The sequence below is a fragment of the Panthera onca genome, chromosome E2, assembly GCF_046562875.1.
Source record: "Panthera onca isolate mPanOnc1 chromosome E2, mPanOnc1 haplotype 2, whole genome shotgun sequence".
Classification (NCBI taxonomy): domain Eukaryota; kingdom Metazoa; phylum Chordata; class Mammalia; order Carnivora; family Felidae; genus Panthera; species Panthera onca.
In genome coordinates, this window is record NC_138353.1 from 19779334 (window position 1) to 19848691 (window position 69358).

Genomic DNA, 69358 nt, shown 5'->3' on the forward strand with positions numbered 1-69358 from the left:
CCTGCTGCAGACACAGACGGACCCAGGACAGAGGGCTGCTGGGCCCTGTGGCTCTCGGAACACCTGTGTGGGGGAGAGGTCTCTTCTTAGAAGCAGGAGCCGGCATGGAGGCACCCACGGGTCCAAAGACAGGCACCCAGGTAAGGGTGACATGGTGCGCGACCTGGTGGTCCTGTTGTCCTGGCCAGACCTCCTGAGGCCAGAGTCTCAGGTACTGGTGCCCACGTAGGAGCCCAGGATTCCCCAAATTGCTTTGCAGGGTCGTTCAGGGGATTTCAACGGGGCAACGGGCTGGAGCAGGCTGGACGGGCAGGACAGGGAGGTCAGAGCAGTGACCCTCCTGGCCCAGCTGAAGGGGATGGAGCTAGGGAGCACTTTGGGGGCCTCTGATCAGCTTCTTCCTCATTCTTGGGTCAGGGCTGCTGGGACCCAGATTGGTCTGGGAGACTGGCTGCAGGAAGGGGGACCCCTGTATAGGGGCCCTCCAGTCCCCCAGAGGCTTGTGGCTGGTGCCCCGGCTGTGGGGGTTATGGGGACTACATGCTATCCCCAGCTGCACTCTCCCTATCCTGGGGGTTCTTCTCAGCCAGACCCATGCTATAAGGATGGGGGTTCCGAGGCTCAGGCCCCTGACCTGATGCATTGCAATTTGGGGGAGGCGGTAGGGAGGGACACCTTTACCGGCCTCAGATAGGAGATAGGATGCCCGGAGTCCCTCCCCTGACCTCCCAGGGGCCCTGAGCCCCAGAAGTTACCCAGAAGGGACTCCAAATCCTTCATTCACAGCCCTTGGCTGTCTGGCATTTTCAGCTCCGAGGCCCAGCCTATTAGCCGGCCAGGGAGGTCCTACCAGGGAGGGCCCCAGGGGCGGCCGCTGACTTGGGCCCTGAGTGTGGAGTGAAGAGAAGAGGCTGGACCTTGGAGGCTGACAGCCACACACTCCCTTCCCCTCACAGCCGGGGCCGGGGCCGTAGCCGTAGCCGGGAGTCACCTCTCCTCAGCCACCCCAGAGACCAGAGCAAGGATTGGTGGAAAGACCGGTAGGTTCAGGGGTCACACTGTGTGGCCAGGTCAGAGGTCAAAGATTTGCTGACAGCAGGCTCGGAGGTATTGATCTGGTGGGGGAGGTGACAGAACTGTGTCCCCTGCCCAGGGCTGTGGGCATGGGCTGCTGGTCAGTGAGCTGGACTCAAGAGAGCCCACCCCAGAGGGGGCTCCTTGGGATGAGGGGCTGGGGGGCTACAGAGCGCCATCTCATGGCTCTAGGTCCCTCGACGGGCGGGGGAACCAATTGTCATGCCACAGGTGATTTCAGTTATGGCCCTTGGGCTGATGGCCCAGCATGCCTGGGCCTGTGTGGCCGGGAACAGCAAGGACTAGGAGGTCATGTGCTCCAGCCCCCAAAGCCCTCTCAGATTTGAGATGACAGTCAATAAGCCCAACCTCCCCTTGGAGAGGACGGCGGGCTGAGGGCTGGGCTGACTTCCCGAAGGAGGGGGTTGTAACCCAGTGAACCGCAAAGCCTCCCACATCTTACCTGCCCTAGGGAGTGGGTTTGGGTCGCTCCAAAATGACAGCGAGCACAGCTCCTCCAGAGTCAGGCAGCACCGCCCCCCACCCCCAACTCCCGCCTCAGGCCCTATGCCCAGCTCACTTCCCCGGGATGCAGGCACAATTCCTGCTCCCTCCCACCCCAGAAAAATGTCCCAGAGGCCGCCAGATACCCCAGCTGCCCCTTACTCCTCCCACACACATCCACCCACGGGTCCAGGCTGGGACAAGGCTGGCCTGGAGAGGAGGCGCTGCCGTGACTTGGAGGGAGAAAGGCCACCTCCCCCAGCTGAACTCACCCCGAACACACTGGACCCAAATGGGTTTCCTCCATCCGTGCCCCGGGGGGGGGGGGGGGGTGGGAGAGAGTGAGGCGGGCACACCTGTGTCCACGTGCATGTGTATCCGCACGTGCGTACATCCACGTGCTTGTTAGTCCACGCTCCTGTGTATCCATGTTATGTGTGGGTGCACGTTTACGTGCCCCAGGTACGTGTGCGAACGTGCACTTGCATCCATGTGTGAACCGTGCGACTGTGGGCACATGTGGGCATATTCTGTGTGTGTGTGAGTGTACTCACATGTGTCTGGCCCGAGCCCGAGGCTGGCCTGGCCCCCTTCCAGGTGCTGACTGGAGAGACACTCCAGCTGTCCCTTGGAATGGCTTCGTCCGGCCTTAGCCAGAAACCCTTACCCGTCCCTATGGCCCCGGCCCTGGCGGCTGTCCTACAGCTGAGGGCTCCTGATCGGCCCTGGCCAAGCTGGCTGCAGGGCCAGAGGGCAGCTCTGTCCGCTGGGAAGGCATGCGGTGGCCCCTGGCTCAGAGCATACCTAGGCTAGAGGTCACTGGCACCGAGGCTGAGGCCCGTGGCCCACTGGGGTCCGGAGCTGTCCTCGCTGCCACCAGGCCCGGCTGGGACCACCTCCGAGCAGTGACCCTTACTGGGAACATCAGGCACGACAGACTGGCTTTACAAGCCATTGTCGGGAGGAAGGGCCCCCTTCACCGCAGTGAGCAGTAGGTGGGTGTATCTGATTTTCAAACCACGTTCCAGGGAACCCCTGGGGTTCCCGCAGGTCCCTCCAAGGGTTCCCAAAAGTTGGTGCTGCCTCATCTTCCTCCCCAAAAGAGCATTGTTTTTCAGTATTGGGCTTGTGAAGACATTTCTCCAAAAATATATTTCAATCCCTAGGCCAGATGTTGACCCTTCAGCTCTAAGAGTCTGTTTATGAGGGTACTGGAGTCAGATCTTTTAGAACAATTCATTGAGTTTCAACCCATCATCTCCTGCTAGGTGTTCAATATTACCTTGGGGGGGGGGGCTGGTTCTGGTTTCAATACCTCTTGGAAACCAAAAGAGGCTCTACACAAGGACGGCATCCACCTCAGAGCTGAGCAGCCTTGGGGTGCCCTGAGGCCTGGCCCTTTGGTGGGGGCTGCTGCCCCCTTCTACTCACAGCCTCCAGTAAGAGGGCATGTGTATGAGGGGCTCCCAGGGGCCTTGCCCTGGAGAGACCCTGATACCAGCGCTTCTCCCCCTGAGAGTCCCCGACCCCACCCCCAGAGCACGCAGGACAGCTGTGGCCTGTCCCTCCCCGCCGTGAGGTTTCCCGCCTCCTCCCACATGCCCCCGGTGGCTCCGTGCAACCTGTCGGGCACATCACGACGCCCACAGTCCACACCAGGCAGGGGGGCCTGAAGCCCTTGAATGGGGTTTGCGGTTCACAGGAGCATAAAGCAGAAACAGATGTGCCGTGGTCAGTGGCTCTGCCACTGCGGCCCCCAGTCTGGCCCGCCACTTCCAGCTTAGATTGGTCCTTGGAAGCCCCTCATGGGGGCCACCTCCCTAAAATTCCCTCCAGGGCTGATGGCAGGACATGCCAGCATGACAAAGCCTGGGGACCTCGGGGCTCTGCTGGAGGTGGATGGGGGCTAAGACCCAAGGATGTCCGGTGGCAGCCAGGAGGGATGGGGGTAGGCTTGTCCCACTCATCTCATCCATTCATTCCTTCCTTCATTCACTCCCTCAATAAGTATTTATTGCCGTGTGCTGCCACTGTGCTAGGTGGGCTGGATCCAGTGAAAAAAACAGATCACCGAGCTTACGGTTTAGTGCAGGTAGTGGGGGAGGCGGCAATAAAAGGAAAGAAGCTAAACATACAGACTTTCCGATGGTGGTCAGGGAGAGAAGCAAGACACTGTGGGGACAAAGTACAGAGGGGGTTGGGGATGTGCTCTGCAAAGGCATGAACAGAGAAAACTTCCCGAGAAGGTGATATGTGAGCACATCTGAGGGAGGTGAGGAAATGAGCCCTAAGGATATTTGGGAAGAGCATTCCCAGCGGAGAGAACAATAAGGACAGGGGCCCTGAGGCAGGAGTGTGCCTGCTTCAGGAGCAGTGGGTCTGGAGCCAAGCAGGGGACAAGAACAGTTTATGAGGTAAGCCGGATTAGGGGACCGCATATAAGGCTATTGCCATGGGAAAGTCTTTGGATTTATTCCGAAGGGTGCAGAGACGCTACAGGGTGTTGAGCAGTGGAGAGACTCAGGACAGGAACTCTGCGCCCTTCCCTCTGACTGACCTACCCCCTCCTTTTGTTCTCAGCCAAGAAGAGTGTCCAGGAGCCTGGGAACTGAGACAGACCAGCCCTGCCCTGCCCTGCTCTGGGGAGCCCTCGACCAATGGGGAAAGGCCCTCTTGGGGTTTTACCTGCTTCCCAGCCCACGGGGATATGAGGGCCAGGTCCTCTCAGGTCCCCCATGAGGGCCCTCCTATTCTTCAGTGGCCATCATGAGCTCTGAATAGAACAGGCCCATCAGCCACATTCCAGCAGGAAGCCTCCACCACCCTGCAGAAGGGATAGCCCCTGAGACCTCTCCCCATTGAGTGTCCTTGGGGAGAAGAAGGCAATGTGGTCTGAAGCTCTTTCTGGTCTGTTTCCTCCCACCCTCCAATCTTGATCCTTGCACCCTCCCTACACAAGGCCTCAGTGTTTCGCTGATAACAGGTTTGGCTTTTTCCTGCCTCAGGGCCTTTGCACATGCTGTTCCAGCTGCCTGTCCTGAATGTTCGCATGACTGATTCTCCTCTTTACCTGTTCATAAACCCCCCCAAAGTAGCTCTCCCAGTTACTTCATGGTTTATTTCCTACGTGACAGCATCTCCATCACACATTCTCTGGTTAATTTATTTGGCAACTTTAATATTCTACAGCTCGCAAGCTCCATAGGGCGGAGTCCAGTTGTCCTGTTGGTGGCTGGATCCCCAGTGCCGGGCACACAGTAGGTCCTTGTTGAACGTTGCATGAATGCATGGGCAAGGGCATCGGTGAGTGCATGGCAGGGGGTGGGGGCTGGGTCTGAAGGAGGCTGAATGGGGCCTTGGGAATCCAGTTGCCGAGCTGGGCCTGGGTGGGGACAGAGGTGGGCAGGTGCCAGTGGGTCTCTACCCTCCTCCTTCCCCAAGCAGGCAGGCAGGCCCAGGGTGCAGGTCAAAGGGCTCCCCTGGAGGTGCCCGCAGAAAGCAGCAGGGCCAGGCGGGGGCTGGGTGGCCAGGAGCTGTTTCCCACCCCCTCAGCTGTGTCCTCAGCCAGGGTCTGTGTGGGCGGGAGGTAGGACGGGCTGCCTCCGTGGAAAATGTCTCCTTCTGGATGGGGCACCGCCTCCCCACCGGCTCAGTGCTGCTGGTGGAGGCTCAGACAGACCAGGGAGTGCCCCTGCCGGTGGGAGTGGGCACACCTGGGAAGACAAGGGGCTCAGGCCACTCACCAGGAGCCTTCTTCTGTCCCATGGGCTCCTGGTGACACCTAGTGGCCAGTATTCCTGATGCACTGTGTCCCCAATCCCCAAACTCCTTCCCTGGACCTGTCCCAAATAGCAAGGGCACCGCTGGCCTTGGTCTCCACCTACTCACATTCTCACGGACCCGTCCCCCCAGCGGGCTCTCTGGGGCTCCCACCCACACAGTCACTCTCACACCCTCTCTCAAGGCTCATCCCTCCCACACATGGTGACAACGCTACGAGGGGCCCAAGGGGGTGTCCTTGAGACCCTCTGGGCAGAGGGCCTTCTCCAGTGCCCGCCAAGACCAGCTCCTGCCAGCCAGCCCCACCCCATCCCCAGGTGCGTCATGACCAGCTGGTCCACCCTGGGGAGGGAGGCATGGAGGGCAGGGCTCAATGACACCTTGGATTCTCTGCCCATCTCCTCCCACTGGGCCTCACAAACCTGGACCAGAAGCACAAGACCAAGGTCGAGGACCAGCAAGGACCCAAGAGGTTGGCACCCAGGAGGTTGGCACCCTAGCTAGAAGCCTAGGAAGAGCCAGCTCATAGGCAAGGCCCACATGAATGAGGCGCGGGGGCGGGGGGAGACTCTTGAGGACAGTGGGCAGGGGAAAGGGGTGTGGGAGCGAGGCCAGGCCCAGGAATGGGTACATCCACATCAGCCAAAAGCAACCTCAGCTGAGCCAGGGCCAAGCTGCCTGCGTCACCAAGAGGAGCCTGAGGAACTGGGGGAAAGGCCTGGTAGGCAGCCCAACCAACTGAGGCATGGGGCACTCATGACCCAGAGCACAGGGCATTGCCTGGGGCCTGGGACCCCAGAGCCCCCTGGGCCTGAAAAGACCTTCAGGTATGCCCTCCGCCTTCTCCAATAGCAACCAGGACAGGAGGACAAGGGTCACTTTCCCCATTTCGCAGCTGGGGGCACTGAGACCTGGCAAACGCTAACAGAGACAGGAGCTCACTTCCCAGTCTTCCGGGGATCAGGGTCTCTCCCTCCCTCCTCCCAGGACCCAGACGTCCCTCACCACTGTGCACGCAACCCTGACAGCTTGGACGGGGCCTTGTCCACATGTACACCCCTCCCTGATCCGCCCCCCCCCCCCCCCACCTGGCCTCCAGTCCCTGCACGGCACTGAGGAAGCGTGCCAACAGCCAGGACACACACGGGACAGGATGGAGTCCCCACCCAGGGCTGAGGAGTGGTGTGAACCTGGGTCAGGGGCATGCAGAGTTGTGGGGGGGAGGGACAAATGAGGCAAAGTCCAGCCCAGGTCCCTGTGACCACTGCCCATGCCCATGCTCTGTGCCCCAAGAATACCTCCGGAGCTGGGAGTTCAGGCTCCACAAAGGGTAGGCGCCAGAGGCTGGACTGGAGGCCAGCCTCTTAAAGGCTCCTCCCTGGTAGGAATCAGGGTGCCCCTCTGCCTCCCTAGTGCTTTCCCTCAGCCCCAGCTCCACTTGGATTGGAGCAGGTCTTTCCCTGGCACTTTTGGCCGGAGAAATTCCAATGTCCACCTACTGCCCCTCCCCCCATTTCTCCAGGAGAAGGGGCAGAAGCTCTGGGCAGGGGGACGAGATTCCAGGTCGCTCCCAAGCTGCTCCGCTTCAATGGTGTAACCCAGGAGAGGTTACCCCTTAGCATGACCCCCTTCAGATTTGTGTGGGGGGGGGGGGGTACAGGAGTCCTCCGTGAATGAAAATAGAATTGAACTGAACCACAGATTCAGTCGTGCCACCTTCTTGGAGCCAGACTCTGATGAAGGTGGTGGAGAGGGGGCGGGGGACGGAGGAGAAACGTGGCCTGGCCGGATACTCCCATGGGCACTGGGACACCTGGAAGGAAATGCTGGCCCAGCCCGTGCAGGGGAGGGGACAGCTCAGGAAGGGCTCCCCAGGAAGGACACCTCCTTCTGGAAGAGAAAGCTCCTCCAGACTTGAATGGAGCTCCAGGGTAACCCAGAGCGAAAGAGTGAGGAAAAGATGAGAAGGGGGAGTCTGGAATTAAGGAGCAGCAGCAGGGGTGAGGCGGGCGAGGCTGGAGCCTGGAGACAACGGGGGCTGTGGTGGGGATGGGCCAGATGGCCCTGCAGGGGCCAGTGAGGGGGCGGTGACAGGGCCCCAGGGAGAATTCAGAACAGTAGGTATTAAGAGTGTGCTAGGAAGGGGCTTCTGGGCATGGCTGCCCGCCCAGCCTTGGATTCGAGAACCAGGTAGGTGAGAAGCTCTCAGCAGTGGCTTGCTGCTCCCATAGGCATTTCAGAAACGGAGGGGAAATCGCCGGGTGCTGCGGTAATGGGGTGCTGTAGGCATCGGCGGTGGGGACCTGGGATGTGAGCAGTGTTCTGCCCCGCGGCAAGATGACCCGCATCCCACACAGCGTGCAAATATTCCACTGGACACTCAGATGGGTCAGGGGTTCCTAACGGGGGGTGATTTTGCCACTTGGGAGAACTTTGGCAACGTGTGGGGACGTTTCTGATGGTCACAACCTGGGTGGGGGTGCTACCAGCATGTAGCAGGTGGAGGCCAGGGACGCTGCCGAACATCTTACGGTGCAGCAGCCTGTCCCTAGCGTCGTGGCTGAGGAATCCTGCTGTAGGTGAAAACTCTGTTAGTATTGATCTGAGTCTGGAAGCTACTTCCACTTTCCAACACAGAAGTTCTTAGGGATGCAACACGCATGAAAACCTAGCGGAGATGGAATCTTGTTTCATTTGGAAATTTACCAAGCGTTGCTCCCCGGTTTGTAAAATCACGTCCCTGAGATGCAGTGGCCTCCGCGGGCATCCGAGCCTGGGAGGCTGTGCCAATCCCTGTCTGTGTCTGCAGCAGCTCTAGCTGCGAAGCTCCTGCATCACCAGCAGCGTCTGAGTCCTCTGGAGATCATACCCAAGCATTTTTCATAATCGAATACACATTATGAAGTTATTCATTACTTTCCTTTTATTTCTCCCTGGTTTCGAAGTTAGGACACGGTATCGATTTTTTAACGTATGAAGGTAAGTTATATCGGCTGTGAATTTTATTTTCGCAAGAAGACATTATAAGATTGGGGCCATGGGTCTGATTGGATTGACCAGATTTAGGTGCTCACGGGAGGTGGGGCATAGGGAGGAGTTGAGGTGAGACCCCCAGGTTCTTGCCTCAGCGGAGGAGGGAGGGTGTCCTCTGGATAAGGGAAGGGAAGGAGGCCCAGGTGTGAAGGAAGATCCACTTGGAAGCTGCCCGTGGGACCCTCAGCCCTGCCCCATCTCCCCCAGACAACAGCCCATTCCTTTCCCACAGCCTGGCCCAGGCTTAGCTACACTAACTGTGCCCCCACTCAAGGGCAGGCTGGAGCCAACTGAGGCCCTGAGAATCCTTACTTTACACTCCTCTCTTCTGTAAGATGAGCCCCAAGAAAACACACCATCTTCATCTTGGGAAAGAGTTCCAACAGATGCAAGGGCCCTTGGCAATGGTGCTGGGTAGACTGGAGGCTCCCAGCACCTGCCGCCCCCCCCATTCCCCCCCCCCCCCCGTGACTCACGTCAGCTGTCAGCTCGGGAGCAGCAGGGCAGCAGAGACAGATCTCAGCCCAGCCCACCCAGAGTGGCTGGTGCCTTGTGCCCAGAGGCGGTCTCAGGAGGGCGCCCCGGTGCTGAGGGTGGGCGGACCCCTCTGACATTGAGATTGCTTCTCTTCAGACCCTCTGGGGGGCACCCGGGACCCTGCAGGCCCTATCAGACAGGATCCCTGGAGAAGTGGGACCCCATTTCTCCAGAGAAGCTCACATCCACAACCCCAGGCAGTCAGATCCCCCTGTTCTCCCCACCGGCCCTGGCATCAGTCAGCGCAGGGGGCACCCCCACAGGAGGGGGATCTAGGTGTGTGTGTTTCCGGCGGAGGGGGCAGCCAAAGAGCCATCCTGTCCAGGGCGTCATGTTCAGATCTGTGTGGTCCCCCAGCGATGTTCCACACGTGGTCCCCAAGCCACCCACAGGACTAAAGACAGCCCACACCCATGGAATGACCTCCTGCCGTCCCAGGAGCTGATGCATTCTCAAATGCAAGCAGTACCAGGCGATGTGCAGTCACACTTTTACATCAAAAGTGTGAGTTTGTTCGAAGGGCACGCCTAGATTGCCCCAATTTTTTGCAACTGGTATTGACATTTCTTGGTGTTTTGAGACACCGGGGCCTCGAGGGGCCTTCCTGGGCACCCGCTCCACTCCAGTGGCACCCACTCCACCGCCCGCGCCTTTCCCAGGCGCACTGCCTCCCTGCCTACCGGGCAGGTGGGGCGCCTGGGCCCGCCGGGCCTGCAGAGCCCCTGCCCACCGGGCCATGGTCGGCCTGTCAGGGCGGCTCCACTGAGCTGTGAGAAAGGCTGGGGCCCATCAGATAAGGCTCTGGGCCCTCCCCACGACACCGCCACCACAGGCGGCTCTCCTGCCTTCCAGTCCCTCCCCAGGCCCGCCCCGGGCAGGTGTGCTGCGCGGAATGAATTTCACTACAAGATCTCTCTGGTTTCACTATGAGTTTCCTGACCCAGGCCAGCACCCACAGGCCCGGGGGCCTCCCCTGTCTCTCTCAGGCCAGGAGGCAAGCTTCCCCACTCAGGCAGCAGCAGGAGGGAGCCTGGGCAGCCCTTGAGAAGGACTCTCTACCTCCCAGATGACTCCAGTGGTCCCAGGAGGTTGGTCCTGGTCCGAGGAAGCCTGTCCTGCCCTCTCCAACCCCGTAGGACGCGGTCCAGCCGAGGCCTAGATCGCTTGACATCAGAAAGAGGCAGGCCACCGGGGTTCAAACCAGGGATAGGGAAGCTGCCCTCTGGTGGCATCTTTTGGAATAGCAGATGTCCTTGAGTGAAGGCCAGGGCCAGAGGGGTGCCCAGCCTCCTGGCTGGCCAGCAAGATAGGTCTGGGACCGTCAGGAGGGAGAGGAGAGCCCAGTTCCAGAGAAGAGGCCCAAACCCCAACTTTTCATGTTTCCAAACGTTCCTGGTTCCCACAGCGCCCCCACCACCACCAACAGGAGGTACACAAGGCCATGCTTATAAAGGGGCCAGGGAAGGACACAGGGTGAGTCAGGAAGGCACAAAAGTCCCAGACTCCCCCAAAAGTCACCCCTCGCCTCCATTTCTCTCTTCTGACCAGTGGGCCCAGGAACCCCAGGGTCTGGACAAGCTGCCCCCCAAGACAGCTGTGGGCACTGAGGGCTCATGAGCCACTCCCCACCCTCAACCTCACGGATGTTAAATGACTCATGACTCATTAGTTAAATGGTCTCCCTGCCGAGATATCACTGGGAAGGGTTGGCCCTCACCCACCCACCCCCACCCTCCTACCCCCCACCGTGGCTGCACTGAGCCAGGACAGTTGAGGATGGGGAAGGGGATTAGATTTGCACTCTAGAGCAATCCTGGGGTAGCAAAGAAGCTGTCGTCAGCCCTAAGGAAAGGGTGGGTGGTGGAAAGCATCAGGTGCCTGGGGTGTGTGGTATGGAGTGGTGAAGACACCCCCCCCCCCCTTTGTGGGGACAGTCTGAGCTCTGGAAGTGGAGACAGGAGGGAGTGGGTAAGGACCCTACAAGGCAACACACGCCCCACCAAGCAAATCCTGTCCCACCCAGGGACCTGCCCAGGACATGTTTAATGTCCTATTCTTGTTAAAGTGAATGGAACCTACATACAGAAAAAAAAAAAATCACAGAAATCGTAAGTATTCCGCTTGACAAGTTTCCACTAACTGAACATACTTCTATGATCAGCATCCAAAACCGGGAGAACATGACCAGCACCCCAGGGTCCCCCTCCTACCCCCCTCCAGTCCTTACCTCCAAGGGTAACCTCTATCTTAACTTTTAGCAGCATACGTTAATTTTGCCTGTTTTAGAACTTCAGGTAAATGGAATCACCCCAGAACATAATACCACATCCAGCTTCTTTTGCTCAGTGTTATGTTGATGAGATTTCTGTACGTTGTGGCATGGTAGCAATTCGTTTATTTATTCATTTGTTCAGTGCCCGCTTCCTTTGTTCATTGCCTCCAGGATCTGAATATACTCTGATGTATTCATTCTGCAGACAATGGTTACACGGGTTTCCAGTTTGGGGCTACCATGGAGACCACAATATTGTAGATGTCTTTTAGTGCATTATACATCATTTCTGTTGGGTATATACCCGGGAGTGCATCTCAGCCCGGGCCCTCCAGAAACAGAGTCTGAGGCCAAAGCTTAGGTGGTACTTCTTTTTTTTAAACATCTTTTTTTTTTTTAATTTTTTTAACGTTTATTTATTTTTGAGAGAGAGAGACAGAGCATGAGCAGGGGTGGGGGGGTGGGGGTGGGGAGGGCACAGCGAGGGGGGAGACACAGAATCCGAAGCAGGCTTCAGGCTCTGAGCTGTCAGCACCGAGCCCGACGCGGGGCTCGAACTCACGAACTGTGAGATCATGACCTGAGCTGAAGTTGGACGTTCAACCGACCGAGCCACCCAGGCGCCCCAGGTGGTACTCCTTAATTAGGGGGTGCAGTCGCAAGGAGTCAAGGGAGGGGGGGAAAGGAGAGAGGAAGGCAAGAGGGCCAACATGAGGATGAGTTTCCGGGTTGGCCACCACTCGGCACCAGAAGCATCTGATTGCTGGGCCCATGGGACCCTCTCACAAGAGGCTTTAGGATATGATTTGTCCATCTGGGATGAGGGATGGGAAGAATTTGTCCACTGGCTCCCGTCTGTCATCATCAAAGAGGAAGCCCAACACTTTGGTTACAAGTCTGTGGGTGCCAGTTGGTCCTTCATTACCTCACACTTCAGGGGTAGCAGAGAAGCCCCGGGGGGTAATGGGAAGAGCCAGAAGGTTGCACTTGAAGTGGGAAAAAAAAAGTAAGCAAGGTGAGGCTAGAGGATCTGAGGTGGTTCCCAACAGGCATCTGATACAAAATGAAGATGCTGGGCCATGGGCACTTGGAGATGCAGCAGGGGTGGGGGGGGGACGGTCAGATGGAAGGTACCAGTGCACATTCCCTCCAGCCCTGCACAGGAGCCCCCCGACGTTGCTCCCACCCTCGCCAACACTGGTGTTCAATTTCAAACGCTCCGGTGAATGTGCCGTGGTACCTCGTTCCGGTTTTAGGTGGCATTTCCCTGATGACTAATAAGGTTGCACACCTGTTCAGGAGTTTACCAACCAATCGGATATCCTCTTGTGAAGCTCCTATTCAAAGTCTTCCTACTGATTTGTAGTAGCTTTCATATTTCTTTCAGATAAAACCTCTTTATCAGATGTGTGTATTGAAATGACTCCTCTCACATGTGGCTTACGTACCCCTTCTCTTAATCATGCCTTTTTGAGAGAGACAGTGCATTTGCACTTGTGTAAGTGGGGATAGTAGGGGGCAGGGGCAGATAGAGAGAGACAGAATCTTTTTTTTTTTTAATGTTTATTTTTGAAAGAGAGAGAAAGAGAGAGAGACAGAGCGTGAGCAGGGGAGGGGCAGAGAGAGGGGGAGACACAGAATCCGAAGCAGGCTCCAGGCTCCGAGCTGTCAGCCCAGAGCCTGACATGGGGCTCGAACTCACGGGCCACGAGATCATGACCTGAGCTGAAGTCGGATGCTCAACCCACAGAGCCACCCAGGAGCCCCGAGAGAGATAGAATCTTAAGCAGGCTCTGTGCCCAGCACAGAGCCCGCTGGATCTCACAACCCTGAGATCATGACCTGAGCCGAAATCGAGAGTCAGACACTTAACTGACCTAGGCACCCCCCTTAATCATGCCTTTTGATTAACAGAAGTTTCTAATTCTAATGGAGTCCAATTTGTCACTTTTTTTTTTTTTGGTTTTTTTTGGTTTTTTTTGGTTTTTTTTTGTTTTTTTTTACCAATAGTGCTTTCTGTGTCCTGTTTAGGAAAGTGAATCTATTCTCTCCCGAGTCTTCTTCTAGGTGCTTTGTTGTTTTATCTCTCACACATACATTTCACATGCACATCCATGGACTTGGTTTTAGGATATGGTATAACGTAGCGATGAAGAGTATTTTTTTCACTATGGATACTCAACTGACCCAGCACCATTTATTGAAAAGTCTGTGCTTTCTCCACTGCTCTGTGATGTCAACTTCGTGGTGATACACCAGGGGCCCATAGATGGATGGGTTTATCTCAGCAGTTCCTGTTTTGTTCCACTGGTTGATTTGTTTATCCTTGTTTCCAGCTGTAGCAAATCCTTCCACATTGTTCTTCTTCATATATATTTTATTTTATCTTATATTTTAGTTTATCTTATTATAAATGTTTATTCAGTTTGGAGAGAGAGAGAATGAGTGGGGGAGAGGCAGAAAGAGGGGAACAGAGGCTCCTAAGCAGGCTCTGAGCTGACAGCAACGAGCCTGATGCGGGGCTCGAACTCACAAACTGTGAGATCATGACCCAAGCTGAAGTCGGACACTCAATTGACTGAGCCACCCAGGCGCCCCTCCTTAGTATATATTTTAGAATCAGCCTGTCAAATTTCACCTCCACCCACCCCCTCAAAAAATCCAAGCAAACAAAAACAAAACAAAAAAACAAACCATTGGGATTAATGTGTTTTGGATCTATATATCAACTCTATAGATCAACATGAAGAAAACCAACATCTTAAATTCTAATCCATGAACAGAGTATACTCCTCAATTAATTTATCTCTTTTACAATTTCTCTCAGTAGTGTTTTATAGTTTTCTGTATGGAAATTGTACACATAACGCACTAGATTTCGGTACTTGGTCTTTACGCTATTATGAGTTTATTTTCTAATTGTTGTTGGTACATAGAAATATAATTAGTTTTTATATATTGGACTAGTATCCAGCAACTTTACTAAATTAACTAACTTTACATTTATATATATATGTACATATACATGTATATATATACATATACATGTATATATATATATATTACCCTATGTATCATATATTTTATGTATTCCTTTCCTATCTTCATACATTTTTATTTCTTTCTGGATTAGCTTCTTTCACTTAGTAACATGCATTTATGTTTTTTTCTGTTTTTTCATAGTTTCATAGCTCATTTCTTTTTAGCTCTGAGTATTATTTTACTGGGTGGATGTTCCACAATTTATTGATCCATTCATCTACTGAAGGACATCCTGGTTACTTCCAAGTTTTGCCACTTAGGAAAAAAGCTGTTATAAACATCTATGCACAGGTTTTTATGGGGATATAAGTTTGTAATTCCTTTGGGTAAATACCAAGGCGTATGATTGCTGGATTCTATGCTAATAATATGTTTTATAAGAAACCGCCAAGGCACCTGGGTGTTTCGGTCAGTTGAGGGTCCAACTTCGGCTCAGGTCAGGATCTCGCGGTCTGTGAGTTCGATCCCCACGTCGGGCTCTGTGCTGACAGCTCAGAGCCTGGAGACTGCTTCAGATTCTGTGTCTCCCCCTCTCTCTGCCCCTCCCCTGCTCACACTCTGTCTCTCTCACACTCAAAAATGAATAAATGTTAATTTAAAAAATCTTTTTTTTGAAAAACTGCCAGACTGTCTTCCAAAGTGGCTACATCATTTTCCATCCTCACAAGCAGTGAATAAGTAAGTGTTCCTGTTGTTCCACATCCTCACAAGCATTTGGCGTTATCATTGTTCTAAATTGTGGTTAACTAAAAGGTGAGCCTTTTTACTTCTTTTTCTTGCCTTATTGCACTGGCTAGGACCTCTAGTGCAGTGTTCTACAGAACTGATGAGTGCTAACATTCTTCCACATTTCCAGTCTCAGTGGAAAAGCATTCAACATTTAACCATTTAATGTGATGTTAGCTGTCAGGTTGGGGGTTTTGTTTGTTTGTTTGTTCCTTTGAGGGCTTTGGGTTTGGGGTAGAAACATTTACCAGATGAAGTACCTTCTCTTCTCTTCTGTTTATAATCTGCTAAGAGTTTTTTGTTTGTTTAAATCATGGACGATTGTTTTCCGAATCTATTGAGAGGATCTCATGGTTTTCTTTCTTTTTCTCTGTTAATGTGGGAAAGTACTCACTGACCAATCTTGCCAACTTTTTATTTGCGCTGGGGCTTGCGATTCTGGTTCGATTCCACTAAAATGCCCTCTTGAACTGTGGGTCTGGACAGTAACATGCAAATTCCATCCTACCAGTACCCTAAAGTCACCCCTTCTCTTCAAATACATGCATTGCACGTTTCAGGAGCCTGCTCCGGGCTCCCGGGTGAGGCTCAGGCCAATCCCTAAGTGCACTAGCCCTGGCTGGACCCTCTCTCAGCAGACCCTAGTGTTGCAGAGGCAACTGGGTGGGGAGGGTCAGACCAGCAGGTCGACACCCTGGCTTCCCATCCTACTCCACTACATCCAGGAGTCCTCTGAACGCCTGTCCCGCCCCCTGCGCGAGGCTCCTTTAAGAAAGCCGGCTGCTGAACGCGTCTCTGGGGCGGGAGGCAGAGGGCGCCAAGAATGCGGGACTCCGACGACGGGAGCGCGAAGGCTGAAGCTTCGCCGGTGGCCTCCCCCTCCGCGTCCCCCCAGCACTCCACCCAGGGTCCTCCCGCTCCCTACTCCCAGATCCCCGCCCCCCCTCCCCCCCACTTCGAAGGTCGCTCCTCGGCGGCCAAACTCCCTGCACCGCCACGCTCGCACCTAGCTGCTCCGCCCGCAGCCCAGACCCCGGCCCCAGCCCCCGCCCCACCGCCGGGCCGCCGGGCGGCCGTCGGACTCGGGCGGGGCCCCCGCAAGCCGCGGGCGGGGGGGAAGGACGGGGCGCCCGGCGCGACCTCATCCACATGCAGGGGACGGCGCGGCGCGGCGGCCGCCAGGAAAGGACAAAAGCTGTTCCGCCGCCGGCCGCGCAGTGCCAGGCTCGCCCCGCCCGCCGCCCCGGTGGCCCCCGACGCGGCCCCCCTTCCGTCTGCCCCGCGGTCCGGGGCTGCACAGCCCTGACGGCTTCCGGGAGGAGGCAGCCTCTTTGGGGCCCTGCACGCCCGACCTCCTCCACGTCCTTAGGAGCCACAGCCCCCTTCTCCGTGTCTCCTGGCCAGTTGAGGTGGCCCCATCTCCTTGAGCGGGCCTGGACTGCGGGGGCCCTTCCTTCGCCAAAGCCCTGAGTTCTAGTCCCCCTAGCCTCCACTCTCACCTGTGACCAGCAATCTGCAGATGGAACTTGCCAGACACAGCCCAGAGCCCAGCCGGGCGGGGCGGGGGCGGGGAGGTGGGGAGGTTAGGGCAGAACCTCTTCCGGGATTCTCTCAAGGCTCTGGACGAGGGTTGGAGGCCAGACTTTTGATGGTGGGTGCTTAGGGTCTCCTGACCCTCCGAGGGCTTCCTGGACGCAGCCCCATCCCCCCTAGAGCTGTATCTCATACCCCACCATCACCACCCGGAGGCCAAGGAAGCATCAGAAAGGCTTTGCGTCTGGGCCCTGCCACTTGCTCTGTGATGCTTCTTACGCATCTCTGGGCCTCAACTTCCACCTGTAGAATGGACCCAACCTCCACCCTTCTCCCTGGAGGCGGGCACTCGGGGTCTGTGCCAGGATTCAAGGAGTATGGAAGCGCTGGCACACAGAGGGTCCCAGTAAACACACAGCTATTATTTTTGCCAACTTCCTCAGTCTCGTTGAGGGCAGGGACAGTCTTGCCTTTGAGCTCTGCTCCCCCACTCTCACCCCACGACTGGATGTAACTCCGGCAGTGGGAGGGCCTCTTCCTTCGTTCAACTGGAAAGTTCTTCCCAGGTCTGCTCCAAGTCCTCTCCTTCCTTCCCAGGCAGGGGGGTGGGGGCAGTTCCCTTTAAGGAAGGTGGGGGAGGGGGCTGCCGATCGGTCCTCCTTCCGCCCCTCCCTGGCCCCCGCAGCCGGGGGCCCAGGGCCCGGGCCCCGCGCCAGCGCATGCGCCCGCCTGTGGGCGCTGTCCGGGCTGCGAAGGCCGCGAGCGCACGGACAGACGGACGGACCGACGGACTGGCGGCCGGTCGGACACACTGGGCAGCGCGGGGAGCGGGGACGCGGCGGGACAGCGACATGGCCGGCCACACGCAGCAGCCGAGCGGGCGCGGGAACCCCGGTCCTGCACCCTCGCCCTCCCCCGGCCCGGGCCCGGGCCCCGGCGCCTCGGAGCGGGTGGCGCTCAAGAAGGAGATCGGGCTGGTGAGCGCCTGCACCATCATCATCGGTGAGCGGGGCCCCGGGCGGGCGGGTGCCTGGCGTGGCAGGGCCAAAGGCTTGGGGCGCACTGCCGCCCGAAACAAGGAGCACCCCGCTCCCGGCGCCCCTATGATCTGCGACCGTGGGACGCGTGAGGAGATGCCCAGAGCACCTGTGGTGTCACCCCTCACACGGTGGCAGTAAGACTTCTCGTTCCCACCTCTCCTGGAGCCCCAAATGTTTGCACCTGAGAGAGGTACAGGTCCCATCCACCCCTGGGAATCCCCCTCCTGCCTTTAATTTGCTGTGGTTTCGGCAAGGGGAATTGCCCTCAGTTTTCTCATCTATGAAATGGAGGTGACTGTAATCCTGCCTTGAGTGCAGGAGCCTTGTAAGTACGGGGACTGGATAGGTTGACCCAGGTTAAGGCCCCAAGTTCTGGGCTGTGGCTCAAGCTGAGCCCCTACTGTGTTTGGGACCCAGGTGCCATACAGTGTGGGTGATTTATTCAAAAGCAGGATGCCCTGTGTGTAGACTGGACAGGTAGAGCCAGCCCAGTGGGGAAATAGGTTCAGAGTATGTAATTATTGCAGAGTTTGGTGGCAGGACCCTGGGGAGAGTCAGTGACTGGGAAGGCCAGTGATGGGGTGGGCATACCAAGCCTGCAGAAAAGCCACCTGCTTCCTGGGCAGGGATCCCAACAGGCACTCACATCCTCTGGGCTCATCTTTCCCACCTGAGAATGGGTCCGTGTGTCTTGCCCCCATATGGGGACTTCTGGATCAGCAGAGGGCTCAGGGGACAAGGCCCAAGTCATGAACACTGACTCCTCAGGAACTAGGTAACCTAGACCTGTGCCCGTATCCACACCAAGTGCCTCAGAGACCCTCCTGGGAGTAGTCTGTTCCATCCCCTGTGTTCCAAGAGACAGAGTGGGGGGATGAATGACGGGGGTCTTGACTGCTCTCATCCTGCCTGCCAGATCTCCCCCTCGCCAGCCAGGGAGGCCTTGTGTACCCCCCTGCCCACCACCCATCCTCAGACCCCTGAAGATGAAGAAAGTTGGAGGCTCAGAAGGGCAGACTGGAGTCTTCACCTCCTCTTCTGCTGCCCCCACACTGGGAGCTCCTGAACTGGGGCTGGGATCTGGTTCGTGGCCATCCCCACGCTCACGCAGAAGGTTGCCCCAGAACGCAACCCCTGTCCAGGTAGCTCCCCCATCTCACCCCCTTCGCCCTGGAATGGAATCTTCCAGGAGCCACTCCTGTGACCTCGTTGCCCTAAGACGTCCCTGCCTGTCTGCTGCTGGGAGGAAGTGTTGGTCCCAAGGATTTGGCCGGGATACTGGTTAGAGTCTTGCCTGGCCCACACATGATGGAGTCAAGAGGCTGGCTGTGTCTGGAGCCAGCTACGGTGCCAGGAAGGTGCAGGGCACGACACGGCTCTTCCTGGGCTACCTCAGCTAAGCAGGCATCCTTGAGCTGTATTCCTACTCTGCCTCCTCCCGCACCCTATCTGCTTCAGGGCAGGTGGAGGCCACTGGCTCCTCTCTCCTCGAAAGAGGACCCTGGCGGTGGCGGTGGGACCAGAGGAGGCCTCCTCCACCGTCACATGTCTTCTGCAGGACGGACCCCGTAAGAATAGCCCCGTGCATCCCAGCTCTGCCCTTGTGGTGCCCACCCCCCCCCCCACCCCGCCCCGTTTCAGTCCATTCCCACTGTTCCAGGTCCACTGCCCCCTTGGTCTCCAGGCCTTGAAGACTGAGCTGGGGTAAGAGGTGACTTGGCCAAGGGTGGCCGACTCGGGAGGAGAACCCAGAAGACCTGACCCCCACCTGCGACACTCATTGGTGGTCCAACGACCCTGCCTGGGGAGCTGTGAAGGGTCCCAGAAGGCAGGAGACGGACGAGGAGAGAATGGATGTGAACCAGAAGGGGACGGGACATGAGGGAGGAGGCCTCTGTGGCTGAGTCAGGGTCTGCACTGCTCTTCCCACTTGATGCCCTGGGGACCCCACCCTCTCCCCCTCCCCATGCTGTTCTGTGGAGTCTATCTATCTCACACATCTGATCCCACCTTCCTGCCCTGGGCCACCTGGTCAAAGTGAAAAATGTCTCCAGAGTGTCATATTTTATTATTTTTTTTTTTAATTTTTTTTTAACATTTATTTATTTTTGAGACAGAGAGAGACAGAGCATGAATGGGGGAGGGGCAGAGAGAGAGGGAGACACAGAATCAGAAGCAGGCTCCAGACTCTGAGCCATCAGCCCAGAGCCCGACGCGGGGCTCGAACTCACAGACCGTGAGATCGTGACCTGAGCCGAAGTTGGACGCTTAACCGACTGAGCCACCCAGGCGCCCCCAGAGTGTCATATTTTAGCTTTAAAAGTCTTGAGTCCTTTATATTCTACTCCACAGTCTTTCTTGTTACCAGATCCTGCACTTGTTATCTCGAAGACTTCAAATAGCCCCTTCCAGAAGATCCTATAATTCTCGTTCCTTGTACCCTCTGCCCTGTCCTAGGCTGAGGAGTGGGAGCTTTCGGGAATGGAATGATATGGAAGGGCTCTGGGCTGGAGTCAGACTCTGCCTGAAGTGTGTTTAGAACAGCACCTCCTGGCCCCAGCAAGCACACCTGGAGGGGAACAGGCCAGCCTGGGGGAAAGTGAGCCAGTGGAGCAGGGGCTATGTAAGACACCACCATGTCTAATGCCTAGCCTGAAGAACACCCCTTACTACATCATGAAATCGTGTTCCCCCTTTATCTCACTTGATTCTCATGCCCACCTTGCAAGATGAAAGTGTTTACACCCATTCTACAGATGTAGAAACTGGGGTTGGAAGTTAAATGACACTTCTGCAGGCAGTAGACTTGGGACTTGGAACCAGATTTGGACCCAATCTTCTAATCCAGTGCCCTTCTTCATACTGTTCTGGTGCTGGGCAAAACTGGAGCCAGACTCAGAGCCCTTGATGGAAGAAGGTTGGGATTTACCGAAGATTTACCCGAGTGCCCCACTTTATGATGGATGGATGGATGGATGGATGGGTGGATGGATGAACAAATGGACAAAGGAATCTCCCGGGACTCCCCACTCCCACCCAGGACTGTATGTACAAAATCTCTTGTCCTGACTCAAGAACCTTGGCCAGCTGCCTCTCCCGATCCACACCCAAGGAATGGGCATGCCCAGGTCCAGCAGAGTGGGAATCACTTTGGGTGTGCTCACCAGGCTTTTTTGTCCTCCACTCTCTCCCTTGGATTCGGGTATCCAGCCCATGCTCATGTTTGTGTGTCAGGCTCAGGAGTGTTCAGGGACTCAGAGGCCTGCTTCAGTGAACCCCATCTCCTGCTCATCCAACCATGACCAGGCCCCTTTCTGTTGTCCCCAGGGCTGGTGGTGGCTGGTATGCTCAGAGGATGGCCCTCTGCAAAAGCCCAGCACCTCCTCATAGGGACCCTGAAGAGACATAAAGCCACACAAGAGCTTGTCTGTGTCTCACACCCCTGATTTACAGATGAGGAAACAGACTGAGGCTGCAACCAGCCCAGATCAGATGCCCTTGGTGCTCGGGACACCATTGGGGGTCAAGTCAGCTCAAGCTACAATGGGGGGTGGGGGGCTGCCAGCACTGGACACACTCATTCATCTAGGTACAGAACAATGCCAGACACTGTTCTGGGTGCTGGAGATACAACAGGGAATAGGACAGACAAAAGCCCTGTCCTCTTGGAGCTGACATTCGAGCATGGGAGAGAAAGAGCAAATGATAAACAAACTGAATGTTCGGCCAATGGGATAATGATAAGTGCTAAGGTGACAAAATTAAGACAGGGGGTGGGGAAGATTGTAGGTAGGAGATGAGTCAGGAGTGGGAGGGGCCCAATTTGTGTGGGCCTTCCTGGCTACAGTGAGAACTTTGCCTTTTTCTCTTTATGAGACAGAAGAGGGCTTTGAGCAGACGAGGGATGGGATAAGACAGGATGGGATGAGATGACATGGGGTGGGATGGGATAGGATGGATGGAGTAGGATATGGGATGGGAAAGGATGGAATGGGATGAGATGGATGGGATGGGATGGATGGGGTAAGATATGGGAGGAGATGTGATAGGATATGGGATGGGATTGGATGGATGGGAGGGGATGGGGTGGATGGAATGGGATGGATTAGATGGGGTGGGATGGATGGGATGGGATGGGAGGTATGGGGTAGGATATGGGAGAGGATGGGAAGAGATGGGATGGATGGGATAGGATATGGGGTGGGATAGGATGGGTGGGATGGGATGGAATGGGATGGAATGAGATGGGGCTCACTATGGAGAAGCTGTGGGCAGCAGGGGTAGAAGCAGGAAACCTGGTCAGGAGGGTACTGAGTCACTTGGGTAAGAGATAGTGGTGGCTCAGAGCAGGGTGGTGGCAATGAGGTGCTGAGTGGAGGTTCAGTTCTGGATGTGTTTGGAAGGTGGAACCAAAGGATTTGGGATGAACTAGATATGAGGTGTGGGAGAAGGAGAAGAGTCAAGGGTGACATCAGGTTCGGGCCTGAGCCTTTGGGAGCCAGGTTTGTGATGTACTGATCTGGAAAGACTGTGAGGGAAGTAGGTTCTTGAGGGAAAGGGGTTGGAAGTCCAGAATCTCATTTTGACCGTGGGAAATTTGAGATGCCTATTTGTAGAGTAATTAGTTGGATATGTGGGTTTAGTTTAGGGAAGAGGTCCATGGTAGGCATATAAATGTGGGAGTTGCCAACAGAAGCTAGGGGACTGGATGAGGTCTCCAAGGGAGGGAGTGTGGAAGGAAAGGGGCCAAGGCCCCGGGGCTGAGCCACAGGCACTCAAAATCTGGAAGTCAGGAAAGAGAAGGACCAGCAGAGGAGTCCAGAAGGAGCAGCCAGCAAGGTGGGAGGAGGGCCGGGAGGCTGAGGCTGGAGGAAGGGGTTAACTTGCCAGATGCCACTGATGAGGCAGGTAAGATGCGGTTTGCGGGTTCATGACTGGATCCAGCGTTGTGGAGCTCATCGGTGACCTTGACTCAGCCTGGAGATGGGGCACAGGCGAGGCTTCTTAGGTGGGGTTGGGCTGGGCTGAGCCAGGCAGAGAGAGCTCCACACTTCTGCTCATCCCTCTCTTAAAAGGAAAGTGGGTTAGGCCGGAAGTACACGCCAGTCATTTGGCAATTCCAGACATGTCCTGGAGGCATCCCCACTCACCTCCCTGGAGTTCTGCCAAGAACCTCATTGGGCACTTCTGTCTCCTCAGAGGGATGCCTGACACATGCTCATTAAGGACATTCATGTGTTTGGAGTCACGGGCTTCACCCAGGGGGACAGCAGGGTCCCTAAAGCAGAGCTCTGGCTACGGACTCCAGCATACAGAGGTCCCATGGGGATCAGGTCTCCAAAAGCCAGATTGGGTGGCCCGGGGTATCTTCAAGGTTGATGACAGTAGTGAGATCCATAAGCACTTCCTGGGGCCTCTGATGTGCGAAGCAGCGTGGGGGCATCCCTGCATCGCTGCCTTTTCTTCCCACTTTGTAGCCAAGAAGGGTTGGAGAGGTGATGTATCTTGTCCACAGCCCCCCACCAAGAGGGATCTGGGATTCGAACCCAGATCTGGGGATTCTCAATTAGTGCCTCTGCCTGTGGCCTCAGGGACCTACTGAAGGGAATTTGGAACTCTTTCCCAGAGGCCTCATGGGTCATATCCTAACGGGGAGGTGCTGAGACTCGTTGCCCAGAGCAAGGGAAGGAGGTCTGGCCTATGGCCAGCCCCTGATCAGGCCCAGGAGCCCCAGAGCTGTTCTCTGTCAGGCCAGCAGGCCAGTGTGACAGGAAGAACCCCCATTGTCAGCCTGCTTGCTAAAAGAGGCACAGAAAGGCAAGGCGTATGTAAGATGACCTAGGCCCTGTGGGTTCTTTGTCCTTTTGAGGGGCTGAGGCTTCTCATCACAGACCCTACCCTCTGGGGACTCAGGACCCATGCAGGGTAGCCAAAAATCACTTCCTGGCCATCCTCCATGTACCATGGGAGTAGAGCAGGATCCAGGTTATAGGGGCCAAAGTGGAAGGTCAGGGAGGGCTTCCTGCAGCTTCTGGGAAACTAGCGAGCTGAGGAGACACCTGACACAGTGAGGGACATGGGCCCCCGAGCAGACTGTGTTTCCTTAGGCCTTTGCAAATGTGCGGGATGTGTCCACCCTGCCCAGCAACACCTCTGCCAAAGTCTGGGTTGAGCCAGCCCTCTGCTGCCCACTAGCTCAGTGGCCTGACCTGGTGAAAGGGGAAACTGAGGCCCAGAAGGGCAGCACTGGCCTGAGGTCACACAGCTGACTGCTGAAAGTGTTTCTAGGGATGAGGGGTGGTGCCAGCAGCCTGGCCTGATGGGACCTCCCTGTCCCCCTCCCCAAATCAGACTCTGCACCTTCCACCCACACGCACCGAGGGCAGTTGGCTCTTTCCACCAACATGACCTCCACCGTCCACCCTTGCGACCTCCACGGTCGGCCACTGCCTCCCAAAAATAGGTCAGCGCGCACCGCAACAGCCAGAAGAACAATGGCCCTTTCTTCGTTCCTCCACGGAGCCGAGTAAGCCCCATCAGGCCAAACATCTTAATGTGATAAAAGCCACCCGGTGTGGGCTGAAGGAAGAGGGGCGGGAGGAGACTGAAGGGGGGCTTCCTGGTGGGGGACTCACATCCTCACCCACCTGTGCTGGCGCTGTGGCCCTGCGAGGACCCACTGGGTGGGTGGGAATGTGGAGACCCTGGAACCTGCATTTCTCCAGCCCACTGTCAGCAGACATCTGACCAGGCGCATGGTAGTCTCTCCCTGCCCAGCCCATGCTCCCCGCTTCCTGCCCCTCCGCCTCTTTCTCCAGAGCAGGCTTCCCCAAGGTCTGGCCTTGTCCACTACTGTGTCCTGAGTCCAGCAAAGCTGATCCTGCTGGGCCTGAACACGAGGGCTGAGAAGGGAGGCCTGAACCCACCACCACTGGGAGGGCTGGGCAGGCACCCCTGCCATATCCCTCACAGCTCTGTGGTCCCTTCGCCACGCCTCCTGGAATCATTCAGATGCTGGAGGCCCCACCCCTGCCCCCGGCGTCCTCCTCCTTGCCCTCTACCGCCCACCCAAGCCCACAGCCCCTGTGGATCCTTGCAGAGCCCCACCCAGCCCATGTGGTGCCCAGAGCAGCCAGTGGACTTCAGTGGGTTTTCTGCCACCTTCCAGCACAAACCCGGGGGAAGGTACTAGAGGTTGTCCAGGCCCACAGGGAGAAGCCCGCAAAGACCTCAGAGGCACCAGCTGACACACGTGTTCCGCTGAGCCATGTGGGGAGAAGTCCTGCACTGTAGGCTGAGGCCATGTGTCCAAACAAAATGATCCCCTGGCCCATCCCCCAGGGCCAGCATTGGAGTCTCCCACTCCTGAGCACAGGCTAGTGATGTGTCCCTTTTCAGACCCCAGCTTTAGAGGACAAGATGCCAGGTGTAGCTTCCCAAGGGCTATGCCCATGAGGCCCTACTGTGCTGAACTGTATAGAGCGCTGGGGTCCCCATGGGCTGGGTTGCTCGGGTCCCTGGATGTCCCCAGCCTGAATGCACCCAGCTCCTTCCAAGGCCACCCAGCCCCCGCTGGCTTCCAACCTCACTGGCTTTTGGCAAATCCCACTCCACCAGGTCCTGAGAACAGAGGCCCTGCTGCCGGATAGAGCGAACTCAAAGACCCTTTAGAAAGCTGACCCAGGCCCCAGGCCCCCCGGGTAGATAAGGGAGGCGGCTCCTCTCCCCCTGGAAGCTGGCTGAGGGCACAGCTTACCTCTGGGGGCTGGGGGACAGGAATTCTTTCGTCCTTATCTGGATGTATTTAGGGCTCCTGGGATGTGACTGGAAAACCAAGTGGGGCACCGTGGCCGTCCAGACTGGAAATCTGTGTCGGCCGGGGGCGGGGTGGGGGGTAGCACCGTGGACAAGGAATGCATGCAGATTGGTGGCCACAGCTGTGTCCTTGGCCAGACCCGCCTGTGGGCCTGGCAGGTGGAACAGGCAGGCTCTGCCCTGATGGGTGTGCACTGTCCCACAGGACCTGGCAGGTGGGGGTGATCCTGTTGAGGGGCTGAGCCCCAGCTCCTAGCAGGGTTGCTTTTTTATTCTTGTGGCCTGCGCATTCTGGGATTATTTCCTCTTGGGCAGGCCCTTGTGCAAATCACCAGTGATGTGACCTAATTTATTTGCACAGATGGTGAGACCCAGGTCACCCAGAACATTGCCCTTTTTGCCCTAACTGCCAGGGAGCTCACAGCTCAGTGGGTATTCAGAGCCTTGTTCATCCTGAGAATCTGCTCTGCAGACCACAGCTTGGCCCTCTGAGCATTTTGACTGAGCGTTCCCAGACACCATGAATCAACAGAGCACCCCCTGACACCCACCACACTCCGCAAGACTCAGAGTCATCCCCAAGGGCAGGGAGGGCTTCCATGACCAAGGCAGATTCCACTGGCCTCTGAGCCTCAGAGGCTGGCCACTCCCCTCCTCTTCCAGGAGAGTCGAGTAGAGAAAGCTGCCCCACTTCACAAATGAGAAAATCAGTCTTTCATGCCAAGGTATTGGTGCCACTTTGGACATCAGGCCTTTCACTCATCCATTAGTTTACTCAACAGCTGTGTATTGAGCACTTACTACACACCGGGAGTTGGAGGTGAACCCAAGCAGGTATGGCTGCAGAGAGTACACAGAACCACGCCAAAAATGCTAGGTACATCTGGATACAGCTGTAAGTGAGAAGAGGGCTTCCTAGATTCCTTGCCAAATCCTCACGATAACCTCTTGTATAGATGGGTCTGGAAAGGTGACCTGAGCGCCAGCTGGGCTTTCCCCTGGGATTAGAGCAGCGACTCCTCTTTGCAACCAGTAGGCTGTCTCAAGGGAGAGGCGGTCTGTGTCCAGACCCCAGGCTGGCCGGGTCTCTGCCAGCCTGCCCTTGCCCACCCGATTCCTTCAGCGATGGCTGCTGACCAACCCCCGGTCCTGAAAGTGCACCAGTTCTTCCCCGTCACCCCACCGGCCCTTGCCCAGGACCTGACACATTTTAACAGTGCCGGGAAACAAGGTCTCTTCAGAGTCTTTGTCCGCAGTCTGGGTCTTAGGTCAGGGACGAGCCCAGGAAGCAGGTTCCCTTTTAAGGAAAGGGGAGAGAGAAGATAAAGAAAGAAAGTACGGGACAAGGTCTGGGGAAGGACAGGACTGTGACATGGGAGGAGGACCCCAAACTGGCATGGTCAAGGAGGGCTTCGTGGAGGTGGTGCCACTCCCTGAGCTACTCCATGAGTTTGGACTTTGGCCAATGGGAAAGTAGCAGGACAGTGTCATGGTCAAGGTCTTGCTTTAGGAGGCCAGCTCCAGCCAGCAGGTTGGAAGGAGAGCAGGTGGCTGGAGGCTGACAAGTCTGGAGGCTTCGGCCAGGGCCAAGGGGCTGAGCCTGGGCCCTGTGAGGATGCACAGGAAGGCTGCCAGCCTGCCACCGCTCGGGTGATGGAACTTCCTCGCCTGTGCTTCCCCGCCTGGTGGGAGTAAATGGGGTGGGGGTGGGGGTGCAGAGGAACTCAGAACAGGACTCATCTCCTGAATTGCAAGGACAAGGCCAGGGCCTGGAGAAGGGGGGATAATGAGCCCAGAGTGGGGATTGCAAGGTCTGAGGTGCCCAGTGGCATCCATTTGCCTCCAGGCTCACCTTCCCCCTCCTCCTTCTCCAGGGAGCAGCCCAGGCTCCCTTCCTCACTGTAGCATCTGGAAGCCTGAGGAGAAGGCTGGGCTAAGGGGACCCCAGACCTGATGCCTCCCCATCTCTCCCGACCCCAGGGAACATCATCGGCTCGGGCATTTTCATCTCCCCCAAGGGGGTCCTGGAGCACTCGGGCTCTGTGGGTCTGGCCCTCTTCGTCTGGGTCCTGGGTGGAGGCGTCACTGCCCTGGGTTCCCTCTGTTACGCGGAGCTGGGAGTCGCCATCCCCAAGTCTGGCGGGGACTATGCCTATGTCACCGAGATCTTCGGGGGCCTGGCTGGGTGAGTCTGGGGCACCCGTGGGGTCAGTGGGGGAGGGCATGACAATCCGGAATGGATGGCCAGTGGGGCCCTGGACTTTGGTTTCCTTTTTTTCTCACATCTCCGGGAGATCATGGGGTGGATGGAGGGAAGGAGGTGGGGGTGTTGGGGAGCCTTCCAAGGCCAGGGTGGGCAGGACACTCCGGCTGGCCCCCTGACCTCTCTGTGCTTCCTTTCAAATATTTCCTTAAGCCTAATCTGCACCTGGGTGAGGCTAGCAATAAGGCAAGGACAGCCTAGATTTTAGTAAACCCATATGTGTGTGGTGGGGGACAGGGGGCATGATAACTCCTATCAATGCCCTGCAAGAGCTCTCCTTTGAGGAGCTCCCCAGCATTCCTTTATGCACCAGTAAGCATTAGCTGAGCACCTACTATGTGCTGAGGACCAGGGAGAAAAAGATCCATTCCTGCCCTCAACTTGTTCACAGTGCAGAAGGGAAAGAGCCCCTCTACACTTGATGAGGACCTAGATCCTTGCTTTGAGGGTGTGCTTGGGGGGCCCGGCAGCTAAGGGAATGGGTGGCACCACCTCAGAAGGTTTCCAGGGAAAACACATTTGCACCAAGGCTTGGAGGGTGTGCTCGACTATCTGGTGTGGCCAGAGGCAGGTCAGATCCATGGTAGGTGTGGGGGCTTGGAGGCGCTGGGGGAGCCTGGGGGCGAGGTGGGGGGGTCAAAGCTATTGTAGTTGTCCAGCTGAACCATGCCGAGGGCCTGAATAAAGGCATAGGAAGATCCCAGAACCTTGTAGGAGCCTAAATGCGGAAGACGCGGTGGCCAGTGTGGCATGAGGGAGAGGTGGGTACAGCGGAGGTGACAGCCGCTTTCCCACTGGTGGGCTCCATTGGCAGCAGTTCCCGGGAGGGGGAGGTTGGGGGACGGCTGCCATGCTGGTGGGGTCTGCGGCATATCCGGGGAGATGATGTAGTCAGGCCTTGCGGGGCAGTTGTCCGGATCCCAGAGGAAAAGTCTAGGCTAAAGTGTGCAAAATTTGGTCCTGAGGGATGTGGTCCAGAGCCTTTAATGGGGTAGTGGCAGACGGGGCCCTGGCAGGGCGTGCACACCCCTGTGGGTGTGCCCATGAGTTCTCTGCTCTGGGGAGAGGGTTCTTGGAGGCAACTGCGACCTGAGAAAGCAGAAGAAGGTGGGCGGGAGAGGAGGACCCAAGACCCCGCCCCAGGGGCACCTAGCTTCTAGGGTTGCAGACGCCACAGAGTAAAGGTGAGGACCAAGACGAATCTACAGAGCATGGTGGTCCAGAGGTCAGTGGTGTCCCTGGATGAGGCAGTCCCCACCCTCAAGGTCCAGGAGCATCCCCAGAGACAGGCCCTCCCCTGAGTGCAGGCAGGACACCCCCCCCCCCCCCCCGGAATAGGTTGGGCCTTATAGCCTGAGCAGAATCCCTGCTCCCATGTGGGCACCCTGCGGTGCTGAGATTCGGGCAGAAGGGACATAAATCGTTCCCAACCCCCAGCCACAGCTCCTCGGAAGGTCCGGTCCCTCAGGGGTCACAGCTCAGAGCCAGCTACCTGCAGCCATAGGCTCTGCTGAGAGCTCCAGCTGGAGCCGTAACTAAAGGTTCCAGAACAGCTCCGGCTCAGGAAAACAGCCTGTGACCAGAGGCTAGATGGCCATTAGAAAGGTGGTCGGTTCCCAAGTCCTTTTGGACACCTGCCCAAGGGCAGCCCATAGCTGTTTAACTGTGCTGAATGCTGTCTCTGTTGAAGCAGTCCATTGATAGAGTGGAGACCCCAGCGGGGCCAGCCCTGCCTTCCTGGACCGAAGCCGGCATTGAGTGCCCGTGCCAGCCTTGGGTGCCACGGCCCAGGGCGCAGCCCTGCTCCCACACCTGTACCTGCTTGGCCAAGGTGGCGGGGAGGGGGTGTGGTGCGGGATGCCTGTGCCAGGCAGGCCCTCACTCATTCCAGCTTCCTGCTGCTCTGGAGTGCGGTCCTCATCATGTACCCAACCAGCCTGGCTGTCATCTCCATGACCTTCTCTAACTACGTGCTGCAGCCCGTGTTCCCCAACTGCATCCCCCCAGCTGCTGCCTCCCGCGCACTCTCTATGGCCTGCCTGAGTGAGCGCCCACCTTGGGGCCGCACCATGCCCCCTGCCCCTGTGTGGGAGGACTGCGGGGGCGTGGGGGGGGTGCCTCCAGCCTCCAGCCCCCTGTGAGCTCAGCCTCAGGGGGTGGGCTTCTGGCACCCCAGCTGCCACAGGGGATGCCGCCCTCCTACAGCCTGGGCTGGACTCGGCTGAGGCCCACCCACCCACTCTCCTTTCCTCTCAGTGCTCCTGACATGGGTGAACAGCTCCAGCGTGCGCTGGGCCACACGCATCCAGGACATCTTCACCGGTGGGAAGCTGCTGGCCCTGTCCCTCATCATTGGCGTGGGCTTCGTCCAGATCTTCCAAGGTAGGGCCTGGGTGGGGCCGTGCACCAGGGTGGGGAGAGGACACTGACCCTTGACCTGTGGACCCCCCCAGGACACTTTGAGGAGCTGACACCCAGCAATGCCTTTGACTTCTGGATGACACCCTCCGTGGGTCACCTGGCCCTGGCCTTCCTCCAGGGCTCCTTTGCCTTCAGTGGCTGGAACTTCCTCAACTACGTCACTGAGGAGCTGGTTGACCCTCGAAAGTGAGTAGGACACCCAGCCGGGCCCTGGGAAGGGGAGGGGTGCGGCGATGGGAGAGACAGCCTCTCTGCACGGACCTGCTGCCACCTATGGCTCAGTCTGGTCACCTGCCTGACCATGGTGCTGCCCCACGGGGATGGCTCTGGAAAGACAGCCGGGACACTGTTCCAGCCTGGCCCTGCTCTGCATGGCTGTGGGTGAGTCACGGCCCCTTGCAGGGCCTCAGAAACACTGAGTATCACTGTCCCACTGAAAATGGATCCAGCTATTTGCATTTGCCCAAAACTTACACATGCGCACATAACACGGTCCCTACTGATAAAGCCCACGGCTCATCCGATACTCACCCAGGGTCACAACAGAGAGGAGTTTGCGCTGGGGCGGGGGCTGGGGCTGATAGGGAGTCCCAGGAGACCCCAGGTCTAGGGACCGGGCCTCAGGGGGATTTGGGGATCTTCAAGGCTGATTTTGGCTGTATTCACTTTTCTCTTTATGTCCTGACATTAGACCTGCCCCTCAAGGTTTGATGTGGCCCTTCCCCCATCTGCCCTTCCTCCCATCAGCCCGTGGCCCAGCTGGGGCTGGGGGGTGGCAGGGAGACAGCAGTGCTGCCCCTTATCTGTCCCAAGTCCACCAGCAGACCCAGGAGATGGAGACTCAAAGCTCCTCCCTCGCTGGGGTCCCTGGGCCCCATCTTCCAGCCCCCACCCCAGGGCTGATGCTGACACACTTCTCCACTGCCCCCAGGAACCTACCTCGTGCCATTGTCATCTCCATCCCGCTGGTGACCTTTGTGTACACCTTCACCAATGTTGCCTACTTCACCGCCATGTCCCCCCAGGAGCTGCTGGCCTCGAACGCAGTGGCCGTGGTGAGTGGGGTCCCACTGGTACCCGGCTCCTGCCCGTCCCGCCATGCCTCACGCACCACCTCTTTTCTGTGTCCACTCAGACCTTCGGGGAGAAGCTGCTGGGCTACTTTTCTTGGGTCATGCCCGTCTCCGTGGCACTTTCTACTTTTGGAGGGATCAATGGCTACCTGTTCACCTCCTCCAGGTGACTGGACTGGGTGGGAGGGGTCAAGGTGAGGCAAGGCAGGTCCCCCTGGTGTGTGTGATCAGTACTGGGGGCCAGAGGAAGTCAAATCCTGCCAGGTGGGTCCCACCTGAAGCTGGGACAGTGAACCCCCCAGTAACAGATGTGATCCCAACTCAGCTACAGCAAGCGAAAGGGAGGTGGGCTAGACAGGGAAGAACTGGCCAGTGGGGCTGCCGGGACCCAGAGCAGGGGTCAGAGGTGACAGCTCAAGAGGGACCTCAGGTGTGGAGCTGAGGTCTGGGATCTGGTTGGTAGGGGGCCCAAGGCTGGGCTCACGGCCCCCACCAATCTCTGTCCCAGACTGTGCTTCTCTGGGGCCCGAGAGGGGCACCTGCCCAGCCTGCTGGCCATGATCCATGTCAGACACTGCACACCCATCCCTGCCCTCCTTGTCTGTGTAAGTTGTGGGACCAAGGCTGGCAGGGAGGGGAGCCGGGGCCACCCAGCAGTGTGGTAATGGCAGGGATTCCCACTGGCCCTGGGGGGCCGCCCACGGAGGGAGTGGGGAGGGCCTGGGCTCACCAACGTCCTGGCCTGAGCCGGCAGGCCCAGGACAGCCCACAGGGCTGACGGAGGCAGGTGGGAGGCCACCCTCAGCCCGGTCCTCTCCCAGTGCGGGGCCACAGCGGTCATCATGCTTGTGGGAGACACGTACACGCTCATCAACTACGTGTCCTTCATCAACTACCTCTGCTACGGTGTCACCATCCTGGGCCTTCTCGTTTTGCGCTGGAGGCGGCCAGCGCTCCACAGGCCCATCAAGGTGAGGCCTGGGGGAGGATGGGCTGGCCGGCACTGTCAGAGCCGCCCCTTCACTCATTGGGCATGGGGGTGTGGGGTGGGGGTCAGGGTGGGGATGGGAGTGATGATAGCATTAGGTATTCCGGCTTTGGCCACATGCTGCACCCTGCTCAGGGCTTTAAGTATGCTGATGTATTCAGCCTTCATCACAGCCCCACAAGGTGGGTGCTTTGAATACTCCCAGTTTACAGACAGGAAAATGAGGCTAAGACACAGAATTCCATGAGCACACACAAAGACAGAAGAGCCTTAATCAAGCTAAATGCAAATATTCTGTTTGCATATAAATCCTGGAGCTGGAGAAGTGCTCAGTGCCTAAAAAACATGAAACACCGAGAGAGAGAGAGAGAGAGAGAGAGAGAGAGAGAGAGAGAGAGAGACTTTCAGCCAAATGCAAGCAGCCAGCAACACATAGTTACTGCATGGAACTCAGAGCCACCGAAACTTTGACAAACCCTCAACCATTTGGCAAAACGGCCATCCCATGAGTTTGTTTCTAGCATGTTTGGCTGCTGCCAGAGCAGGAGACCCTCAAGCCTCAGCTCCCAGAAAAGGGCGGCACCTCGGGATCCCCCTCCCCCCACCCCTGCCGGGGTGGGGGGGCAGGAGGGCCCAGGGAAGGTCCTGCGCCTCCGTTAGCAGTCCCGTCGCTCTCCCCCAGGTGAACCTCCTGGTCCCCATCGCGTACTTGGTTTTCTGGGCATTCCTGCTGGTCTTCAGCTTCATCTCGGAGCCCGTGGTGTGTGGAGTCGGCGTCATCATCATCCTCACGGGGGTGCCTGTTTTCTTCCTGGGAGTGTTCTGGAGAAGCAAACCAAAGTGTGTGCACAGACTCACAGGTGAGCCGGGCAGCCTCCCCAAGGTGGCGGGGCCGGATATGTGACCTGTTAGGGACTCGCCCTGGAGCAGGACCTCCCGGCAGTTGCAGTGACAACAGGGGGTCCAACCGCCACCCGACATCTCCCCAAGATGTGGCCCCAGGGTCCAGGATCCACCCAAAGGGAGCGGCTCCCTGAGGACCCCTGCCCCACAGGGTCGGATCCCAAGGTCTATCTGTTTGTTTGTCTCTCTGTCCTCAGAATCCATGACACGCTGGGGCCAGGAGCTGTGCTTTGTGGTCTACCCCCAGGGAGCCCCTGAGGAAGAGGAAAATGGCCCGTGCCAGCCCTCCCCACTGCCCACCAGGGACAAGCCCTTGAAAACGCAATGAGACATTTGCGGAGCCTGAAGCAGCTGTTTCTGTTTACATGTTGTTTATTGAGGAGGTGTTTTTGCAAAATAAGTTGGGTTTTTTTTGTTTTTTGTTTTTTTGTTTTGTCCTGAAAAAAAAGAGAGAGAGAGAGAGAGAGAGAGAGAGATCAGACTCCTTTGAGTCCTGTGCTGAGAGAGCCCTGGAGATATTGGCTGGGCTCCCTGTCAGTGCTGCCCTGCTCACTTTCCTGGAAATGTCTATGAATAAAACAGGGCTGGTGGGCGGTGTGCTTGTCTTAGGTGAGTCCCTGGTGGGCATGACCCAGTGGGGCTTGTGTGGTGCTGGCTGAGGAAGGTGCCCCAGCAGGCTCTGGAGGGGGCCTATGGCTCTGCCACTTGAACCAGGCACTTCCTTTCTCCCTTGTGGGGTCCAGAGCCAGCCTTGACCCAAAGGGACACCGGGGTTGGGAAACACCTTGTGCGCCCCTCCCCGGGACCCGCAACGCCAGCTCTAGGCTCAACCACCGAGGTCAGTCCAGGTGTTTCTGCTGGAACTGCCTTTCCCCCGGCCCCATAAATCTCTGTGGAGTGACTGACAGGACTTTAGAGCCCATGGCCTCACCCTGATTTACAGGGGAAACTGAGAGCCTGCGGCAGGATGGGATGGATTTAGCCACTGTCAGTTGGTGCTTGGCCACTGTCACCTGAGAAAGCATCCAGCAGCATCTCCCAGGGGCTTCAAGGCCTGCAAGAGACCATGGGCTTCCTCTACCCTGTGCCCACATTCCCAGCCCTGCCCTCATGCCCAGGAGATTAACCCCTCAGTCAGAGGGCAAAGGGCATCTGCCTGGCTGGGCCTGTACTGACACCACAGGCACGAGGCTGGGGCCAGCAGCCTCCTAGCCTGCTCCTCTAGGGATGGCTGGGAGGACGGGGAGGGCTGAGCACTGACAGAGGTCCCCGCCATGGACTAGGTCTGTGGCACCCATAACCCTGCTCAGTCCAGCACAGCTCTGGCACCCTAGAGGGTGAATGAAGCAAGAAGCCACAGAGATCACTCCAGAGAGCCCTGCCCTAACTCTCCTGCTTCTTCAGAAATGGATTCCCAGAATGGAGAAAGAGGTAGAGTGAGACCCCAGGGTGCCTGCAGAGGGGCTCCTTACTCCACCCCGCTCCTCACTCAAACCCCCACAGCCCTGGCCCGCCGTGTCCACCAGGGCTGGGGGTGCCGATGCAGCAGGCTAGCTGGGCCTCTGGGCGGCTTCTCTGCAACAAAGAAGGACGCGGAGGCAGGGTAGAAACGACTGTGTATTCCCTGGTTACAAAGCGGGGCTGTGGCGGTCACCAGCATGTCCAGCAGGTCAGCAGACCAGCAGGGCCTCATCGTCACTGGCCTCCAACGTTGGGGAGCAGGGTGGTGGGGGACTCCTGCAGACACCCAATGGCTCTGGTGGGTGGGGGCCCAGGGTGCTACTGGCAGTGGGAGCCAGGGGGTGAGGGTCCTGGGCCGAGCAGGGCTCCCGAGGCGCTTCGGCAGGGGCCAGGCTGTCCACCAAAGAATCCCTGCAGGCCTTTCTGTCCTTGTCCCCCAGCCTGCACTCTGGGTCCCGCAGGCCGGAGGGGGGCGGCACAGCAGATCCCGCCTCTGTTGCATGGCCTGGGACACTGGGGGGCCCATCCCCAGCCACCACAGGGCTGCCTGTGTCCGTGAGGGGTGCTGGGGGATCTGGGGTGGTCCCCGGTGCAGGCTGGAGGAGCCCGTCCCCCAGCACCGTCTGTGAGGTGCGCGCAGCGGTCAGCAGTGGGATCTGTCCCCGCGGTGCCCGCGGCCGGTGAAAGAGCCGGTTCCAGAGGCGGCCGAGGCGGCGGCGGGAGGGCCCTCGGCGGGAGGCGTGCCTGCGCATCTGTCTCCGCATGGCTGTGCGAAGGTTCTGTAGCACCGAGGCCTGGAGGGTGGGGCGGTGGCTGAGAGGGCAGAGGTCAGCACGACCCCAAGAGACCAACTCGTTCTCCCCAACGTGGCCGTCCGTGGTGACCCCCCACATCACCCTGACCCGGCCTCACCTTCCGCCTCCCTCGACCCCTGGGCCATGCAGTGTCCGACCTGGCCCCTAAGTCTCCCGGTCTGGGCGTTCTCTGAGGTCCAAGCAGGAGCCCCGCCCGGGGCGGGATCTCACCCTCTGGCGCTCACCTGGGACGCACTGTAGACGGGAAAGTCCTCCACGGGCGGAATGAGGCCCTGGGCGATGAGCTGCCCATAGGACGGGGGTGCCTCCCGCCGCACAAACTCAGCCTCCAGGCGCGTCATCTGGGTCTCGAAGGCCCTGAAAGTCGCGGGCAGGAGGGCAGCATGGCGGGGCTGGCCACGACCGCACTCTCCCTCCGACATACACGGGGTCCCCAGCCCTCCACTCTGACCTCCCAGGACGCACAGAAGTCCACCAGCCGCGGCCCGAGCCGGGGGATGCAGTCCTCGCGGTGGAGCGCGGAGCAGGGAGCCCCGCCCCTCCCCACTGCGGCGGCGCGGCCCCGCCCACCTGTACTCCTGCGTGCGCAGCGAGTAGAGTTTGAAGGCGCAGCCCAGCGCGATGACCAGCAGCAGGCCGCACACCAGGCTGCCGATGAGGGCGGCGGTGATGACCTTCCGCGGCACCGCCGCCAGACAGCCGTGCTCGTCGCTGCCGTCCTGGCAGTCCTCCTGGCCGTCACAGCGCCACGTCTCGAAGATGCACAGGTTGGTGCCGCAGTGGAAGGTGCCGGGCTGGCAGGAGAAGCAGTTCTTCTCGTCGGCGCCGTCGGGGCAGCTCTTCTGGTTGTTGCAACGGTCGGCGGGCGCGTAGCACAGGCCGCTGCCGCCCTCGCAGGGGTACTGGTCGGGCGGGCAGGCGGGGCAGCCCTGCTCGTCGCGGCCGCTGGCACAGTGCCACCAGCCGTCGCAGCGCTGCGGCTCCGAGAAGCAGCCCTGCTCGCCCGCGTCCCCCGCGGCCCCCTCACTGCTGCTCCCACACGGCTGCTCCCACGGGAGGCAGTAGCCCTTCACCTGATAGGTGGCGTTGAAGCCGTGGCCGGCGCTGCGGGCGCGGGCGTGGTAGGCCACGGTGAGGCGGCCCTGGGCAGCCTCCAGGCTCACGGGCCGGTGGTTGCTGCGGTAGGACAGCGTCTGCAGCAGGCGGTCCCCGCGCTCGCCCAGGCCCTCGTACACCTGCACGTAGTCGTCGTAGCCCAGCCGCAGTTCCAGCTGCAGCAGCACGCGCCGCGGGTCCTGCGTGTCCACCAGCCACGTGCAGTGAAGGTCCGAGGGCCCACGGGCTGCGCCAAACAGGTCCGGGGAGGCGAAGGAGCCGTAGAAGCTGCCCAGCCGCCGGCCACACGCCAGGTCGGGGCAGCCGGCCTCGTCGGAGCCGTCCCCGCAGTCCTGCGTGCCATCACAGCGCCGCTCGGCCGGCAGGCAGCGCGTGGAGCGCGCCCCGCTGCAGGGGAAGGTGCCCCCCGGGCACAGGCTGCCGGGTGGCTCAGAGGCAGGTGCCGAGCAGTTGCCCTCGTCAGAGCCGTCGCCACACTCGTCCACAGTGTTGCATTGCCACGGCCCGGGCAGGCACTTGCCGTTATCACAGCGGAACTCGTCTGCCTGGCAGGACGCCTGGCCCAGCTTCCCTGTGGGGTGAAGAGCATGGGGGAAGGGGGCAGTCAGGGGAGAGCAGAGCCTCGCTCCAGCGTGGGACCGGGGGCCAGGAGCAGGTACGGTGGTTCCCCTGTCCTGGGGTGGCAGGGCCTCTCCATGGCCACCCGAGGTGCAGAGACCCCTCAAATGCCAGAGTGGGCTCATCCCTGACTTGACCGAAGGGTGAGGGGTGAGCCACTCACTCTAGCCAAGTCTAGGAAGTGGGGTCAGGGAACTCGAGGGGAAGACCCTGCAGGGAGTGGGCCAAGAGAGGGCACTGCCTGGGCCCTCGGAGCCCTCGGGCTCTGTGGTGCCCTGCCCCACCGTGCCGCCAGCATCACCTCGGATGTACGAGAGACGGAAGCCCTGGGCCTGGCCGGAGCTGGAGGCGTCAGAGTGGAAGAAGATCCACACGTGGTCCCGGGCAGAGATGAAGGCAGGCGGGATGGCAGAGCCACAGAGCCGGAAGGCCTCCTGGCGGGGCGGGGCTGCTGGGCCCAGCATGAGCCAGTCCAGGGAGCACTGGTGGGACTCCTCCACGTCAAAGTTGCGGAAGCTGCCAGGCAGAGAGGAAGAAGGACCACGGGTGTGGGCGGGCAGGCAGGGAGCCCACAGACCTGAGCTTACGGCAAGGGTGGCCAGCCACACTGGTCCCTCTACTCCTTCATGCCGGGCCTCTTAGTGGGACCCCAGCCACCATCCAGGGGCCTGAGGGTGGCTGCATGAAGAATCAGAACAACCGTGGACATCCCCATTGAGGCTCTGGGAGGGCCTCACCTTTCTGCCCTCCATCCGCACACACAGTGCCCACCCCAAAGCCAAAGTGGAGGGGGAGTCAGTTCCTTCCCCTGACACTGTCTCTTCAAGGGCAAGACCCAAGAGTCCAGATCCCTCCCACACTGGGTCTGCTGGGACAGACCTAGCACAAACTCACAGGCTTATCCAGTGAGGGGGCACATGCACACAGGGCTGGCCTAGCCTACATCTGGGTGACAGCTTGTCTCCTGGGGAGAAATGCTGGAGCTGGCCTCCCACCCAGGCTGTAGGGCAGGCAGGCCACAGGGCCAGGGAGTACCCTAGAAGTGGCCAGTAAGGGTGGAGTCTTTGAAGAAAGAGTGCCTGAGAGCCACGGCCCTGCGGCCACAGGGAAACTGGCAGGACCACCAGGAGAGACCCCCATCGTGTGCATCACATCCCTGTGCTTTGGAGCTAGGGAGTACCCGGGCCTGCTGGGCTTTGTCATGTAGGAGAGTGACACCTCAGCCAGACACCCCATGGCCACCCCAGGCCAGGGGTTCCAGCCTCAGTTCCACTGTCTAGCCACCTCATCCCAGCACCCTCTGCACATCCCTGCAGCTACAGCACCGGGCTCCTGCCTGGCTCCCTCTCCTGCCGAGACTGCCCCCAGACCCCGGGGGAAAAACCCTGCTCTAGGCTCCATGCCAGCCTGGCCTCAAGCCACCTGCAGGACACTTCTGCCACCTCAGGGACAGCTGGACCACGCCAACCAGTCCCCAGGGCTTCTCTCCCTGGCCGGGCTGAGGTGATTGACAGCCCCCACTCCTCATGAGAGAGGCTCTCGCAGAAGTCCAGCAGGAGAGGCAACCAGCTGCAGGGACCCACAGAGCCCGGGGCACGCTCACATGCTCACACGCACCCACACACATGAACTTACACACATATCTGCTCACAGCTGCCCTCTGTACCTGTTCATACATGTGCTCACTCACATGCACGCATTCACACGTGCTCTCATACATGCCCTCTACACCTGTTCATACATGCACTCACGTGCATGTACCGTCACACACCCACACACTCTTTCACATACACACTCACTCAGCCTGTGTAAGGCCCACGGAGTCTCCCTCTGATGCCCTAGGTCCCCTTACCTGATGGTGATCATATCCCCACGGTCACCCTGGATGTACCAGCTGCAGTTGGTGCCCGGCGGGTAGTTGAGGGGCCAGGCTGGGCTGTAGATGACACCGCGCCGTTCCGTGTGCTGTTCCAGCTTTCCGCTGCAGGCAGCTGTCGGGAGAAGGGGCTGAGAAGTGCTGGCCTCCCGTTTGGGTGGGAGGTGAGGTGGGAGGCCCACTTGATCCCCCCCGTGGCTTGAGCACAGGCCTGCCCCAGGGTGGGATCAAGTCAGATGAGGGTAGCCATGGCCAGGGCAAGGCCAACCTCAAGACTTCATTGGAATTCCGTATGGAGGGCCAAGGACCCACAAGGACTCGGGGCAGCCTCAGCTCCCAACCCTGCCCCGTGCACCAGAGTGTAGGTCTCATTCCCCACTCCCGGCAGGACTGTGAATGAACCCACCGGCAGTCCCCTTGGCACCTCCGGGGTGCAGCCTGCGTGGACAGTCCTGCTGTGGTTCCCTGCCTGCCCTCCCTGGTACAGGTATAAATACAGGCCTCAGCCCTGGGAAGGGAGGGGCTTTGCTCACCCAGCACATATTTACTGAGTAGCTACTAAGTGCCCGGCACAAGTACTAGGTGTGCTGAGTAAGACAGTCAAAAGCCCTGCCCCATGGAGGCTGCCGGGAGAACAGACATGCTGATCTCTGGGTGGAGTAAAGATCATAACACAGGCCTGCAGGGAGGCCAGTGTCCAGATGTGGCTGGAAACACAGGCTGAGTCTGCTCCCACCTTGTGTGGCACTGGGGTTTCATCCTGAGCGTAAGTGGGAAGCCACTGGAGGTAGATGTCATAACCGGACAAGGAGACAGGCTCAGAGAGGATAAGTGACCTTCCTGTGGCCACACAGCAGTAGGTGGCGGAGTCAGACTCGACCCTGGTCCCCTGGTAGGATCGGCCTCTCACTGCCATCCGGGAACCCACACACCAGGGACAAGTGCGGGTTATCATTCCAGCCAGTATGATGAAGCAGTGTCACCACGCCCAGCCCTGCCAGCCTCACTTCACCCTCTTCATTATCCATGCCTCTGCTTCCAGCTGAGCCTGCCTAGCCTGAAGACTGAAGAGCTGACCCCGGTGTCAGGCAAGGTCCCTGCACTTGGCCACACCCACCCCTCCCAGCCCCTGCAGCCCTCCACCACACCACCTCATCTGATCCTCACAAAAACCTGTGGCAAAGGCAGGGCCCATTATACAGATGGAGAAACTGAGGTCAGTAACACCACCTCCTCACTCTCCCACTGCCTGGCACCTTCCACTGTCGCCCTAGAAACCAGGGTCTCTCTGCTGGCTCTTAACAAGACTCTTTGGGACCCCAAACTGCACGGCTGCAGAAAGGAGAGTGGAAGCCTCCAGCCGCCTCCCGTGCTCATAGGACTGTGACCTGGAGGTCCAGGTCATCTGATACTCTGACTAACAGGGAAGTGGAAACCCCCACAGACAGCTCACAAAAGCATCAAAGGACTAGAAGAGAAACACCACACTTAACCCTAAAACACGGCTGGGCACCCTTGGGCTGCCATCAGAGCCCCAATAGTCCCTGGTCACCAAGGCACCAGCCAGACCTCTCTGCTTGGCACTCACCTGTGGCCCAGAAGGCCAGCCTTCCTGACCCTCAGATTTCTTACCTATTAAGCAGGAGCATTATTGCACCTGCTTAATAGGTAGATTAATAGGTAGAGCACCCAGGAGGGGAAGGACAAGGGCCCCTTCCCTCTGACAGATGAGCCCCCCCCCCCCCCGCCCCCGAGACCCTGGGTGCTGACCAGGGGGCCTGGGAGGTGTGAGGCTATGAAACCAGAAGAAGCTTCTCCTCCTGGATGGTGCTGGACAAGAGATTCACAGGCAGGGAGAGCCTAGTATGGCTGGCTCAAATCTCTAAAGGACATGATTAACGAGAAGTCAGGAGACTCCGTCAGCCAGGGTGGGAACCACCCTTTGTTGCCTTGACCCTCAGCCCCTGGGACAGGGCCTGGAGCAAAGCAGGGCCTAGTCTGTACCTACCCTGGCCTGGAGGCCTTCCTCAGGGACAAAACACTCAGGCCAGGGTCCTCACCCACAGTGGTTGCAGAAAGCCAGGCCAGTGCATCTTCTACAGGCATCACCTGCCTCAGCCAGAATCTTCTTCCTGACCTACGTCTATCCTCCTTTCCAGAGTCAGGCAGCCTGTCTCTGGAACCACCAGTCAAGTCAGGAGCAGGTGACGAGGCAGCAGCCAGCCCAGCCCTACCTCTCAACAAAGCCCCTGACAGCATGTCCCCCACACAGCCTTACCCCTGAGCACTCCCCAAGGCTGCCCAGAAATTCCCACCTAGGCGGCAGCGAAAGCACTCGGTTTGCTCTTCTCCAAAGTGGGGGCACAGAGCTCATGTCCTCTGCAGCCATCAGCCTGGCCCACTCACAGTGAACGTGGAGCCAGAGAGAGGGAGCTGTGAGCTCTGGTCAGGGCCTCCTGACTGGACGCTGCTTGGCCGTGAGCCTGGAGGCTGCCACCAGCTCAGACAACCAACTCCAGGCCTCTGCATGATGGCAGCCTCACTCCCACCCCAACAAGTCACCCCGGGACCCAGGCACAGGTGGGGGAAAGGCCTCACAAATCCAGTTCCAGGGCCCACATTGCCAGGCACTCCATTCAACCCTAGGCCTCACCTTGTCCATCAGTAAAATGGAGCCCATGGGTGCTGCTTGTCTCAGAGGTAGTCAGGAAATTCTAGGAAAGTGGCAGCCTCTAGGCAGATGTTCATGTGATGCGGTGAGTGGGGGTACGCCCTGCGGGGGGGTGAGGATACCACAGAGTGTGTGATGATGGGCAGGTAGTGACAGGTGCTAGGAGGACCGTACGTTTGCAGGATAGAGGGTGTGCGGTGTCAGGGGGCAGAGAGGCCTGTCTGAGCTTTAAATGGAGGTGACCCATGTTCACTCCAGCAGAAGACCGCTCGGCCCTCAGGCCCGGGTGGCCCTGCTCAGGGGGGCAAGGGATGAATGAGCACTTTCAGACCAGCGAGCGTCCTTCTTTCCTGGTCCAAAGAGTCATGAAATGCTCTTGAGGAAGCATGAGCAAGGCCCGATAGAGCACAATTTGCGGATCTGGTTTCCAGAGGCAATCAATACTCCAGACAACCTGCCTGCTCTAACTGCACAGCAGAGAGCTGGGGGCCCCACCCCGGTGCTCGGGGAAGCTGCCAGGGGAGTGGAAGGCAGCCCGGACATGCTGTCCAGGTCAGGAAGCTGGCGCCACGGCAGCCACACGGCCTAGCCCAGAGTCCGGGGTGCGGGAGGTGACGACCTGCGGCAGGACAGGGGCTGAGAGGCCAACACCCGTGAGGTTTCCAGGAAGTCCAGCTGGGCCCTCAGGGGTGTCTGGGTGGTCACCTCAGGCAGCCAGAAGCTGCTCTCCAATGCTCTTAGCAATGCTAGCGGGACAGAGCTAGACTCCAGGAGAGCTAGGGCCCCAGACTGCCACCTGTGGCCACCTAGGCCGCCACGCAGTCAGGCTCCCAGGGCGCCACGCATAGGCGCCCTGATGCGAACCGCAGCCCCTGAAACTGGGGAATGAGGGCCTGCTGAGAACAATGTGGACCCTGGCTAAAAACAACCAAATGTGCAGACCTGGATGGCTGTCTTTGTCTCCCTGGCACTACGAGGGAACCTTGTCCCTATAGCAACACTGTTCTAAACCTGGGGCACGGGCATGTGGCAGATGTGTTGGAGGTCACAGGCCCACCCACCATAGCAGCAGAAGGCCTCACCTGGGGCTCACAGTCTGTAAGACCCGGCCCCCCTCCCCCCCTCCCTCCCACTCTCTACCGTGGTCATAGACCCCTGACCCCGGCAGGGCCAGTCAGCCTCCTCTGGAAAATTGGGATGGGGAGACTGGGCAGTTAGCGGTGAGGGCCAGGACACCAGGCAGCACTGGGGCTGGCTCGGTGCTGAGTAAGGCAGGGCCCCAGGCCAGCTGTGTCAGCAGAGGAGGCCAGACAGCAGGGAGCAGGAGATGATGTGCAGGGGGAACCAGGAGGGAGCCTGCGGAGCCACATCTGAGAGATGGGCCTCTGAAAGCAGCCTCTGTGGGCCCTGGGCCTCCCCATCCCAGTGACCCTGGCCAGCAGAAATCCCTCTCCCTGAGCCAGCCTCAGTTGCTTTCTGCTACGAAGCACTGAGCAGAACGAGAAGTCCCAGGTGCCTCCAAACCACTATGCAGCCCTGCAGACAGCAAATGAGTCACCGACCCCCCACGTTGGAGACCACACATTCTCCCCAGCTCCCTAAGGCCCTCCTCAGATGCCCCCCTGGTGGCCCCAGGGCCCTGAGGGCCTGGGCTTCCCCGCAGCAGCCCCTCAGCAAAGAGCAAACACCCTGATGGCCTCAGTCTCCCCTCCTGCTCCTGACAGTCTTTGCTGGCCCTGGCATTGGGCCAGAGCACAAAGATGGCCCGTGGATGGCTGGACCCACAGACAGGAGGAGGCAGGGAGGAGCAGTTCTGACCATGTGTCTTGGGTTCGGTAGGTCTACTTGGCAACCACCGATCCCAGGGCCAAAACATCAGCCAAAGTGTTCATCTCTCTCCTGCACACCAGCTGGCCTGAAGCTGGTCTTGCCCAGACAGACCAGCTGAACCCAGGCTGAGCCACCTACTTTTCTAACTCACAACCAAGTCAGTATTTTCCCGGCTCTGGGTGATCCTGGCACCAGGTACCCAGCAACTGCACCCCACCCCTGTAGCCTCAAGCCTGCCAGAGTCATTCAAACTAGCCCATTCTGAGTTGTTTCCCCTTCCCTGCCTTGACTTCCCCCCTCTCAAGACACATAGGTAACAAACTTGTCTGTCAATGGCATTGGCCTCTCTGTGCCATCACCCATTCATACCTTTATAAATTCAATCCCAGGTATAATTTTAAAACAGGCAAGCATCTCATGGTGACTTGTGGCCTCAGGGAACCCCACAGTCTACAGGAAGCACAATCTGTCGATTCTACTGGACCTGTGACAGTTTGCTAGTGGCATTAAGCCACCATGTGTCATTGCCATGCTGAGCACCTTGCCTCATTTGCCCATTGACCCTAATAAGCAGGCTCTGAGGTAGATCCTATTATCGCATCCATTTTAAAAAGAGAAACTGAGAGTCAAGGAGGTGTAAGCTTGCCCAGGGCCAAACGGCTCCTTTGTGATGCAGAAAAAATGCACAAGGACTGAAGCTGAAAGAGGCCAGCTGACCTCAGGGGTGGACAGGCCCTGAAGGCCTGTCCTCAGAGGTCACTAAACCAGAAGGACAGGGAGGAAGGGAAGAAAGAGAGAAGCATCTTACTCACCTAAGGCAGGGACTGCGCTGCTGAGCCGCCCAGTGAGGACGATGTTCACTGTGGGAAATACAGGGAGGAGTCAGTAGGGAGCAGTGACTCTTGGGGACCCAGACACCTGCACTGAGCCAACAGCAGCCCTTGATGGGCACAGGACAACACGGCCAAACCCCTGGCTGGTTCTCTTCATCTCGCAGGGCAAGGCCCAGAGTGCTGCTGCCACAGAGACTTCTACTCCCACCCGGTCCTGCCAGATGGGCAGAGGGGAGGGCCACAGAGGGTCTCAGGACCCACCCCCCACTCCCACAGCCAAAGAGAGTGGGGTTCAAGGTTGGCTGCACTCTGGCTGCTCCCCAGGCCTGGGAATTCTAACTCCTGTAGGATGGGGTGTATTTCTGTCTCCCCTGTCCAGCTTGGGAATTCATGCCTGGACCACCCTGGTTCAGCCTGGATAAGGGCTCTGCCTGCAAGGGGGCCCCTACCACTTGGAAGGGCTTCCTCCCTCTGAGGGGCCTTGCCAGCCACGGGGTCTACCAGCAGTCAGGGCAGGAAGAAGCAGTTCTGATTACCACATTTTATAGGGATGCACAGTTAGCAGGATTCAAGGTCCACTCACTGTGCCATGCTGACCTTGAGAAGAGAGGCAAAGAAATCTGCCACCTACCCCCTCAAGTATCCACCTGCATGGCCTTGGTCCTTTGCTTTCACCTACTGCTTTCCTGCAAGGGGGTTATAGGACCAAGAGGGGAATATGGGCAAACTCAGCTTCCCGGGGTTCAGGATGCCCCCTTCCCCCAACATCAAGGATGCCAAGGGAGGCAGAGAGCATCTCTGCCCAGGTCAGCCCCCAACTGGTGAGGAAGCAGGGGCAGATAGATGCCCCCTCTGAAAACACCCAGGCTCTGCTAGGCAGAGCCCATGCCACATCTGGGCAGGGAGGGCCCCCTGGGGGAAGCCCAGCACCCAGCAGCTCAGAGTCCAGAGAGCACATGGTACTAACAGACTGGGGAGTGGGCGCTTTGGAGGGGTGGGGTCCCAGCCCTTAGCCATTCACACAGCTGAGGCAAGGGGCCTTCCAGAAGACTCAGAGCTCCCTGATTATTGAAGGGCAGAGGAGGGTGCAGCTGAACGCTGACAGGTTTCTTTTTTACTATGTCATTTCAGTAGCTTCAGCAAACCTACGGGGCTTACAGAATCTTCACTAGTGACACCATAGGGTGTCCCCTGATGACCCCAAGCTCAGATAATGGCCTTCCTCCTCCTCATGGTAAATAAAGGAGCCATGTGGGTTGAGGATTTAACTCCTTTCTTTCCCTCTCCCCCACACAGGGCGGTGGAAAGGTGGACAGAAAAACTCCCGGACAGGGCAGGAGTCCCTCCCCGCCCCCCTCAGGTGCCAGGCCTGGACAGGTCCCCGGGTCCTCCCCAGACACACCACTCGGGCTGAACAGGCCTGCCCCGCTGGGTCTAAGAGACACAAAGGGAAGACAGGAGTCACTCTCCCAGCTGCCTCCCGCCGGCATCCTCAACGCGGCTCCCGCTAGCACCCGCCCCCGCCTCAAGTCCCGGCAGGAAACAGTTCCTTCTTCTGGGGACTACCGGCCGCAGACCCGCCCGCCTCGCCTTTGTCCGCAGCTCCGGAGGCCCCAGCCCCGGCAGGCCGGGCGGAAAGCCGCTGCCTGCCAACCCCGGCCGCCCGCACCACCCGGGCGCCCCGCGCCCCGGGATCCGCGCGCTGTTCCGAGCCGGGCGGGAGCCGGGCTTCGGATGCCAGAGTCGCCCCCCACCCAGGCCTGACACCCCAGCAGGCCGGGGATCCAGGGGGCCGTCTGCTCGCGCAGGGCGCGTCCGGGAAGCCCCGGCCGGAGCCCGGGGGAGCGGCGCGGGCCGGGGTCGCCCAGGGCGCGGCGCGGAGCTGCGAGGCGGGGGCGCGGACCCACCCGGCCTGCGCGGCCCACTCACCCAGGCAGACGACGGCGAGCTGTGCCCGGGCGCCCGGCGCCCCCTCCGGCCCCGCGGTCGTCCGCTTCTCCATGCCGGGGCCGGCCGCCCGCGGGCGCCGCCTCCTGCCCCCCCGGCTGCGGCTCCGGCTCCGGCTGCGGCTCCGGCTCCGGCTCGGGCTCCCGCGGCGGCTGCCGGCCGGGTGCGGGCGGCGGCTCCGGCTCCGGCAGCGTCTTTGTGAGGCGGCGGTGCAGGCCCGCAGCGCGCGCGGGGCCACATCGGCCGCGGCGTCACGGGCCCCGCGGGGGCTCAGCGGCGGCCGCCAGGGAGGACCCCCGCCCGCCGCTGCCCCCGCGCCCCCGGCGCCGCGCCGCCGCCGGCCTGTGCCCGGGGGCCCCCGGCGCGCCCATGCCCCGCGGCGCGCAGCCCACCCGGCCCCGGCGCCCCCGGCCCACGCGGCCGGGTGCCGTCGCTGGTGCGTCCGTGGGTCTGTGGGTCCTCGCGGCCGGCCCCTCGCCCGCTCCGAGCCCGGAGGCCGCGCCGCGCCAGCCACGTGACGCGCCCGCCGAGCCGCAGTGGCGCTGGCCGGGCGGGGGAGGCGGCGGGGCGGGCCGGGGGCGCGCGCCCCGCCTCGGTGCTGGACAGCTCCGCGCGGCCGCCCCGGCCAGTCGGCGCCCCCCGCCCTCGAGCCAGGGCCCCGTCGGCTCTGGCCTGGCCGGCTCTTGGGGCCCACGAACTGGTCCCTCCCGGAGCCCGCGGGGCCGCTTGCAGGGGAGGGGAGGGCACCTGAGGGCAGGACCGCGCGAGGTGGCGCAGGGCTAAGGCCCGTCTGCCCGGTGAGGTATCCCTGTTCCTGCCCCTCTGACCTGCCACCTCGTTTGCTATAGCCCACCTGGCCCTGGCATGTCCCTACAATGAATCCTTCCGGGCAGAGCAAGGCATGGGAAGAGATACTGCGGAACATCTAGCAAGCAGGCCTCTGGAAAACCACCCCTTCCTTCCGGGGACCCCGAGACCACCTAATCAGCCGGTCAAGGCCCTGGGGAATGGAAAGGAGGCTTGCTTCTCAGGCTTGGGGCTGGGAGTGGTGTCAACCAACGGGCTGGTCCCGAAGAGGCAGAAACCCGGGAGAGACAGGGAGAAGAGTGGAGGAGGCCATTTACGGTCAGGCAGGGTCAGCCACCCTTTCTTGAGACTAATGTGAAATCAGAGGTCCTGACATGGAGGTTTGGTATGGGGCTCCATGCCTGCCCTGAGCTGAGGTTCAGGACCCCTCTTCAATTACCACCACTCCTCCTGATATTCTCCTTTTTTTGGAGAGAAGGTAAAGAGAAACTGATACTGTATTAGTGAAAGTTGTAGACCCACTTTCACTGTGCAGGTCAACTGTGTGTGTGTGTGTGTGTGTGTGTGTGTGTGTGTGTGTGTGTTTTCTCTCTTCTAATTCCTTTGGTGATTTTTCCAAAGCAGACTTCTTGAGAGACAGAGTAAACGATTTAAGAATCAAATAACGAGATAAATGACTCATTTATGGTAAAGAGCACTAGCCTACTGATAATTTGGTTTCACGATTTCCCCAGACTGCTGACTTCTCATGTAATGGGCATTTATGCATGGCAAAAATATTCAACAGAATTGGAGAACTGACAAGAAGGGTCCAAAGTTTTGTTTCCACTTGAGGATTGCTTTCTAGATGCATGTTTTCCAAGCCGTGAAAAGAATCCAGGGTTGAGACCAAGGCCATGGGGAGTCCTATTGGAGCCCGAGGCAAAAGGAAAAATGTGAGTCCTTGTATACATTTATCAAAATGTATACATGTATCAAAATATGCTCCCATCTTTTAAACTGAGTGGAAAGGTTAATAAAAGCTCTACAATCACAAAACATGACTACATAGAAAGTCCCAAGCTGCCCAATCTGTCCACACCCCATTATCAACCCTCATAAAGCCACATAGCAGGGGACAGCACAGCTACCTGGGAACTTTGGGCTGGTTGGAAACGGCGTCCATTGCACAAGAGTGCAGGATCACAAAAAACCACCACGTCTCTGCATTTAAGCTGTTGATGTTTTGTTCGTCATAGATTTTTTTGCATTAAAAAAAATTTTTTTTATTTTAAAGAGAGAGTGGGGGGGGGGGAGAGAAAGGGGCAGAGGGAGAGAGAGAATCCCAAGTAGGCTCCACCCTCAGCACAGAGCCCAACCGGGCGTTTGATCCCATGACCCTGGGGTCATGACCTGAGCCCAAATCAAGAGTCAGTTGTTCAGCCGACTGAGCCACCCAGGCGCCCCTGCGTTTATTTTTTGGAAAAAAAAAAAAAACTTTTAAAGACATGGTTTATCTTGATTAACGAAATTTTTGGCACAAAGCTGCTCCTTACCCATATTGAGATCTTAGCTACCTGACACGCCATTTCCAGTTTAGTGCCCTCCAGAGGCTGCACCCAGGGCAGAGGCCTCGCTAGGGTTCCCCAATGTAGCCCTGGCCCAGTCCTCTCCGGGAACCCATGTAAGCACTTCTGAAATGGCTCCTGGCAGTCCAGTCTCTGTTGTAGGACTCAACACCCTGGCTCAAAGATCCTGTAACTTGTTGACAGATATCCTGCATCAGCCCCAGCATCAGTTAGTTGTAACCAGGGGCTTTCTGTCTATCACAACCCCAAATCTTCCAACTAATCGAGAATTTAGTGTTGGAAAGATGGTGATGGCAGCAATAGACCCCCCCAAGAACTTGCACCCCGGCTGGGGCAGATGAGGGAGGCCCCGGATGGAGGGGCGCAGGCGGGGGCTCAGGGTCCTCCTGGCGGGAAGCTGGCCTTCCTAGTCAGGAGGAAGCAAAGCTGCTGTCACGCACATGTGTTTCATGAGACGTGGACTGTGGGCCACTGAGGCCTTCAGCCATCTATTCCCGGAGTGAGGAGGGGGAAGGGGCACGGAGTTGTGTCACATAAACCCCTGCCCAGAACAAAGGGGTCACCGCCGATGCTCATTCAGCCACATGCCCCAGGGCCTCTGCGGGACGAGGAGGCAGCCACCGCTGCGGGAGAGTCCCATGTCGTCCTCCATCACTTACCAGCAGATGCAAATTCAAGCCCGCTCTTTTCCAACTGGTTGCCAGGTCGGATGGTCATTGTCTTTCTTGACTTCAGACAGTTAGAATTTACTTGGGGATCAAAGGCCAAATGTGACTTTGGCGAGTAAAACTAAAACAGTCTTATGACCACCTAGTCCAGTCTTCCTGCAGGTGCCTTCCAGAAGGGAAAACGCTTCTTTGTCCAAACTGCACTCTCAACCAGACACTTCTCACTCTACAGTCAGCACCTTCCCCTTGGGCCCTGCTCAGCTCACGGTCACATCATTTACGGAGTCAATGATCCCTACCCCAGTCCCTCCACACCAATCCATCAATGAGTCTGGATAGCTAGTCCCTACCTCGTGTCTCACGTCTGCCACTTCTCTCCATCACCACGGCTCCTTCCTGGTCCCAGCCACCATCTCCTCTCTCTAAGATCTCTGCAGAAGCCTCCTACGTGGTCCCCTGACTCCCAATCAACAGCTCACATTTTTATCATGCAAAGTGGATCATGCCCCCTGCAGAAAACGCTCCAGCACAGGCCTCAGACTTTTTAACCTGAGGTTCATGATCCTGTGAATCAGCCTCTCCAAGCACCCCTACCTCCACCCGACTTGTCCTGGCCTCGGAGCATGTCCACTTTGCCCCAGAGCTAGTTTCTACTCTTCCTTCAACCTGCCAGGAGGACAGCCAAGACGCAGCGCCAGAGAGCATTTGGAGAGAGGTTCTCGCCCTGTGCGCAGCCCCTCCACCATGTGGACCTGCTGACTGGCCGCCAGGCTTCCGGTCTCCCCTGGAGAAAAGCACTCAAGCTCCCCAGGCCAGCTCCTCACTCAGGTGATAAGACGGTTGTGTCTATATTTGAGTCAGTCTCTTCTTGAACAGAAACTGTCCTTGGGCGATTTCTAAGACCCCTTCTGGGACCCCAGAGGAGCCTCACAGGACAGTGTCTCCTAAATGGGTATTTTTGTCCCATACACATTAAAATCCAAGTTGCTCAAATGACATTTGATTTTATTTTTTCAAGTTTATTTTGAGAGAGAGAGAATGGGGGAGGAGCAGAGAGAGAGAGAGAGAGAGAGAGAGAGTATCCCAAGGAGGCTCCACGCTCAGAGCAGAGCCCAACACAGGACTGGATCCCACGACCGTGAGACCATGACCTGAGCCTAAATCAAGAGTCGGATGCTCAACCAAATGAGCCACCCGGGCACCTCTCAAATGACATTTTAAAATAGCCATTTACAATCTACAATGTCATGTAGAAAGTAGCATGAAACCTGTGTCTGAGGGACTTCCGAATGGCAGCTAATGTACAACTTTTGGAATAGGGTGACGGGAGGACAAGAAAGGAGGTAAAAGGAAAAAAATAGCTTTAGAGAAAGAGAGTTATGGTTTATTTGATTTTAAAATACTAAAAATATCAAAAACCACAATGAGATACCACTTTGCATCCATTAGGATGGCTATTATGAGGAAGAAAGAAAGAAGGAAAGAAAGAGAGAGAGAAGGAAAGCCAGGAAGGAAGGGAGAGAGAGAGAGCGAAGGAAGGGAGGAACGAAGGAAGGAAGGAAGGAGGGAGGGAAGAAAGGAAGGAAGGAAAATAACTAGGCATTAGAACCCATGCACGCTGCTCATGGGAATGTAAGGACCCAGCAATTCCACTCTTGAGTCTGCACCCGGAAGAACTGAAAGCAGGAGTTCCAGGAGATACTCGCCCGCTCATGTTTACAGCAGCGTTATGCGCAGTGACCCAAGGGTGGAGGCAACGCAAGCGTCCGTTGACAGAGCCCCGGAGACGCACAACCCGGTGTATCCTCACAACGGAATATCAGTCAGCCTTAAAAAGGAAGGACATTCGCACGCGTGCCACAGCAGGGATGAACCGTGAGGACATTGTGTTAAGCGAAGTAACCGGTCGTAAAAGGACAGACACAGCATGATCCCACTTACAGGAGGTGCCTAGAATAGTCAGATTCGTAGAGACAGGAGGTCGAATGGTGGCTGCCAGGGGCTGGGGTGGGGGCAGTGGGGGGGAAGATGGGGGGGTTACTGTTTAACGGGTACGAGAATTTCCTTTTCAGGCGATGGGTAGTCGTGAAGGCTGCACAACAGTGTGTCCTGAATGCCACTGAAACCACACGTTGCAAGTGGTTCCAATGGTGAGTTTCGTGGGGCGCCTGGGTGGCTCGGTTGGTTAAGCGTCCAACTGTGGCTCAGGTTATGATCTCACGGTTGGTGAGTTCGAGCACCTGATCGGGCTGTCAGCGCAGAGCCCGCTTCAGATCCTCTGTCCCCTTCCTCCCCCACTCATGCTCTTGCAAAAATAAAGAAACATTTTTAAAAAACTGTGTTTAGGGGCGCCTGGGTGGCTCAGTCGGTTAAGCGTCCGACTTCAGCTCAGATCACGATCTCGCGGTCTGCGAGTTCAAGCCCCGCATCGGGCTCTGGGCTGACAGCTCAGAGCCCGGAGCCTGCTTCCGATTCTGTGTCTCCCTCTCTCTCTGCCCCTCCCCCGTTCATGCTCTCTCTCTGTCTCAAAAATTAAAAAAAAAAAAAAAAAAAAACGTTAAAAAAAAAACCTGTGTTTAATGGTAAATTTTGTGTTATGCATATTCTACCAGAGTGAAAAAAAAAATACTAAAGATAATCTGGCAAAATTCAGGCACACCACATCTACAGGCACACCCGTGGTGATGGGCTTGGTGCGGCCATGCACATCCAGCCACGCTCTCCGAGTCCTTGCTGATTCTTACAACTTTAATAGACCAGCGGCAGTAAAATCATTTCGCCTTCAGTACTGAGCAGTAATTTTAAATTAAAGGTCTGGAACAGTGATGGTAAGTATGTCGTAAAAGCACCACTCCAAAAAAAAAAAAAAAAGACTTTTATTGCAATAAAAATGTTAGCACCAGGTCACCCCTTGGTTTACATGACCCTCTCCACAGTAATTTTGAATGATGAGTGCCGCTCCAATTTTCAATCAAAAAGCTCCCCTCGGCCTTGCTGAAGCACTCAGAATTGCCCTGAAACAATAATCATTTGTGTATTGATTTGGAGGAGAATCAATCCAATTCAGTCCACCTCACTAAATTATTAATGGCGCAAAGCACCGCAGAGCCCCGAGGTGGGTTAACAGATAAGGTTTGTTCTTTAACCCTGTTGCTGCCCCAGGGATAAGAGTGGCAGGCTGGAAGAGTGTGAGACCAGAAGCACACGCGCAGACCCGGGAAAGCCAAGGCTGGACGGATGAGGAAAGCCATCGGGACAAGCCCTCCCACCCGCAGGAGTGGGTCAAAGTGGGTTAGAGGGGAAGGGAGTCCAAGCTCGCTTCCAACATGCGTGGGACAGCAGCCCACTGAGGGGCTCCAGGTGGCTCCTAGTGAGGCCACTTGTCTCTGTTAGAGCTCCTAGGACCCCCCCCCACACACACAGGGGACACTAGGACAGGGGACACTAGGATACCCCCCCCCCAGGGGACACAGGACGACCAGTGCAGTGCTATGAGCAGCAAACCTTTATTATGGACTTAATGGCCACATTTAAATCGGCTCATTTTATTCTATTTCAATATTTCTACTTCAAAAAGAAATTTTGTAAATCCAGTCTCTAGCTGTAAATGGATCATCATAAATACAAGCAACATTGTATATTTTGTTGCCTCTCTCTCTCTCCTTTTTTTTTAAGTTTTATTTACTTATTTTGAGAGAGAGAGAGAGAGACTCGAGGAGGGGAGGGGCAGAGAGAGAGGGGGAGAATCCCAAGCAGGCTCCTCGCTCACTGAGCCCAACACGAGGCTCGATCCCACGACCGGTGAGATCATGACCTGAACTGGGATCAGGAGACAGATGCTTAACGGACTGCACACCCCAGGCACCCCTCTGTTTTTTCTGTCTGTCTTTCTGTCGGTCCATTTGTCTGTGTGTGTGTGCTAATCTCCACCAGGGAGATTTAGGAAGTAGTCCAGAGGATTCAAGGCACACTAGCATCAGAACTGAGACTTTCAGATGCCTGGGTGGCTCAGGTGGTTAATCATCCGACCTCGGCTCAGGTCGCGATCTCATGCTTCGTGGGTTTGAGCCCCGCGTCAGGCTCCGTACTGACCACTCAGAGGCTGGAGCCTGCTTTCGATTCTACTGTCTCCCTCTCTCTCTGTCCCTCCCCGGCTCACGGTCTGTCTCTCTCTGAAAAACAATAAATACATGTTTTTAAAAAAACTTGAGAATTTCTTTTTTGGGGATTCTCTCTCTCTCTCTCTCTCTCTGCCCCTCCCCCGCTCTCTCTGTCTCTCTCAAAATAAATAAGTAAACTTAAAAAAAAGAAAAAAAAAAACCCTGAGGCTTTCTCTTCAATCAAATGAGAAAAACTGGAGGAGAATAATGAGAAAGAGAAAATAATGCCCTTGTATTGTGGTTTAGTGGTGTTTACTGCAAAATGGAATAGTCCTGACCCAGATCATTCTGGTCCCAGCAAAAGTCACCCAAACCATCCCACAAGCAGGAAAAGTGGCATGGTTAGGCACAGAGACTCTGGAACTGACCCGTAGAGGATTCAATCTGGCTTCCCAACTCACTCCCCGTGTAAGAAGCTTCTTCATTTTTATGAGCCTTGGCTTCCTTACCTATAAATAGGGGCACGACAGTCCCTACGTCACGAGGTCACAGTAAGAACTAAAAGTGTTAAAACCTGCAAGTCACTTACAACAGTGCCTGACACAAAGAGAAACACTAGCCATTATCTGAATGCCCCCGCTCTGGGAAAACTCCTATTCAATCCTCAGAACCCAAGCCAGCCTTAACTCTGCCCTCCCAGAGGGAGACAAGACCCCCCCCCCACCACCACCTAACAGCTTCTTCTGTACTTTTCTTTTTAAGTTTATTTATTTATTTTGAGAGAGAGAGAGAGAGAGAGAGAGTGCCAGCAGGGGAGGAACAGAGAGAGAGGGAGAGAGAGAGACTCCCAAACAGGCTCTGCACTGTCAGGGTGGAGCCTGATGCGGGGCTCGAACTCACGAACCGTGAGACCATGACCTAAGCATGAGTCAGACGCTTAACCGACTGAGCCACTGAGGCGCCTCTCCTTCTGTACTTTGAACAGGCTTCTGGGGCTGCACACGTCATCCTCTTGTAATTTACAGGCTAATTTTCATGGCTGTCCATGTCCTTGAGCTGTCAGCTCCTTCCTAGAGGTGCCCTCTACGTGCCCGCCATCCGAGGCAGCTCTGCTCACACCTAGTGGGAAATGGTCAGCAGGTGTTGACCTACTTGAGTTGAAGCAAACAAGAGCGTGACATCCGGAAATCTTGTTCTTTCATCCCGTCTCCCGTGGGAAAGGACTCTTCCCAACATCCCCTAGGATCAGGTATCACCACCAGGGAACCCCGCCCCGTCCCATTCTCCCTCCCTGACCCAGTCTGAGTTCTGCGCACATTCTTCCTCTTCTTCCTTTTTATACTTTTGTGACGTACTATGTACCCGTGACCAATGCATCATATCGCTTTGTGTGTTTGAAACTTTTACATAAGTGGCGACATACAGCTTGTATCCTCTGATAACTGGCTTTTTTTTTCCCGCCCAGCACTATGTCGTCAAGATTTATCCACACTGATATGTGCAGATCTAGTCTATTCATCCAGGGGCCACGAAAATGCATGACTCGCAATCTCACTTCCCACACGCTGTTCCCAGCATGCAGCTGAGCACGGCAGGGGTACTAAAGCCAGTCCAGTGCTGTGAGATGTGGGACCCCTCCCCTGGCAGGGGGTCATGTCCACATCAGGCCTGAAGGCTCTCCCACCTTTCCTGGGCTCCCTCCTCTTTATTGTCCAGGAAATCTCTTATAGATCTAACCCCATTTTAGTGTCTGCTTCTCAACGAACCCAAACACCCAATTCCTTTTAACTTTTTCATTATTATTCTTCTCTACACAGATTGCCACCACCTTTGTATGCTTTATTACATCCTGAGGACATTCACACTGTTTTAGTGTTTTGTTATTGCCAGTAATTCTGGCTCATGGGATGGCTTCTGAGTCATGGGGACACATAACTGGGCTTTTCCCCTTAGCGTGACATCAGGGGATTTGTGGTCTACAGTGGCCCCCGCTGATCCCAGACTCCTGGAAGTCGTGCTCTTGTGGACCCTCCTCGCCTTGAGCATGCGCTGTGCCTAGAGATTCTCTTCTATGAATAGCAAAAGTGATGGATGTCACTTTCAAGATCAGGTTACAAAAAATCATGGCCGCCATCTTGGGTTGCCCTCTCCTGTCATCTCTCACCCAGGCACTTGCTCACTCTGAGGGAAGCCATGCTGTGAGCTGTTCTGTGGTCCACGTGGCAAGGGCGAGGGAGGTCTCCAGCCAAAGTCATCAAGAACTGAATCCCACCGACAGCCAGTGCATGAGCTGAGAAGAAAATCCTCCCCCCTTGGAGCCTTCAGATGAAACTGCAGCCCCTTGACTGCAACCTTGTGAGAGATTTTGAGTCAGAGACACCTGGCCCAGCAGATTCTTGACCCATAGAAGCTATGAAACTTAAAAACATATCGGTTTTTAAGCCACTAAGCTTTGCAGTAATTGGTCTTGCAGATACCATATCTGAATGTATCCATAAACATCTGTCCAATCTCCCCACCCCAACTCCAGAGCTAGCGATCGGTCCTGAGCTCTTGCCGATGATGAGGCATGGACACCATCTCTTATAATTACAAGCTCATTTCATCCTCACTCAGCCTCAGAGATTTCTGGGGACAGCACCATCACCAGGCTGGACACACCCGTCAGACCTTGACTCCACAGTGCCCCTCCCTCCCCCACTTCCTCCCTCCCTCCCTCCTTCCCTCCCTCCCTCAATTCCTTCCTTCCTTCCTTCCTTCCTTCCTTCCTTCCTTCCTTCCTCTTTCCTTCTTTCCTCCCTTCCTTCTTCCCTTCTTTCCTTCCTTCCTTCCCTTTCTTTCTTGCTCTTATTCTCCTAATATATTTGAATCCTCATCATGCACCAGACAATATTTTAGGCAAGTCCTCTCTTCCACAGCAATGGAGGAAGAAGACCAGAACCCTGCTTGAGGACTGCTATGGGATGAATTGCATCTTCCCAAAATTTGTATATTGAAACCCTAACTCCCAGTACCTCAGGATGTGACTATATTTGGAGATGGGGTCTTTAAAGAGGTAATTAGATTAGACTGAGACCATTGGGATGGGCTCTAATCCAATCTGACTTGTGTCCTTATACAAAGAGGAAATTTGGACAAAGAGGTGTGAGCACACAGAGAAAGTGAAGACACGTGAAGACACAGTGAGAAGATGGCCATCCGCAGGAGAGGCCTCAGGAGAAGCCAAGCCTGCTGACATCTTGACCTTGGACTTGCAGCCTCCAGACCTGTAAGAGAATACATTTCCATGTTTCCAAACGCGCAGGTGAGTAAGTGAGCACAACACCCTCAGGTGAAGGTAAGTGTACTAGAGAAAATAAAACTGAGGCTCAGGATGGGGGGATCTCAAGTGGCCCGGCAGAGAGAGGCACCATGGGGACCACAGCCTGCAGAAGTGGCCTTCAAGCTGAGAGGTGAATAACAAGGAGCTAGTCGGGCAAAGGTTTGGAGACAGAGTGCTGCAGGCAGAGGGAAGAGCTTGTGGAGAAGTCCTGGGCTCTGGAACGTAATCACTGCGTGGACAGGTTCACTGGCTAGGTGGTTCTCCCTTCCTGGTCCCACGCCTCAGTTTCCTTTTGAGGATGATCTGCCCCTTGCCATTTTGAGAAGTTCAGAGGCCTACTGATCGACACAGTCTCTCCTACCCCCTGAAAGCATTGACATACATGCGACCAAGGTCAGCTAGTAGCTGTCTGTCTCTCAGGCACTGGTTCTGGAGCAGAGAGAGCAGAGGCGTGAGGTGGGGACAGAAAGTGGGGCGGGGGACGGTGACAAAGAGTTTGGCGCTGGTCCTTGGGACCGCCCCTTGGATCTGCCAGTGCCCAGCTGGCACCAGCTGCTGTGACTTATGTGAACTGACCCCCAAATGTCCTCCTCTCCCTCCCCAACAAATTCCCCTGGTGGCTACAACAGGTGCTGGTGCCCATGTGGGTAAAAGCAGGCTGCAGGGGCTGAGACCAAAGTTCCACTGGGCCATGTGTCTGGACCTATGGCCAAGTCTGTCCCCTCAGCCCCTCTTGTGTGGAAGTTTAGGGAGGGGGTGGAGGTGGTAAGGCGGGGGGGCAAGAATGAGATATTTGCTTTTCAGGGAAATTGTGGCAAACAGAAAGAGGGAAGGTGTGGGAGCAGGTTCCAAGTCCACATGACCACATTTACAAAAAATATAAACAAAAATAGAGGTATTCAATGAATCCAGAGCTCGCTGGTCGTCCAGGATGGGCTCACAGAATATCTGCTTATTGTAAAGAAAACAAAAACTAATCACACAGAAAATAACAATGGTATTCTGGCAGATATCCTTTCAGCTACTTAAAAAATTTGGGGGGGGCGGGCGGCACCTGGGTGGGGCCATCGGTTAAGACTCTTGATTTCGCCTTGGGTCATGATCTCACGGTTCATGAGATCCAGCCCTGCATTGGGCTCAAGCCTGATTAGGCTTCTCTCTCTCCCTCTGTCTCTACCCTTCCCACCCCCCCCCCACTTGAATGCTCGAGCACACGCACGCTCTCGCACGCTCTCTCTCTCTCTCTCTCAGATAAATAAATAAACATTTTTTTAAAATGTTTTGGGGCGCCTGGGTGGCTCAGTCGGTTAAGCGGCCGACTTCGGCTCAGGTCACGATCTCACGGTTCGTGAGTTCGAGCCCCGCGTCGGGCTCTGGGCTGACGGCTCAGAGCCTGGAGCCTGTTTCAGATTCTGTGTCTCCCTCTCTCCCTGCCCCTCCCCTGTTCATGCTCTGTGTCTCTCTATCTCAAAAATAAATAAACATTAAAAAATTTAAAAAAAATGTTTTGTTGTGGGAAAATATATGTAATGTAAAATTTACCCCTTTAACCATTTTCACGTGTACAGTTCAGTGGCAGGAAGTCCATTCACGCTGGGGTACAGCCATCCCCACCATCCCTCTCCGGTGCTTTTTTCATCTTCCCAAACTGAAACCCTGTACCCGTCAAACAAAAACGCTCATTCCCTCCTCCCCCAGCCCCCGGCAACCACCATTCTACCTTCTGTTTCTGTGAATTTGACTATAGCGATGCTAAGTGGAATTATGCAGGATTTGTCCTTCTGTGCCTGGCCAGACTACTTTCTGGTTTTGTTTTTTTTAATGTTTATTTATTTTTGAGAGAGAGAACACAAATGGGAGAGAGGCAGAGACACACACACACACACACACACACACACACAGAATCCGAAGCAGGCTCCAGGCTCTGAGTGGTCAGCACAGAGCCCCGCGCGGGGCTCGAACCCGCGAACTGTGAGATCGTGACCCGAGCCGAAGTCGGGCGCTCAACCGACTGAGCCACCCAGGCGCCCCTACTTTTCCACGCAGATTTCATCACCCAAGTGGAATCACAAATGAGCACAGTTTTGTAATGGTTTCTGCTTGGCAATACATCAGTGACGTGTGTCCACATTCGCACACAGAGCTCAGCACCTTCGTTCGTGCCTGCTGTACACTCTGCAGAGAGCTGTGCATGTCATTTGCCTAACGCGTCCCCGCTGGTGGACATTAGGTTGTTTCTAGTCTCTTTCCTAAGCCATCTTCAGTAAATGACTTCAGTCTTCATCCCCACAAAGGGGAGGGGGGTCTTTAAAACGAACGCCCACAGGTACAGTTTCCAAGCCAAAGGGAGCAGTTTACACAATGATTGTCAGATTGTACCTAGAAGGTAGGACATAAAAATGCTCATTTTCTCAGCAACTCTGGGAGTTATCATCAACCTTTATGTAATATTTTCTAATGTGGCTGGAGGACAAAAAAAATCTCACTGCTTCAATTTGCTTCTATTCGATTGAGCATCTTTTCATATGTTTTCTGGCCGTTTGCCTTTCTTCCTTGGTGAATTGCCTGTTTCTACTTTTTACAACTTTTTCAAGGAAAAAAAAATATTCGGAAATAAAGAGGTATGTGTGCTACCCTCAGGAACAAGACCAAATAGAATTGTGCCTCCTTAAGCCTCTCAGAAGGGCACCTTTGTCAACAGAATGAATGTGTTTGGAAATTCCTCCTTTAGCAGGCTTCCAGGGTATTTTATTTGTTCAATATGTGAATCATTAGCATCACAGCGGCTGAAATAATCAGCGCCAAGAAGCTTAAAGGTTTCCTTCCAGCTCCTAAATCTCAGATAACAAAGAAAAAAAGCAAGTTATCTGGCCCCGGAAATACAAATTTACATTTCCTCAGGTAGCTGAGGCCAAGTGCAACTTAACATCAAGCCTGGCACCTGGTGAGCTGTGTGCAGAGAGGAAGTCACTGAAATCCTTGAGGTGTGCTTTCTTCCACTGGAGTCCCTGTACCGTCAACAAAAGAAGTCGCACAAAAAACAGGGGAGTCCTTTGCTTCCGCCACAGAATGAGCATCAGAAATGTCCCCCCCAAAAGTTCATGCCAATATTCATTTAGATAACATTCTGTCACTTAGAAAACCAAGAGGTGATTCTTTACATTTTTCTTTGTTTTTTTTTTAATTTTTATAAATAAAGAGGAGAAAATAAGCCCAGTTTCCCTAGTTTTGTGAGCAAGAGCCAAAGTCTCATGGGATTCAATCGAAAGTGTGGCCACAGGGAGCCAAGTGGGAAGGAGTCAGGTTTTGGAGGCAGGGAGAACACGGGCACACCCAGAACCACGGTGAACTCAGAGTGCTCCCTCCAGTCTGGTTGCGACAACAGTGACAATGACAGCCAGCAATAATAACTGCTCAAGAGAACTGTAACACCTTCATGGCAACACGTGCATTTCCTACTCCTAGGTAGACAAAAGTCCCAAATCATTATCCCCATTGTCACTGTCACTCTTTGATATATCTCAGCCCCAATTCAGATGAACTCAAGGCACGTCTTCGTGTCCTTCCTGACAGCATCCTTTTCCTGGACATCATTTGAGCACCCTCTCCAAGCAAGACCCCTATGTAGTCGGCCAGAAAGGATTTTCTTCACTTTAGGAAAAGGAAAAGTAAGGAGCGACATGGTGTTGCTTGGCCACAGTGCTCTACCACTTAGATCAAAGGGGGAAAGTGACAGGTGACATGTGACAGGTGAAAGTGACAGGAGAGAGAAAAACTCTCTCTCCAGAAGAAAACACAAAGGGTCTAAGGAAAGATATTTGAGCATTAGAATACTTTTAATTGCAAGTAACAGAAACCCAACTCAACTTGTCCTATGGGACTCTGGCCTGGGGTGCGCCTCAAAGCTCAACACAGCAAGGCCAGAGCCATGAGGGAGCAAACTGTGTGGTTTCGGTCTCTCATCCCAGCCCCTCTCCCCCAGCATCTCCCCAGCATCTTCGGTTCCCTGAAACCTCGTGGCAGAAAACATGGTACCCCAGGGCCACCAACACCATCACCCACAGCACCTGGGTCTGCGCATTACAGGACAGCCACTCGAGTTCTTAATTCTATGGGAGGGCTCTGACTGGCCCAGCCTGACCTAGCTAGCTGCTTTCCTAGCCATGGATGATCCGTAGGCCATCCTGGATCAGGTGTTCATCTGTGGTCAAAGGCTAGGGTCGTCTGACCTTGAAGCCCTGGGAATTCGCAACAAGCAGAAGCCATTCCTAGATATTCCAGTAGTGGGTCTGACAACTTGCCATGCACTTTTTTTTTTTTTTTTTTTTGAGAGGGAAAGAGAGCACATGACAGAGAGAGGGGGCAGAGGGAGAAAGAGAGAGAATCTTAAGCAGGTTCCACACTCCGCACGGACCCCGAGGCGGGGCTCAATCCCACAACCCAGGATCGTGACTTGAGCCCAAATCAAGAATTGGATGCTTAACCAATTGAGCCACCCAGGCAATCCTTGCCATGAACTTCCGAATTGAAACTTTCTTTATTTTCTCTCCCTCTGCCCCTCTCCTCCTCTCATGCTCTCTCTAAATAATAATAATAATAATAATAATAATAATAATAATAATAAAATTAAAAAGCGAAAAAAGGGAGAGGGTGACTGGGTGGCTCAGTCTGTTGAGTGTCTGACTCTTGATTTTGGTTCAGGTCATGATCCTGGTCGTTGGGCCTGGTCATGGTCCAAGGTCGTTGAATTGAACCCTGAGTCAGGCTTCTCACTGAGTGTAGAGCCTGCTTAAGATTCTCCCTCTGTCTCTCTCTCTCTCTCTGTCTCTCTGTCTCTCTCCTTTTGCCTCCTCTCCCCCACTCATGTGTACCCTCTCTCCAAAAAAAAAAAAAAAACAAAAACAAAAACTAAAATTAAAATTAAAAAAAAGAACAAGAAAGTTCCTGGCATGCACACCAGATTTCAATTCACCTAGGTAAATACCAAAGAGTGGGATTGCTGGATTGCATGGTAAATATATGTCTAACCTTATAAGGAGCTACCAAAGCTCACTGAAAGAAATAGATAAAGCTATTTCAGTGCTATATATATTAAAGAAACTAAATTTTTAATGAAAACTTTCCAACAAAGAAAGCTTTACCCCCAGATGGTTTTGTTGGTGAACTCCACTAAACAATTAAAGAAGAAATCATATCAATCCTACACAACCCTTTCAGGAAAATAAAACAGGAGGGAAACTCTCCAGCTCACTATATGAGACCAGATTTACCCTGATACCGAAACCAGAGAAAGACTTTACAAGGCTATAGACCAATACGCCATACACAGATGCAAAATCCTCAACCAAACAGTAGCAAATTTAATCCAGCAATCTATGAAAAGGATAGTATATCACAACTAAATGGAGTTTATCTCAGGAATGCAAGGCAGTTTCAACAGAGGAAAATCAGTGTCATTTGTCAAAAAACCATAGATCCAGGGGCGCCTGGGTGGCTCAATTGGTTAAGCATCTGACTCGGGCTCAGTTCGTGATCTCGCAGTTCGTGGGTTGGAGCCCTACATCGGGCTCTGTGCCAACAGCTCAGAGCCTGGAGCCTGCTTCAGATTCTGTGTCTCCCTCTCTCTGCCCCTCCCTGGCTCACGCTCTTTCTCTGTCTCTCAGAAATAAATAAACATTTTTTTAAAATCCATAGATCTGTATACCACAAAGAGTCAATTTTACTGTGTGAAAATTTTTAGAAGTCATGCAGAACATCAGAGGCATCCAAGATGGAATGCACACAGTGACAAATGAATCTGTCTAAGACGGATGGCTTAAGCACACTCAACCTAGTGAGGAAGGAAGGAGCTAAGACACTGTTTTGATAGATTCTGTAAGAATAAAGAAAAAAAGAACTACATAGAAACTGCGCTCTGGTTGGTAAATCTGTTTCTCCATCAGATACCGGTTATGAATTCCAAAGGTATGTTACACGTACAGTAGAGTTGAGCAAATAAGTAGGTATTTGGAGACAATATTGGAGATTATGAAAGTCTTTTTATTTACTCAGAAAGAAGTTACAAAAGAAGCAAGGGGGGGGGGGGTGGTGCCAGAAGGGAACACCATGGTGCTGGATTGGAGTCAGAAATATCAGCATGGGGGCGCCTGGGTGGCTCAGTCGATTAAGCGATCAAATCTTGATTTTGGCTCAGGTCGTAATTTCATAGTCCTGAGAATGAGCCCTGCATTGGGCTCCGCACTTGGCATGGAACCTATTTGCGATTATATCTCTCTCCCTCTCCCTCTGCCCCTCCCATGATTGCTCTCATGCTCTCTCGCTCTCTCTCTCTAAAATAAAATTTAAAAAAAATCAGTATGAACTCATTTGTTAAAGTAGAGATATGTGTATATGCATGTTTAGAAAACGTACATAGAAATCCTCACCTCTGTCTGCTGAGACAGCCTAGAAGCAGCAACACTCCAATATCAATAAGGACACCCAGCATCCAGATCTTGATTTCTTTTTTTTTTTTTCATTTATTTATTTATTTATTTATTTATTAAAATGTTTTTTAACATGCATCCAAATTAGTTAGCATATAGTGCAACAATGATTTCAGGAGTAGATTCCTTAGTGCCCCTCACCCATTTAGCCCATCCCCCCTCCCCCAACCCCTCCAGCAACCCTCAGTTTGTTGTCCATATTTATGAGTCTCTTCTGTTTTGTCCCCCTCCCTGTTTTTATATTATTTTTGTTTCCCTTTCCTTCTGTTCATCTGTTTTGTCTCTTAGAGTCCTCATATGAGTGAAGTCATATGATGTTTGTCTTTCTCTGACTGACTAATTTCACTTAGCATAATATCCTCCAGTTCCATCCATGTAGTTGCAAATGGCAAGATTTCCTTCTTTTTGATTGCCGACTAATACTCCATTGTATATATATATACCACATCTTCTTTATCCATTCATCCATCGATGGACATTTGGGCTCTTTCCATACTTGAGCTATTGTCAATAGTGCTGCTATAAACATGGGGGTGCACGTGTCCCTTCGAAACAGCACACCTGTATCCCATGGATAAATGCCTAGTAGTGCAATTGCTGGGTTGTAGAGTAGTTCTATTTTTAGTTTTTTAAGGAGCCTCCATACTGTTTTCCAGAGTGGCTGCACCAGCTTGCATTCCCACCAACAATGCAAATGAGATCCTCTTTCTCCGCATCCTCGCCAACATCTGTTGTTGCCTGAGTTGTTAATGTTAGCCATTCTGACAGGTGTAAGGTGGTAGCCAGATCTTGATTTCTAAATGCTCTTCTTTCATATAAGGAACCAGGAATTTTGGAAGAAGAGGTTGATTCTAGGGGGACAGAGAATACACAAATGAGCTGGCAAACCCAGAAAATAATAGTGTTTTAAAAAAACCCAAATAAATACAGAGAACAAACTGAGGGTTGATGGGGGGGTGGCTGGGGTGATGGGGACTGAAGAGGGCACTTGTTGGGATGAGCATTAGGTGTTGTATGCAAGCAATGAATCATGGGAATCTACTCCCAAAACCAAGAGCACACTGTATACACTGTATGTTAGCCAACTTGACAATAAATTATATTGAAAAATAAATAAATAAATAAATAAACCTGTGTGACATGCTTCCCCCAATCATAATATCAGCCTAATTATGAGAAAACATCAGACAAGTATAAACTGAGGGACATTCCACAAAATACCTGACCAGTACTCTTGAAAAGTGTGAAAATCATGAAACACAAAGTCACGAAGACTGGGGAACAAGGAGACGCGAAGACTACATGCAATATGGGGTCTTGGATTGGATGCCAGAACCAAAAGTGCACATTAGTGAAAGACTAGGGAAATCCGAATAAAGTCTGTAGGTTAGTTACTAGTATTGCACCAATATTAATGTCATTTTGATAAACATACTGTGAATTAGGTACTATGTTAGCAGGGGCACTGAGTATAGAGAACACGGGAGCTCTCTGCACTATTTTTGCAACTCTTCTGTAAGTCTAAGATTATTTCAAGATAAAAAGTTTCTTTGAAACCACAGATAGAAACTAGTACACAGTGATTAGAATGGCTAAAATTAAAACATTGGCAATACCAAATGCCGGTAAAGTTGCAGGGCCGCTCGAATTCTCAAAATTGCTGATGTGGTGTTATGGAAAACAGTGTGCAGTTTCTCATAAAGGTAAACCTACGCTTACCCTGTGATTCAGCCACCCCACTTATAGGTATTTACCCTGGAGACATGAAAACTCATGTACACGCATACCTGTATTGGAATTTTTATAGCATTTCACTCATAATGGCTGACAAATAACCCAAATCTCCTTCAACAAGATAAACCGTGGGGGCTCCTGGGTGGCTCAGTCGGATCTGACTTCGGCTCAGGTCATGATCTCGTGGACTGTGGGTTCGAGCCTCGCATCAGGCTCTGTGCTGACAGCTCAGAGCCGGGAGCCTGCTTCAGATTCTGTGTCTCCCTCTCTCTCTCAGCCCCTCCCCCACTCATGCTCTGTTTCACTCTCTCTCAAAAACAAATAAACATTTAAAATGAAATTTAAAATAAAAAATTTTAAATGAATTAATGTTAAAAAAAACAAGATTAAAAAAAAGATAAACTGTGGTATACCCAAAAAATGGAATACTACCCAGCAGAAAACAAGAAACAAACTACTGATACATGAGACAACATGGATGAATCTGAACATGGGTGAAAGAAACCAGACTCAAAAGGGTACATACCACATGAGTCCGTTTATATGACACTCTCTGACAGACAAAACCCCTGGAATGGAGAGTGGGCCAATGGTTTCCAGAGTCTGGGATTCGTGGAGGGGTTAACCACTAAGGGGTTAACTGCAAGGGATTTTGGGGGATGATGAAACTGTTCTTTGTCATGATTATGGAGGTGGCTGCCTGACTTCATGCATTTGTCAAAACTCATAACTATACACCCCCAAAAGTAAATGTTACTATATGTAAACTATTTCTAATTAAATTTTAAAATGTGTCCACTAAATACAAAGCCAAAGCCCTCTTGACACCTCATCCCAGGCTCCTCCCTACCTTTCCAGAAGTAACTACTGAAATGAATTTAGTATCTACACCTCTGACTCTAAAAAAAAAAAAAAGGTTTTTTTACATACTTATATGTGTGCCCATAGAAAATAACACCATTTGTGGGTTTTTAAGCATAATAAACACTCACATATCACATTGCATGTATCTTTCTTCCTCTAGCAGTCAAGGGGATTTCCAAGGGTCCCTTGGGATTTTCAAAGGTCTTTTTCAAAGGTCTCTCAAGTCATTCAGGAGTAGATGCTGATATGTCACCAGAACCATGAGAGGACAATGCGGGCTCCGCCTACCCTCTCCCCCTCCTAGAAAGGCATCTCTAGTTATCTTTGGGTGCTCACTGCCCCGGGCTCAGCTCAGTGGGTAAAAATGAGCTGACCAGCTCCGCCCTGCCACATCTCAGCGAACTGCCCATGACCCAGGCCTGACCCAATTACCGCACATCATATATGCTTTCCCCTGGTCTCAGAGATCACATCCAGAGAAGACCTGAGGCCCAGCTCTGCTGACAAGACTCAGTCCAAGACTTGGGAGCAGCAGGAAACTCTCCACTTTGAGCTGGTGGGGAAACAGGATGTCATTCTGGAGGCACCAGCAGCCAAGTGCCCCCTGACGTGGAGGCAACCCCAAAGGAAGCAGAGCCAAGGGCTGGAGAAGGAGCTAATAGCATTGCTGGGGACCCCAGAGCCACCCCAGCCAGAAGCCAGCGCGCGCCCTTGGACTTCCTCGTGTCAGGAGCAAGTGACAGTCTCTTTTCCTTCAGTTGAAGGAATCCCGAGGAGCGCGCATCTCCACGCACAACCGCAGAGCCTGAGACCAGGCGTTTGCCACAGGTCACCTCCCGTCCCACAGGGCTTTGGTCCTGTAAGCTGCCACAGAGGCTGTCCCCATGCCCTCCGCGTGCCTGACACTCTCCCCTTCGACTGGACCCGCCTCCAGAAGGCGCTGATAGAAATGCCAGGCAACACAACTCAGCAACACAACTCAGCAACACAACTCAGCCAGTAGCACACTGCTTTGTTTACACCAACCTCTTCACCAAGCACTGGTTCCTGCATTTGCATTTGCGTTTGCATGTTCTGTTCCCTCCTGTTGGATGTTTAGCATTTTGGTGGTGGAAGTCGTTTTTGGTTTTTTAATTTTTTTTTAACATGTATTTAGAGGGACAGAGAGAGACAGAGCATGAGCAGGGGAGGGGCAGAGGGAGAGAGGGAGACCCAGAATCCGAAGCAGGCTCCAGGCTCCAATCTGTCAGCACAGAGCCCGACGCCGCCGGGCTCGAACCCACAAACTGCAAGGCCATGACCTGAGCTGAAGTTGGATGCTTTTTTTTTTTTTTTTAATTTTTTTTTTTTTTTAACGTTTATTTATTTTTGAGACAGAGAGAGACAGAGCATGAACGGGGGAGGGTCAGAGAGAGAGGGAGACACAGAATCTGAAACAGGCTCCAGACTCTGAGCTGTCAGCACAGAGCCTGACGCGGGGCTCGAACTCACGGACCGCGAGATCATGACCTGAGCCGAAGTAGGACGCCCAACCAACTGAGCCACCCAGGCGCCCCTGAAGTTGGATGCTTAACTGGCTGAACCACCCAAGCGCCCCATGGTGGTGGAAGGTAGTTTTAAAGAATTATAGTGTTGTTTTAAAATTGTTGGGGCGCCTGGGTGGCTCAGTCGGCTGAGCGGCCGACTTCAGCTCAGGTCACGATATCGTCGTCCGTGAGTTCGAGCCCCGCGTCGGGCTCTGGGCTGATGGCTCAGAGCCTGGAGCCTGCTTCCGATTCTGTGTCTCCCTCTCTCTCTGCCCCTCCCCCGTTCATGCTCTGTCTCTCTCTGTCTCAAAAATAAATAAAACGTTAAAAAAAAAATTAAAAAAAAATTAAATTGTTATAAAAATTATAGATTGAAAGATACAACAATAAAAGTAGATGTGCCGTATTGTTGGGGTTGGTTGCAAATACAAAATCCAGCATTATCTCAAAATTACTGGGAGTCCTCGTACATGTTTATGTAGCTAATAGGTTACCACTGGCTAGCTACAAATTTGTTGGTTTTAGAATATAAGGGAAAAGGACTATAATAAGCATAATGGCCGGTCTCTTTGTTAGCTTCCAAGCTCATTTTGAAATGCTGTTGATCTAGAATCAACTCTTAGCTCAGTAATGAGGTTTTATAAACATGGTCTAGAAACATTTGTTTGATGAAATGGGTTCCTACAACTCTATTTCTATATGTTATCCCGATTCAAACAAAATCCTTTCACTATGGTACATTGAAAAGAGCTTTGGGATTCACTGAAAGAGGGAAATCGGGGGTATGTATGTACCCCACCAGCAATCTGGTCAAGCCTGGCCACCTCCAGGCATGATTCTCACGGGCGTGGATTCACAGCCATCCCACGTGCCCACTCCCACCCTCAAGGCCACCCTAGCTGTGTGTCCTTGGGGCTGACCCACGCAAGCTCTGCCGAGACTTTCTCTCCCTGGAGCAGAAACCAGCCTCCAGAAGCCTCCTTAAAGCCAGGTTCACAAGCTCCTTTATGCAACGCCATCCGCGATACACGCGGGTACGCTAGGTAATAGGTCACACACAGAGTAAACTGAGCTGGTGGCCAACTTTATTGGCCGCTTTATTTTTTTTAATAACTGATTACAACAGCCTTCTAAGGAGCCACCCTGCATTCGAAGGGAAGTGAGACTATCTCAGGAGCACAGACCACTGAGGAACCAAAACATGGAAGGCTGGAAACCAGTCCACGCTAATCCCCACACCTGCCCTTTGCTCCCCATCTTAGAGCCCAGCCAGCCAGAGTTTGCCCCCTCAGACCCTTCTAAGCTCATGTTTACAGCCTCAGAGCATGTGGTACATCGTCCTATCCCTAATAGACACGCTCACTCCATGTTTGCTGAATTTAAATTAAATTTTGATGCGTTTTTTATATTAAAGTATAATCTAATTGATTGTAAGAAATAAAACGTGGTGTGAAATGTATCGTTTGTACAAATACATTCAATGTTAGGGTTTGATCTATAAAAATAACTATATGACTGAGGTTTGATCTATAAAAATAACTACATGACTGCGGTGGGGTAAGGAAAATCAATGACTGATTTTGTCTCTGCGCGCCCCCCACCAACCCTTCTTTGCCAACACCTCCGCCCCACCCCACCTCTGCCAAGATCCCGCTTCCCACCCCTCCCCCGACCCTGCTCTGGAGACTCTACTGTGGACCCCTCCCTGGGGCGGCGCTCTTCTCCAAGGCTGAGGCCACTCTCCAGGCCTTGTACGTGAAGCCCTCCCCAGGAAGCTGCTAACAGGGTGTGCGCATCCATGCCCTCCTTGCCCAAATGCACCTGTGCCTGGAACCCCCTAGGCTGGAATGGCACCAAACGTAGAAATAGGAGGTAATGGGGCAGCCCTGTTGTGAAGGCACAGGCAACAGGCAAGAGGAGTTGAATCCGCATGGAGCTGGGCGGTAAGGATGGGGGGCTGGGCAGGAGAGGGGGACAGACGGGGATGAAGATCCTGATTGCTATCAGTGTGACTTTGATTGTTTTAATATTTTCATTGAGATTAATTTTCATACAGTGAACTGCATAAATCTCAAGTGTACAATTAAATGAGTTTCGATAAATACGTACCCAC

General features: G+C 55.2%; 2 protein-coding genes and 1 long non-coding RNA gene across 4 annotated transcripts; 2 read left to right on the plus strand and 1 right to left on the minus strand.

Annotated features, from left to right (window-relative positions):
• Window positions 1-761: 761 nt before the first annotated feature.
• On the plus strand, window positions 762-4743 carry LOC144614568 (uncharacterized). Its single transcript, XR_013552401.2, has 2 exons — window positions 762-1040; window positions 4159-4743. It is a non-coding gene; the product is annotated as an uncharacterized LOC144614568 (long non-coding RNA).
• A 12459-nt stretch (window positions 4744-17202) lies between these two features.
• On the plus strand, window positions 17203-33586 carry SLC7A10 (solute carrier family 7 member 10). 2 transcript variants are annotated; one of them, XM_060650925.3, is made up of 11 exons: window positions 17203-17503; window positions 27337-27541; window positions 29511-29662; window positions 29876-30001; window positions 30073-30226; window positions 30972-31095; window positions 31176-31279; window positions 31622-31718; window positions 31935-32084; window positions 32784-32961; window positions 33202-33585. In XM_060650925.3, exons 1-11 carry the CDS (start codon window positions 17221-17223, stop codon window positions 33330-33332), a joined length of 1704 nt encoding a protein of 567 aa, XP_060506908.3. In that variant the 5' UTR covers window positions 17203-17220; the 3' UTR covers window positions 33333-33585. The 2 variants fall into 2 exon arrangements, with proteins under 2 accessions (XP_060506908.3, XP_060506910.3); XM_060650927.3 differs by lacking the exon at window positions 31935-32084 and having other exon boundaries at window positions 32843-32961; window positions 33202-33586.
• Window positions 33587-34608: 1022 nt separating this feature from the next.
• On the minus strand, window positions 34609-47087 carry LRP3 (LDL receptor related protein 3). The gene is made up of 7 exons (XM_060650924.2): window positions 46154-47087; window positions 44204-44251; window positions 38867-39005; window positions 37316-37530; window positions 35851-36967; window positions 35505-35637; window positions 34609-35259 (listed from the first exon to the last, which is right to left on the minus strand). Exons 1-7 carry the CDS (start codon window positions 46224-46226, stop codon window positions 34675-34677), a joined length of 2310 nt encoding a protein of 769 aa, XP_060506907.1. The 5' UTR covers window positions 46227-47087; the 3' UTR covers window positions 34609-34674.
• Between the last annotated feature and the right edge of the window lie 22271 nt (window positions 47088-69358).

Excerpts from the sequence above, each read along its gene's own strand:
- SLC7A10 (XM_060650925.3), top strand. The coding sequence starts at position 17,221 with ATGCGCCCGCCTGTGGGCGCTGTCCGGGCTGCGAAGGCCGCGAGCGCA. Across the intron at positions 27,542-29,510 it reads ATCTTCGGGGGCCTGGCTGG|CTTCCTGCTGCTCTGGAGTG; the intron begins GTGAGTCTGGGG and ends CACTCATTCCAG. Across the intron at positions 31,719-31,934 it reads TCCCTGCCCTCCTTGTCTGT|TGCGGGGCCACAGCGGTCAT; the intron begins GTAAGTTGTGGG and ends GTCCTCTCCCAG.
- LRP3 (XM_060650924.2), bottom strand. The coding sequence starts at position 46,226 with ATGGAGAAGCGGACGACCGCGGGGCCGGAGGGGGCGCCGGGCGCCCGG. Across the intron at positions 44,252-46,153 it reads GCTCGCCGTCGTCTGCCTGG|TGAACATCGTCCTCACTGGG; the intron begins GTGAGTGGGCCG and ends TATTTCCCACAG. Across the intron at positions 35,260-35,504 it reads CCGTCTACAGTGCGTCCCAG|GCCTCGGTGCTACAGAACCT; the intron begins GTGAGCGCCAGA and ends CCCACCCTCCAG.